The 62623-nt window shown below is 40.9% G+C and overlaps 3 protein-coding genes and 1 pseudogene across 3 annotated transcripts in view; all 4 read right to left on the bottom strand.

Annotated features, from left to right (window-relative positions):
* Nucleotides 1-19848: 19848 nt before the first annotated feature.
* Nucleotides 19849-21771, bottom strand: LOC116908278 (annotated as a pseudogene).
* A 7808-nt stretch (nucleotides 21772-29579) lies between these two features.
* On the bottom strand, nucleotides 29580-39340 carry LOC116908042 (zinc finger protein 431-like). The gene is made up of 4 exons (XM_032911316.1): nucleotides 39229-39340; nucleotides 30254-30380; nucleotides 29957-30080; nucleotides 29580-29847 (listed from the first exon to the last, which is right to left on the bottom strand). The coding sequence occupies exons 1-3, from the start codon at nucleotides 39229-39231 to the stop codon at nucleotides 30016-30018; spliced, it is 195 nt and encodes a 64-aa protein (XP_032767207.1). The 5' UTR covers nucleotides 39232-39340; the 3' UTR covers nucleotides 29580-29847; nucleotides 29957-30015.
* An 18560-nt stretch (nucleotides 39341-57900) lies between these two features.
* On the bottom strand, nucleotides 57901-60057 carry LOC116908041 (zinc finger protein 844-like). The gene has a single exon (XM_032911315.1). The coding sequence runs from the start codon at nucleotides 59564-59566 to the stop codon at nucleotides 58655-58657; it is 912 nt and encodes a 303-aa protein (XP_032767206.1). The 5' UTR covers nucleotides 59567-60057; the 3' UTR covers nucleotides 57901-58654.
* A 132-nt stretch (nucleotides 60058-60189) lies between these two features.
* The window catches only part of LOC116908043 (zinc finger protein 120-like), a 10548-nt gene continuing 8114 nt past the window's right edge, over nucleotides 60190-62623 (bottom strand). The window contains exons 2-3 of the mRNA XM_032911317.1: nucleotides 60777-60903; nucleotides 60190-60575 (exon numbers count right to left, since the gene is read on the bottom strand). Of these exons, the coding sequence (XP_032767208.1) occupies nucleotides 60511-60575; nucleotides 60777-60903 (192 nt within the window). The 3' untranslated portion in view covers nucleotides 60190-60510. The remainder of the gene's footprint in view (nucleotides 60576-60776; nucleotides 60904-62623) is intronic.

The following is a 62623-nucleotide window of genomic DNA, read 5'->3' as shown; positions in this document are numbered from 1 at the left end:
AACCCTAACCCTAACCCTAACCCCAACCCTAACCCTAACCCCAACCCCAACCCCAACCCCAACCCCAACCCCAACCCCAACCCCAACCCCAACCCCAACCCCAACCCCAACCCCAACCCCAACCCCAACCCCAACCCCAACCCCAACCCCAACCCCAACCCCAACCTAACCCCAACTCCCAACCCCTTAACCCCAACTCCTAACCCTAACTCCTATCCCTAACTCCTAACTCCATCCTCCAATCACCAACCCTAACTCCCCTCCCCTCCCTCTCCCCTCCCCCTAACCTAACCTAAGCCCCACAACCCCACCTTACAATCGGACCTGACCCTGACCCCGGAATTTGACGATGACTTTACAGTTTTGTAGTCCAGCTCTCAGTGTTGGTCAGCTGTGAGTTCTAAGTCCAAAGAATCTGTAGCACCCCCGTCCCCAGGAGGCTGGTTGCCAGTCCTGGTCTTCAGTACAAGGAGGGATGTCCGACATAAAGTGCAAGCAGGTGAAGAAGATGGAATCTTCCTGTTCCAATGTCCCCTCTCTGTCTCCAGCTGAAGGTGTGACCTTTAAAGGTGTGTTTTCTAGTTTCAAGGTCTGGATCACAGGTGAACCCTGCAGTTCTAGATTGTAGTTAATTCAGATATACTCAAGTTGACATCCAGGAATAGCCATTATTTACACTAATAATAATTGCCCACCTACCAGGTCTCCAGCCTTCCTCCCCACATCAGCCCTTCCTCTTTCATGTCTTTCGGTTGAAATGTAGATTATGCATAAAACAGAAAAATGCAATATTTGTATTTCTGAGCCTGACTTATTTTATTTAACATGATCTCAATTTGGCCCCATTTTCCTGCATAGATCTTTCACAATTTCGCTCTTTTTATGGCTGAATAAATTCCATTACATATGAAGCATAGTTTCTTTATCTGTGCATCTGTCGAGCATCTGGGCTGATTCCAATTCCTGACTATTGTGAACATTGTGGCAATAAACACAGATGTGCAAACGTCTCCGTGGTGCCCTGACTTATTAGCCTTTGGGTCTAATAGACTCAGGGGTGGTGTAGCCACGGTACAGTTACATGGTTGTTTCTTTGGGGTGCATCCCATGCTGATGTCCATGAGGCCCAATAATTTACATTCGGTGATTTGCAGTCAACCCTTTGTTACCTGAAGAGGTTGGGCTGTCAGGATTTTAGGTTTTTGACAAACTGTATGCAGTGCCCTCCTGCGCAGTGTATGAAAGTCTGTGAAATGTCCTTAGAGACAGAGTAAAGAGGGACGCGATCCAGCCAGGGGCTGCTGCCCTCCTCCATTTGCGATCTTCCTACTTAACCTCAACGAGGAAAGTTCCTGCCCTGACGGGGAAGAGGAGCCGCCCTGGAGCCTGAGGGGATTCACAGACAGTGAGCCACGGGACAGGAAGGGAGCAAGGACAGCAGGAAGCCATTTGACACAGTGACTAAAAGCCGGGCATAAACTGATTTTCACGATCATCCTGGCTGACAATGTCACAAAGACAAGCTGGAAAGATTTCCGTGCTTGCCCTTTATTGCGCATTATCCGTAAAATGATAAACTCGATGTGATAAACTGGTAAAAGGATACGTGTGAGCATCCCCAGGTAGGAAGTCCTCCCTTCCCTAAATAGGGCGCCTCCCCAAGACTGAAAGGCGGATCCCCAAAAGTTGTACCTCTACATAGGCCGCCGTGTCTGCTCCAGGGAGACAGTCACTATGCATTGTACTTCCCCACCCCTGCTCCTTCCATCCGCTGCACCCACGGGAGGTAAGGTGTGAGGGAACGCACTGCTGAGGTCTGAAGATTTCCACTGGACAGGCAGAGCAGAAAGACACAAGAGAAGAGGAAAGTTGTTAGTGTTTCCACTGTGTGTAATCTGTACTGAAAGCCATGCTGCAGAAGGAGTAACAGCCTGGGATTCATGAATGAAAGACACACGCACGCACGCACTCACACATGCACGCACTCACTCAGTCACACATGCACACACGCGCACACACATGCACGCACGCACTCACACATGCACGCACGCACTCAGGCAGGCGCGCACACATGCACGCACGCACTCAGGCACGCACGTATGCACATACACACTTAATTTTACTATGCTTTGACTCTTTAATGCTGAGCGCTGCTAGCAAGCTTCCCCCATCCCTGTACCCCAGAGTTAACTGTACGACCATGAACAGTAACTTGATCCCTGGCTGAGCTAAGGCTCCAAGCACCAGAATAGGAGCTTTCCTTGTTCCCGTGCACCAGGCCCCTGTCACTAGCTGCAGCGGCCCCCTCCATAGATTTGTGGCCATCAGTGACGTAAGGGTAACGCCCCAGGCCCCTCCACAGGTAGAGGACGTGACCTGTGGTCTTGAAGGCTCAAGACAAACCTACATTTTATGAGGCACCTAAAGGACTGGAGGCCTAGCCAATGAGCTTTCCTTCCCAGAGACTCCTCCCTGCAAAAGGGATTTAATCTCAGGCCCACCCTGAGAAGTGGGATATGGTTTTACACATGCACTTTCCACCACGACAATAAACGCCTCAGAACCTGGGCCGCCTTTTTATCAGGATCCGCCGTGGGGAGCCAGGGAGGCCTCCGCCCACAGAACCACCGTCTGATCTCCGTACACGGCCTCTCCGCGCTCCCAGCTGTGACCACTGCGGAGCCCAAGCCTGCAGCCACCGTCAAGCGGAAGCCTCCCCGAGGGCCTGACCAGAGCTCCCCGCTTTCCCCACCCCAGCCCCAGGCCTGACCCAGCCTGCGGCCCCCACTCCATTCTCAGCTCCTCCGCGGATCCCGGTGGCGCCGGGATGTCCAGGAGCCTGAGACCCTGACGGCCCCGGCCTCCTTGCAGCCCCCGGGACCCCTGAGCCAGCTCCGCCTGTCCTGCATCTCAGACTGAACTTCCCCACCCCTGGAGCGGTGTCCCGGGCTTCCCTGCGGGCCAGCACTCACTGAGTGACAGCGTGGGGTGAACTCAGTCAAGTTTCCCGCGTTCCGCCCCCGAGCGGCCACGCCCTCTGGCAGAGCGGACGCAGGACCCACAACCCCGCAACTCAATCTTTTAAAGTCTGGACTTCACCTCTGCTACCCCAGGGGCAGTTCCCGCGTCCACTTACCCTGGTTCTCACGTGACTGTGAGCCTTTAGGTCTGACCTCCCGGTCAGGGCGACCTGCGCCGCCTTCCTCTCCCAGGTCCTCACCTGCGCCAACCTCCAAGCCCCGCCCCACTCCACCTGCCGGGCCATTGGCCCCGAGCTCGTTATTGATCGATCAGAAACCAACTGGAGACAAGGACCCCCCCACTGTGCACACGGGGATTCCGGAGGCTGGGGCCGGACGCAGTCAAGCATTAGATCCCTAGCAAAAGCCACAGTGAAAGGATTTTGGTAAAGACTCGAACACTGGGAGTCTCACTGCGCCAGGACCACAGTGCAGGGAAGGAACGGGAAGGGGTTTTCATTCTTTTCCACACTTTTTATTCCATCCTCTAACACTCGTAACCTGCATTGACCAACCCAAAAACACCTTAGAGCCAAAAACACTTCCTCAGAGCTTTCGTATCCTCAGACCTCACACAAACCTTAAATTTTACCCTTTCTTCCTATCTGGCTGTTCAACGTGAGACACCGGAGGTTGATAACCGGGATCCGTTACGGAAAAGTGAGTTTCTTTGAAGTCCAGTCTTCAAACCTTTCAGACTGAGGTAAAATAGATTTTACCTGAGTAGGCGGGAGGATAACTCACAGGCCTACGTATCCAAGGTCCCACCGCGAGGTCAGCCTTGGCCGCCAGGCCTGGCAACCCTGACCTTCCTGGGGGAGACTCGGGAGACCGACCTGACTTTGTCTTAAGGAGCACAAGGCCTGTCCTGTGCCCCATTTGTCCACGGTTTGGGCAGGGTCCTGGCAGTGGGGAAGGCATTGGGGCAGTAACGCCCAGTGGTCAGTGCACCCCAGTCCAGGTGGAGTCCTTTGTCCGCGAAGCCCACATCTTGGAGACCTTGAAGGGGTCACAGGTAGGATCTGGGGGTCTTTGTCATGGTGAGGTTAAGCATCTTAAATGCCACGTTCAGCAGGTTCTCTGACAGGTTTGAGGGCTGCTACTTACCAAGCAAATCTGAGTTAAACAACCTTTGTCTGTTTTCAGTTATCTGCTCTAACTGTCTAAACTGTGTGTTAAAATAAATACCTTTTAAAGAGTAAAGACAGAGCATAACCATAATTTTTGGAAGACAAAAACTAAGTTCTAACAAGTGAAAACAATGTGATGCCTTCCAGATACCAAGTGGGTTACTATTACGTGACAAGGTTTGGCTGTCAGGGCCACCAAGCGAGGTCGGTTGCTTTTGTTTTTTCCGACCCATAACAGAGATGGCTGCCAGCCATGTGGCTGCCTTTAAGTCAGTGGTGAAGCTATGACTCCTCCTTCTTTATCCCATAGTCAAGATGGCAACAAAACATGTGTCGTTTAGACCATTCCTCCTGCCAGCCTGGGCGTAGCTGTCCGGGCAAGTCTGAGACAAACACAATTGGATAAACGTCTCAGCAGACACCTGGCGGCATCTGGCAGTCTAGGTTTAAACCCAAAAGTGTCCATTTTCTAGTCTTAGCTGGAACCCGAAGGCTCAGCTGCATGTAAGCCTGGGGCTGCATAGCTGGGAATGAGGGTAGCCTGGGGTCAAACATCTAACCATCTTGCCTCTGACTCATGAATGCTGGGATTACAGCCATGAGAACCACCATGCATAGCTCAAAAATGGAGTCCCGAATTTACATTTGGAGGTTTCCACATTTTCTTCCGTTTTTTTTTTTGTTTTGTTTTATTTTAAGCTTTTTTGTTTGTTTGCTTGTTTGTTGTTTGTTGAGACAGGGTTTCTCTGTGTAGTCCTGGCTGTCCTGGAACTCTCTCTGTAGACCAGGCTTGCCTGGAATTCACAGAGATCCTCTTGCCTCTGCCTCCCAAGTGCTGGGTTTAAAGGCCTGAGCCACCACCACCTGGACTCTTTTTGAGGTTTTATTCCATCTCCTTAGAAACTCTCACATTCCATGCATATACTTTTTGGATTGCTATATATTCTTATTAATTATCCTTTTCCTCCCAAGAAACATCATTCTTCATAATTTTATCTTCTGAGTTATACTTGGTCCAACATTAGTATAGAGACTTCAGAATTCTATTGTTTAAGGTATGCACCGTAAACATTCTTGTAGACAGTACAAAGTTTAATATTGCTTTTTAACCAGTTGAATACTCACTGTCTTTTAATTGGTGTGTTTAAACAATTCATGATTAATGTATTTTTGTGTTTAATATTAAAATCTGTGGTGTTTCTAGTTATAAATTGGACATTTTTATTATTCACTTCATCATTACAGTTGAATTATTACTCATTCCTCGTTATTCTCTTTGAAAAGCATTTTGTTAACATTTAATGAATTTCCCTACATTAGACTTCAAGCCACCAAGAACCACTGCCTTAGTTAGGGTTTCATTGCTGTGAAGAGATCCACGACCAAGACAATTCTTACAAAGGTGAACATTTCATTGGAGCTGAAAGTTCAGTCCATCATCATCTTAGCAGGAAGCATGGCAGCTGCAGGAAGACATGGTGCTGGAGAAAGAGCTGAGAGTTCTTATCTAAAGGCAGCCAGGAAGTGACGTCTTCCACCCTGGGCGGAGCTTAAGCGTAAGACGTCACAGCCCAGCTCTACACTGACACACGTCCTCCAACAAGGCCAGACCTACTCTACTCAGAGGCAGCTCTACTCTGACTTCCCAGGAGACCTCAGTGCTGTCCGTGCAGTAAAGGACCACATGGTTCTAAAATTTCAGGTCTTCCTTGACCTGGAGGGCATGTTGTGTTCATATGAAAGAGCATCACAATTATTTTTAATACATGTAGTAATCCTGGTGTTTACAGTGTACACTTTTTTAAAAAGATTTCTTTATTTATTTTATTTATATCAGTACATTGCAGCTGTCTTCAGACACACCAGAAGAGGACATCAGAGCCCATTACAGATGGTTATGAGCCACCATGTGGTTGCTGGGATTTGAACTCAGGACCTCTGGAAGAGCAGACAGTGCTCTTAACCACTGAGCCATCTCTCCAGCACAACAGTGTACACTTTTAATGAATCAGAATCTATCTTCAAATTATATGCACTACGAAGACCTTAGCATAATAAATGCTCAACTTTCCTTCCTAACTTTGTGGTGCTATTATTAGTATTAGCACATATTTGACCTTTGAATGTTCTATAAACATATAGACAATTGATACTATTTTTACCACTAACAATTTTCTTTTAGAGAATGTTAAAAAAATTATTTAAAATTTCACTTATTTGATTCTTCATATATTTTTTGCACAGTATAGATCCTGGTTTCTCTCTGGTGTCATAGTCTTTCCTGCCTAAAATAATTTTTCACGAAGTTGATCCACTGAAAGAATTGAGTACACACATGACGTGTACTCAACATTTGTTTGCCTGCACAAGTCTTTATTTTCTTTACTTTCTATGTAGAATTATGGATTAGTAGTTTCTTTCTTCATGTAGGCCATGTTAAAGATACCTTCAAGCTGCTACAAGTTCTGGTATGACAAAGACTATAATTTTTATTTTCACTTTCTGCATTAATGTTGCTATTATTTCTCTGGTTGCCTTCAAAATCTTTTCTTCTCAGAAATTCAAATATGGCACAACTATGTGTATAGGTTTTTGACAGGCTTGTTGTTTTGAGTAGAGATGTAGCTGGCTGGATTTCTGATTTATAGGGTTTTATTTTTTAATTTCCAGATCTATTTATCTTTTCAATATCTTATGAATTTTTAAGTTGTGTAGCTAGTATCAATCTTAATTTTTAAAATTTATCAGCAATTGCTTCTTCAAGTATTTCTCTTTTTTTATATTAAAGGCAGGTTTATTGGGAAGATGCCTTCTGGTGGGCAAGTTCACTGGTCCCAAAACCAAGGCCAGGGAAGTTGCCATGGGGAAAGGGGGTGGGGGCGTGGACACAGAGAGAGGAGAGGAGAAAAAGAGTTCTTCTTTTTTTTTTTCCAAATCTTTCTTCTGTTCCTTTATAGTCCTATTATGAATTGTATTTTAAAGCATCTTCATCTAACCCAAGGAGCTTACTGTGTGCTTTCAGCACCTCTGGTGTGGTAATGAGCCACCCCAGGTTAGTTCCTAAAGTCTTTTTTTTTTTTTCTTTTTTTCGGAGCTGGGGACCGAACCCAGGGCCTTGCGCTTCCTAGGCAAGCGCTCTACCACTGAGCTAAATCCCCAACCCCTCCTAAAGTCTTTTTAAATGTGACTTTTCCTGTCTATATATGTCTGTCTGTCTGTATGTATGTATGTATGTATGTATGTATGTATGTATTATTTTTAGATTTTTATATCACCTATATTCTACTAGAATATAAACTAAAAACACAGTTTTGATAAATTAATTGACCAATCTCTCTCTATTTGGGGAGGCCAAAGAAGGGACAGACTGACACTGGCCTCACCTCTGTACCTCAGATCTGTGAGGAAGCAGCTCAACTTTCAAACAGGAGACCCGAGCAGCTTGTCACTCCCTCTCATCACCATGAACTCCTCATGCCTGATTCTGTCTTTATAATACCCCAACATCATCTTTACACATCTTACTCAGAGCCTTGTGTGTACAATAACTGTTCAGTGTAGACCAAGTCTCCTGTACTTTGGTGATAGGATAAACCATGTATTATACATATTAAGCTGCCTTTAACTCTCAAAAACATTAATTTTATGTGGCTCAGTCTGGAGGGCCAAGACCATTGTGGATGGGGCCATGGCTAGGCTTGTGGTCCTTTGTGCTATAAGAAAGCAGGTTACACAGGCCACAGTGAACAAGGCAGTAAGCCACACCCTTATATTACCATTTAGAAGATTTGATCAGGTTCATTTTCTCTACCAATTAAAGAATTAAAAGGCTGGAAAATCTTGACAGCCTGCGGTGGAAGAACAGTCTATAAAACCTTTGTTTTAAGCTGCCCGGCTTTTGTCTAAGGTCACCAAATTAGAGGGATGAAGAGATGGCTCAGTGGTAAAATGATTTTTATGCAAGTACAAGGACCTGAGTTCAAATGCCCAGAACCCACCTGAAAACCAGGCACGGTGCCAATGTGTTTGTAACCTCAGAACTGTGGAATATGAGGGAGACAGAGAGATCCCAGAGCTGGCTGGACACCAGTCTGACACAGTCAAGAAGGTGTATACATGTGTGAGTGTGCATGAGTTTGTGTGAGATCGTGTGTGTGTGTGTGTGTGTGTGTGTGTGTGTGTGTGTGTGTGTGTATGATGTAGGATGAATTTGGGTATAGAAGCAAATGGGTATGACCTCTCTGGATTTGATGAGGAAAACAGTAATCATTCTGCACATTCTGAGTTTTAAGTGTCTAAGATAAGTGCAGGGAACATGGTTGCCAGGAGCAGAAAACACAGTTGCCAAGACACCTGCCTGAAAGGCCAAATGGCCTAACAGTAGGGAGTACTATATTTCTGCGGTGTCCACAAAATGAGAGCTCCTAGGAAAGCTTTAGAGCTTCTGTGTACATGCAGCCAGCAATGTAGAAAGAGTTGTATACACATCTGAACCACAACATCCAGGATAATGGCATAGTTTAACAACCCAGGCATATTTTGACAACCCAAGCATTTTTATGAGACAGACCTTGAGTTCATTCAAATGTGAGTGCATAGCACCCTCCATTAAGTCATCTCACCCCTACTTAGGCACAGAGTTCATATAGTCTTCCACATTAAAAATCCACTTACTATAAAATGCTTCTAGCACAATTACTGAAAATATGACCATGGTTCCTGTCAGTTACGATCTATTTTTATCTTTTATTTTTTGAAACAGAAATGGATTTCAAGAAGTTGGTGTGATCTATTAAAATGAATTACTAAAAGTGCAATCTACTATATGCAGAGAGAGGATGGTTAATTGCCTGACATAGTAATTCACAAGCAAGAAAAGGCTTTGTTATTTTTATTCAAAATAAACAATGCACTAGGGGGTTGCCTTCAGGGCCATTTGCCTTATGTGTTCTTTTGTAGCAAAGCTCTTGGGGCAACTGAAATGCCATGGCCCTGATATAGTTACATTCATTGTCTAGATGGCTACTCTCTTCTTGTCAAAGCCCAGGTGTGCTCTGAGACTCAGGTAAACGGTGATTGGTTCCCACCAAACTTGACGATCCCTTGTCAAAACCTGGACAAAGTTTGGCCAATTGAGCCTGGAAGGGATGGATATCTGCAGTAGATACTGTAGGGATGGTTTTATTCACTTAGGTGCATTAAAAAGTTCACAACAGAAAACAGTTTGTCTAAAGCCACCCTTGCCAAGCTTGGATGCTGTCCCCTTCGTACATAGCCCTGGACAAAACCCATCCAGAGTCAAGCACAGTGAGAAGACCAACTCCTGGTTCATAATAAAATTGGGGAGATCAGGGAGTTGCTGCTGGGCCTTGGCCTTTCTCAGGACTCCTAGGGATCTGGGCATGTGTTATCCTTTACAGTCATTTAATTGGGGTTATTCCCCTGTTGTATTATTTCACCTGATAACAGAACTCCTTACCTATGGCCCTAGGTGTCCTTGGTAATCAAATTAACAATTGTAATGATGGTAGGAGACCTATTCTACATCAACTGTTAATCCTGAAGCTGGCCAGAAAAACCAGCTCCACCATTTTGAGCCAAATTTAAAGAAATCTTTATGTATTAAATATCGACCAAGGGATAGACTTTGCTGAGGACCATTTCCTAGAATTTCCCAGCTGAGAAAGGCCTCAAGCCATGTGTTGCAGGGGTTTATAAGGACAAACCTATAGGACAGCTATTTTCCCATGGGACTTTGTTATTTTCTAAAAACTACAACTTCCAGCTTTCCAGGAAGTTACCTGGTCCCTGGGCAGGTGAGGCATACAGGTTAATTTTGGGGATTACACAACCTCGATCTGTTGTCTTCATAATCTCTTCACCTCTATCCATTGTTCCTCTAGTAAGCAGTGTGTATTATAAATGAGGTATTGCACATCAAGTAATGGGTATAGACAAAATTTCTACTGCTATGATTCATTACCAGCTTGAGTCCATTCTCAATGTATTTAAATGAAAGCTGTCTCTGTCTCTGTCTGTCTGTCTCTCTCTCTCTCTCTCTCTCTATATATATATATATATATGTATATAATATGATCTATATATGGTATTAAGGTCGTATATTAAACTGACAAGATGATTTCTATTTGAATAGATAGGCATGTTTTATTTGGATATTTTTACTGGATTTTCCCATATTTGTGAGATTCTACACTAATAAGCTAGTTCAATAATACGTATGTGAACCCTTCTGTTTAGGAAAAAAATGAGATCAGGCTGATTTATTAAGGCAGCCTATTTCGGTAAGTTCAACTTCTCATTCCCACAAGACTCTGTGGCCTGAGTTGGGGTCTAGTTCTCTCAACCATAACGCTTGGTGACTTTCCAGATCTGGCAAAGATGTTTTAAACATCTATGACTTACAAAGCAACAAGAGGGCACTGCCCTTTAGGAAAAACCAAGAATCCTTTGAGGAAGGTAGAAGAAAGAACACCTGGAATTTGAGAAGGACGGTGTTGCTGGAATTTCCAAACCCAATAAGCCCATATAAAAAACACACAATCCAATTGTTAGAATTATAAGCTATATGCCTAGATTGGTCAGATACAACGCAATACTAATTTATTCCCCAGCTATAAGACACCCTTCATACTTGTGGTTTCTCCTGGCCACACCGTTCTGATCCATCCTGCTTCCTCCTCCTGCCGTCCTCTCTCCTTCCCCTCTTGTCCTCTTCTCCTTCTCTCTTCCCCCACTATTGAACCTACAGTCCCACCTTTCCCCAATCACAGACTCTAGCCTTTATTGTCCAGTTAAAATGGGGAGAAGGTTCACCTGAGATCACGTGGGTTCTTGATGGACTCCTGGCCTTGGGCAGCCGGCTCAGGAAGCAGAATTAACATTAGAATGCAAACAGCTTCAGGCCAACATACAGCAGGACTGAACAAAAAAGGAGTGTTGGGTAGGAGAGTTGGGAAAAGAGTGCAGTGGATTGGCAATTACTGAATGCAAGAGAATGGGAGAGATCACAGGATGTCCTGGGGCTTAGAGGACAGAGAATCCAGAGAAGAGGAAAGAAGGAATGAGCCAGTGAAGAATGCCAGCTCCTGAGGGCTCCTTGTAGGCACTGGGCAGACAGAGGAGGCAGCCCCAGGTGGGTGGAAAATATCAACAGAAAACAGAAAAGCTCCTTACAGATGGCTTGAAGGGCCTTGAACGCCACAGCAAACACTTGGGATTTCTATCTGTAAGTCATTCTGAGTTTGAGCACCATGATTTGTTTTGTCTTTCCTAAGAGAGGTTCTGGGAATAGAAGGAAATCGTAAAAATAAAGTAATTAATTAAATTAAGAATTTAAAAATAATCGGAGAGGGAAAGAAAGTTAAGTGTAGCCTATTACATAAAGGAAAAGCGATCACTGATACAGAAAAGAGAATCTGTTTGAATGAAAAGGTTGCCACACACTCATGTGGTATGGCAAGCCTACATATCTAGAGCTTGGGAGGCTAAGGCAGAAGAGTGGAGAGTTTGAGACCAGCCTGAGCTACATACGGAGATCTTGTCTCAAAAATAAAAAAGAAAGAGCAGAAAAGAGAAGGAGACAAGAGAGGGAAGAAAAAAGATGGGAGGGAAGGGGACTGCTTTCAAGTGGGGGTAGCACTTAAAAATTAATGTTTGAAATTAATTGTAAACAATGCCAAAGAAAGGGTTAGAACATAAAAGCTAAATAAAGATTGGGGATTTGAACATAAAAGAAATGATTTGGCTTGTGTTTGACCTCACATACTTCTTATTAGAGGCTGGCTCTGCTGTATTTTACAAGCACCAGTAACTAGTGCTTGTTAAATACAGAATATGTTTTGGAAAGCAAAATGCTTTTCTTTAATGCTTCTGACTCATAAACGTAATTCTAGGGAACACATAATATGACTGTTCTATTAGTTCCTTATTGGGGAAGGTGTTCTTTGTAATAAAAAGGCATTTGTCTCATGCTACTATCTTAAATTTATTTTTCTTTTTGAGTTCAGAATATATGGTTTGATTAGAAAGTTGAAGATAGAATGCTCTTTTAATTTAAATAAAAAATAGGTGACAGAAGATAGTAGTAAAAAAAATATAGTTACAGAGAAATATCATCTTCCACTTTAGCAGGACAGCTATTAGAAGGAGTAGAGCTAGAAATAAGAAACTAGGGACAAAGGGTTATTGCCCCACTTCTACAGGACCATGTGGGCCTTGGTCTTTGCACTCATAAAGCTGCCATCTACACATCATTACAGACTGCTTTGCAGATGGTGCATGACACATGCATATTTCCTCTTCAGGAACCCAACAGAGATTGTCTGTCATTATAAAAAGTCACATAAATTTCCAGCACAGAAACACCAGAAATACTAAGTCAGGATGCCAGGTTAGGTGTTTGCTGAGGTCCACAGATGTCCATTCCCTGACTTCAATCTTCTCATGGTAGAAGGAATAACGGAGCTCTCGGGTCTCTTTTCTGAGGACAGAGCCACCCTCATGAGTACTCCATGAGGCTACATACTTGTAACTTGGAAATCTGCCAAAGCTGCAAAATCACATCACCCTGTGGTCCGTCGAAAACTATCCTCGACAATAATAGAACTTCTGGGGGAATCACCATCCATGAATTCAAGCAGTATTACAGAGCAATAGTGATAAAAAATGTATGGTATTGGTACAGAGACAGACAGGTAGATCAATGCAATAGAATTGAAGATCCAAAAAATAACCCACACACCTATGGCCACTTAATGTTTGACAAAATATACAAAGAACTCAAGAAGTTAGGCTCCAGAGAGCCAAATAACCCTATTAAAATTGGGGTTCAGAGCTAAACAAAACATTCTCAGCTGAGGATTATCGAATGGCCAAAAAGCACCAAAAGAAATGTTCAGCATCCTTAGTCATCAGGGAAATGTAAATCAAAACAACCCTGAGATTCCACCTCACACCAGTTAGAATGGCTAAGATTAAAAAAAAAAAACTCAGATGACAACAGATGCTGGTGGGGATGTGGAGAAAGAGGAACACTCCTCCATTGTTGGTGGGATTGGAGACTGGTACAACCACTCTGGAAATCAGTCTGAAGGTTCCTCAGAAAGTTATACATAGTAATAACCGAGGACCCAGCTATACCTCTCCTGGGCATATACCCAAAAGATACTCCAACAAATAGCAAAGACACGTGCTCCACTATGTTCATAGCAGCCTTATTTATAATAGCCAGAAGCTGGAAAGAACCCAGATGCCCTTCAACAGAGGAATGGATACAGAAAATGTGGTACATCTACACAATGGAATATTACTCAGCTATCAAAAACAATGACATTATTAAATTCATAGGCAAATGGATGGAACTAGAAAATATCATCCTGAGTGAGGTAACCACACACACACACACACACACACACACACACACACACACACACACACAACCACACATGGTGTGCTCTCACTGGTAAATGGGTATTAGCCCAAAAGCTTGAATTAACCCTATACATAATCCGCAGACCACATGAAGCTCAAGAAGAAGGATGACCAATGCTTCAGTCTTCTTAAAAGGGGGAACAAAAATACTCATAGGTGGGGATATGGAGACAAAGTTTTGAGCAGAGACTGAAGGAACAGCCATTCTGAGCCCGCCACACCTGGGGATCCAGCCCATATATATACAGCCACCAAAACTAGACAATATTGATGAAGCTGAAAGATGGATGCTGACAGGAGCCTGATATAGCTGTCTCCTAAGAGGCTCAGCCAGAGCATGACAAATACAGAGGCGAATGCTAGCAGCCAACCACTGAACTGAGAGAATGGGGTCCCCATTGGAAGAACTAGAGAAAGAACTGAAGGAGTAGAAGGGGCTTACAACCTCCTAAGAACAACAATACCAACCAACCAACCATAGCTCCCAGGGACTAAACCACTACCCAAAACACTTTGGACAGACCCATGGCTCCAGCTGCATATGTAGCAGAGGATGGCCTTTTTGGGCACCAATGGGAGGAGAAGCCCTTGGTCCTGCCAAGGCTGGACCAGTGTAGTGGAATATCAGGGTGGGGAGGCAGGAAGAGGGCTTGGTTGGGGAAGGGGAACACCCTAATAAAAGAAGGGTAGGGGGAAGGAATAGGGGGCTTATCTCTGGGAAACCAGGAAAGGGAATAACATTTGAAATGTAAATAAAAAATCCAATAAAAAATGTATCCACTACAACTTTACTAAGCATTAGACATGCAAAAGCAGCTTCACAAACCATGAATGAAATATTAGTTGTTATTGAATGTCTTCATAACTGTTTAAGTTTTGAAAGCAAATATTGTTTTACCCTGTAATTATAGGATGGATTCATTAAGAAACATTATCAAAGGCTGGAGAAATGGCTCAAGGGTTAGGAGCACTGACTTCTCCTCCAGAGGTCCTGAGTTCAGTTCCCACACACATGGTGGCTCACAATCATCTCTAATGTGATCCAGTGCTCTCTTCTCATGTGTCTGAAGACAGCAGTGTACTAATATGCATGAAATAAATAAAATCTTTAAAAGTTGTTCTTTAAAAAAAGCATTATCAAACCTATTCTCAAAGCTATTTGGTGTGTAATAATGGACTTAGTGCAGTTCTTTCTGCTCAGAAACACCATACCCCTGAATTTTAAAAGAAAAAAAAACTGCACTAAAAATTTTGCCATTGGTAAGTAACTGAGCTGATATGCAGCATAGGATTTCCCCTCTGTCCTCTAAAGATTTGCTGGGATAAAATATCTAAGAAAAATTAAATGGGAGAAAAATGAGTAAATGCGTTATTGTCCGATATGATTCAGAAGCTTTTGGGCCCCACTCTTTCTAGGGGAAGTGAAATATAGGAAACATCAGAAAACAGCATGCTGGGTTTTTCTCTTGTTGTTGTGAGCTTTTTTGTTTTGTTTTGTTTTTATTGTCAACTTTACACAAGTGAGGCTCATCTTCAAAGAGGACTTCTTAATTGAGAAAAGACCTCCATCAGACTGGCCTGTGTGCAAATATGTTGGGCATTTTCTTGATTAATTGTGGATGTGAGAAAGCCCAATGAATCGTGGGCAATGTGACCTCTGGGTAGGTAGTCCTGGGTCATCTGAAAAAACAAGCTGAGCCAAGCATAGGGAACAGCATTCCTTGGTGGTCTCTGCTATAATTCCTGCTTCCAGGTTCCTGCTTGCCAGAGTTACTGCTCTGATTTCCCTTCTTGATAAACTATAAGTTGTGAAACAGAATAAATAAAACCCTCGTGTGTTGATCTTTGTGTTTACCACAGCATAGAAAACAAATTACAACAAACAGTAAAAATCATTTAGGGAAGGTCACAGACTTGAAGAATATACAATAATTTGGGACAACATGCATTTGCTCTGCAAACTTGGTGGGCAATATTGTGTCCAGTCTTCGAGAACCTCCCACCTGAGCGATGGCTCCATTACTACATCTGATGCAAATCTGACAGAGGCTGGGGACACTTAGAGGGACACCTGTTGCACCGTGCATGTCTTCTAGCTCTTAATTGCTAAATCACAACCTGTATTTCTTTTTTTAACAGCATCTATTGTTTGTGATAGTCCTTACCATGTAATGTGATACAATTTTAAAACAGGTATTCCTTTCTTTACTAAGAGAAGCAGTTATGGTGCTGAAGAGATGGCTCAGTGGTTAAGAGCACAGACTGCCATTGAAGAGGACCGAGACCTGACTCCCAGCACCCACAGTGGAAGGTTCACAGCTGCTTCTAACTCCAGCTCCAGGGCACCAGACACCTCTAGTTTCTGAGGGGCCCCCACACTCCCACACGTACTAAAAATAAATAAATAATTAAAAAAGAAAAAGCAGTTGTCAGATTGCTTTAATATTACATTTTACATGGTTTTGTTTTTAAAAACAGATAAAAAGATGGGTTTAATATTAGCAAAGTTCAGAGTTAAAAAGACCAAATGAAAAGTGTGTCATTGAAATCAACCCCAAATGCTAATTGCTAGAGTTGTCTTAGTCTCAATCTCTCGTTATTCCTTATGATGTGGGGGAAAAGTTTACCAGTGAACACTTACTGTTGTCCTCTGTCCTGCACAGGCTCTGTAATGACACTAACACCAGGGACAGAAATAGTGACTAATATTTGCTTGTTTAGTATCCATTAAGAGACAGGGCCTGCACACTTTTGCATGTTTCACCCCTAATTTTGCAGTAATCCTGAAAGGTATGTGCTATTGAGTCAGTTTTGCAGATGAAGGTTCTAGGACGCTGTCTAGCACTCCAGTGGTCTGGGACTCAGAGCTGGAATCTGAGTCGCTCAATACCAAATGCTAAGTGTTGTGTTGTTCACTGCTTATCCTGTCTTGAGGCGGCTCGCCATCCTAGGAGTAATAAACTGATGTTTGTTACATGAAATGTGAGTGGAAATCTCTAAAGAAGTATATTTTCTTATGAATTTAAACATCTCCTCACAGCCAAAGATGGCACAGGCATTTAGTGAATAAAGAAATCATTGCCTGTTGCAGGCCACCCCAGTGCAGCCAAGGGTTTCACACACCCTAGCCTCAGTGACAAACCTGAAAAAAGAAAGAAAAGAAAAAGACATTTGAGGACAAAGGAAGCACCTAATGCTGACTTCTTGTGAAAGTACATGTGAATAATCAACCCAAACAGATAGGCATAAAATTTCATTCTGTAAAGTTTTATAAAGGAAAGTAAACCAGGGAGTTAGTGCTGTGCAGAGCACTCAGGCTTCTCTGATTCTGCCTCCTTCTCAGCACCTCACAACCAACAGCTGCCTCCATTACACTAAGTCACTCAAAGGAGTTTTCTTTGAGATTTCAACAGATGCCTCAGAAAGACCTCGCTTGGGCTGGGGAGATGGCTCAGTGGTGAGGAGCACCGACCGCTCTTCCAGAGGTCCTGAGTTCAATTCCCAGCAACCAAATGGTGGCTCACAACCATCTGTAATGGGATCTGACGCCCTTTTCTGCTGTGTCTGAAGACAGCTACAGTGTACTTACATATAATAAATAAATCTTTAAAAAAAAAAAAGACCTCGCTTTATGGTGAGGGAAGACCTTTTATTTATCATTCTTGTAAAATATACATAATACGAAAACTGTCATTTTTATCTAAGTTGACAGTTGAGTGGCATTAAGTACAATCACAGTATTGTGGGATTATGATTCCCATCCATCACCACAATTCTTTTACCATTTCAAACTGAAATTCTATATTTAATAAATATCAGCTCTTCACTTCTCCCTCTCATTGCCCTTGGCAACCACCACGCTGCTTTCCATTGCTTCCAATTTGTTGTCTCTAGGCTCCTTGTACAAATATCATATAGTATTTGTCTCTTGGCAACTGGGTTATTTCTTTTTGTGTAAATTCCTTGGGGCATCTATGTTCTGGCATGTGCCACAGCTTTTAGTCTGAAGTTTGTTCCATTTGTATACAGTGTGTTCATATATGTTTGCATGCATCTCTTGACCAAATGTTGACCTCAGGTAATATCTACCTTGTTTTTGAAGCTGGGTCTTTCACTTGAGATCAATAATTTAGGCTAAGCTGTCTTATCAATGAATCCCAGGGCTCCACCTCACCAGAGCTGGGCTTAGTGATAGAACATCATATGCCTGACTGGTGTTTTGCAGTTTTGTCACATGCGTGTGTATGATTGTGTGTGTTTCTAAAACCAGCTTGGATCTATAATAAAATTTTCAAAAATGTCTTAATACTTATTACACAGAATATTGGGATTTATTAGCGTTATCATGCATTATGTAATGTGTTGAGACAGAGATGCAGCTCCCAGGCAGGGTCAAGTAAGGACTGGTGACAGGTGGAAGTAGGGGCTGGAATGTCGCCCTTGAGAAGAAAATGTTTTTCTCACTTGGCTTTAAACTATGTTTTGTTGTGTCCTGTTTCTGTGGAAGTGGTTCTCATGTTCTCTTTGTAATGGCGAGTATATTGATAATAAGAAGAGGGGTGATTTGTTATGTGAATTTTTGTGAAGAAGCCTTTGTTTAGTCTTATTTCTTTGTTTAGTCTTGCCTTAGTTCCTGGTATCATGGGAATAATGATCTTATGGTATCTTGCCAAAATGGAAATTGAAATAATGCATATACATATCTATATAAGGATTAATAAAGCTTGCAACTGTGTGTAGTTGCTTCTGACGTTGGTTTGGATCCCCTGTGTCCTGGATGTTTGCAACTGTACCCAGGCCCCCCAATGCACTAGGTGTTGACAGTAATGTATTTTGACAATATTCCCCCATAATTTCGCTTGCTGTTGCATTGATTCTGTAGATAGATTTTGGAAGTATGGCCATCCCATGAGCATGCAAAGTCTTTCCCTCTTCTAGTGTCCTTTTTAATTTCTTTATTCAGTATTTAAAGTTTTCATTATAGAGGTCTTTCACTTCCTTGGTCAGGTTTAATTCAAGAGATTGGGGGGGGGGCTTGGATTTTTAAATTGTAGTGAATGGGATTATTTCCCAGATCTCTCAATAAAATTTTTATTGGTTGATAAGGCTACTGCTTGCCATATATATTATTATGGTGAGATGTTATATCACCATATGTTATTATATTGTTATATATGTTCTTATATTCTGAGTTTCTTGACATGATTGATGTTGGCTTTGTCAAAAGCCTTACATGTCTATCAAAATGTTATGATTTCTATTCTATCAAAAAAAAAGAGATTTGTGAAATTTATAAAATGTATTGACATATTGAGCCAGCACTAATCTCTGGAATATTTCATTGAAGGTCTGGTAATTTTTTTTATTTGGTAGATATTTGATCACTACTTCACTCTTACTGCTTTCTACAAAGCTGTTCAATTTTTTTTTATATCTTCATGATTTTCTTTTGGTAAGTCATATACATTCAGAAGTCTATTTACTTTATTTTAGACTTTTCCAATTTATTGGGATAAATGATTTTTAACTTGATAATTTTTGTTTTGAGAATTTTGTGAATACTATATATCATTTTCATCCCTCCCTTTCCCACAATCAACCTCCCCCCATTTCCTCTCTCAAATTCACACCTTTTTCTTTTTTTCTAACCCCCTAACCCTATCCCCACAACCTAACCCTAACCCCACCATGCTAACATAATCCCCCCAGCCCTAACCCCCCTAACCCTAACCTAATCTCTAACCCTAACCCCTAACTTTCTAATACTAACTGCACACCCAACCACCCTAATCATAATCCCTAACCTTCTAACTCAGCTTGTTTCCAATAAACTCCTGGCATTTACTTTTACCATGTTTTGGAAATGTTAAGTATTTATGCAGATTTCAAAACACAAAGACTTTACCACACTGAGCCCATTCATAAGGCTTTTCTCTAGTGTGTGTTATTTCCTGTATTCACAGATAACTGTGAAGGGCAAAGGCTGTACATTGCTTCCATTCACAGGGTTTCAGTGAATGGAAGTACGAATACTTTTGATATAGTGAGAACTATAGAAATGTGCAAAGGCTTCACCATATTCAATACATTCATAGTTTCTCTTTAGTGTGGTATCTTTTATGCTGTTTGTCTTAATTTGGGTTTTCATGCTGTGAAAAGACACCATGACTAAGGCAACTCTTAGAAAGGACATTTAATTGGGGGTGGTATCAGATTCAGAGGTTCAGTCTATTATCAAGGTGGGAAGATGGCAGTGTCCAAGCAGACATGGTGCTGGAGGGGAGTTCTCCATCTTGATCAGAAGGCAGCCAGAAGACTCTTCTGCCCTGGGTAGAGCTTAAGGATAGGATCTCAAAGCGCCCCCCTACCCACAGTGACATACTTCCTCAAAGGCCACATCTATCCAGGAAGGCCATACTTGCCATGGGCCAAGTATATTTAAACCACCACACCTTTGACGATCACAGTAAAGGCTTTATTACCACATTGGTTACATTCACAGGGCTACTCTTTAGTATGTGTTCTTTTGTGTAGTTGGAGGTGGCTTGATTGTGAAAAGGCTTTACCACATTGACCACATTTGTAAGGTTTCTCTCCAGTATGAATTCTTTCATGTTTTTGAAGTTGACCATGAGAGGCAAAGGATTTACAACATTGCTTACATTCGTAAGGTTTCACTCCAGTATGGGTTGCTTTGTGTATTCGGAGACTAGTGTTACATACAAAGGCTTTACCACATTCATTACATTTGTAGGGTTTTTCTCCAGTATGAATTCTTTCATGTCTTTTAAGATCGTTCTGACCTGCAAATGCTTTACTACACTGACTACATCCATAGGGTTTCTCTCCTGTATGTGTTCTTTGATGTATTTGAAGATGACCATGATATCCAAAGGCTTTACCACATTGATCACACCCATAGGGTTTCTCTCCAGTATGCATTCTTTTATGTACTTGGAGATAACTGTGATATGCAAAGGCTTTACCACACTGATTACATTCATAGGGTTTCTCTCCAGTATGCGTTCTTTTATGCACTTGGAGATTACTGTGTTGTGCAAACGCTTTACCACAATGATTACATTCATAGGGTTTCTCTCCTGTATGTGTTCTTTGATGTATTTGAAGACGACCATGATATGCAAAGGCTTTACCACACTGATTACATTCATAGGGCTTTTCTCCAGTATGTGTTCTTTCATGTACTTGGAGATAACTATGAGATGCAAAGGCTTTACCACACTGTTTACATTTGTAAGGTTTCTCTCCAGTATGTGTTATTATATGCGTTTGGAGATCACTGTTTTGTGCAAAGGCTTTATTACATTGATTACATTCATAGGGCTTCTCTCCAGTATGTATTCTTTTATGTATTTGAAGACGACCAGAATATGCAAAGGCTTTACCACACTGATTACATTCATAGGCTTTCTCTCCAGTATGTATTCTTTTATGTACTTGGAGATTACTATGAGATGCAAAAGCTTTACCACACTGATTACATTCATAGGGTTTCTCTCCAGTGTGTGTTCTTTTATGTATTTGAAGATGACCATGATATCCAAAGGCTTTACCACACTGATCACATCCATAGGGTTTCTCTCCAGTATGCGTTCTTTTATGTACTTGGAGATAACTATGAGATGCTAGGGCTTTACCACATTGATTACATTTGTAAGGTTTCTCTCCAGTATGTATTATTATATGCATTTGGAGATGACTGTGTTGTGCAAAGGCTTTACCACATTGATCACATTCATAGGGTTTCTCTCCAGTATGTGTTCTTTTATGCCTTTGAAGATAACTAGGATATGCAAAGGCTTTACCACATTGATCACATTCATAGGGTTTCTCTCCAGTATGTGTGCTTTTATGTATTTGGAGAGTACTGTGTCGTGAATAGACTTTATCACACTTATTGCATTTGTAGGGTTTCTCTCCAGTATGTATTATTTTGTGTATTCGAAGATTACACTGTTGTACAAAGGCTTTACCACATTGATTACATTTGTAGGGTTTCTCTCCAGTATGAATTCTTTCATGACGTTGAAGTTCAGAATGGTATGTAAAGGCTTTACCACACTGCTTACATGCATAGGGTTTCTCTCTAGGATGTGTGCTTTTATGTATTTGGAGATGACTGTGTTGTGAATAGGCTTTATCACATCCATTACAGTTGTAGAGTTTCTCTCCAGTATGAATTATTTCACAATTTTGAAGTTGAGAATGGTATGTAAAGGCTTTATCACATGGCTTACATTCATAAGGTTTCTCTCCAGTCTGTCTTTTATGTCCTCGGAGATGACTATGTTGTGAATAGGCTTTATCACATTGGTCATATTTGTAGGGTTTCTCTCTAGAATGTGTTCTTTTATGTATTTGGAGACGTTTGTGATGTACAAAGGCTTCACTATACTGAATATCTTCAGAGGGTTTCTCTCCAGTATGAATTCTTTCATGCCTTTGATGATAACTGTGACATGCAAAGGCTTTACCACGGTGAGAATATTCAGAGGGTTTCACTCCAGTACGACTTTTTTCATGCCTGCAAAGATAATTGGCACATGTAAAAGGTTTACCACAATCACTACACCAATGAATCTTTTTATCTATAGGAATTAATTTTATAATTTGGTCAAATTGTAAAGAGGAATCACATCTTAAAGTTTTAATCACTTTGTTTACATTCATGGTTTCCCCTTTATTATGGGTTGTTTCCCATTCCTATAATGGTAAGAGTGTCATTACATGGCTCACATTTGTAGCATCCTTTTTCCTTATGAATTTTTTTTTTACATATTTAAAGAGAAATGGAAGAACTCAGAGCTTTACCACACTGAGTACATGCATAAATTTTCCTATATTGTGAAATATACACTTGCATACTACATTGGCAAGTGAACCAGGACAAACAGAAAAGAATTTCCACATTTCTAGTACTCATAGGGATTTTCTGCAGTGTGAGTTTATGGATATATTCTCAATGAAGTTGGAAAACCAACTAATTATAAACTTGTACCACACAGAGAAAGTCTGTTCAAATGGGGACTACATATATTTTAATTGTTCTGGGAGAGAGAGAATGAGAAGTACATTGCTTCTTCCAATATCCCTATGCCCACATGGCTTGTATCCATTGTGGCATTAAAAGAAGAATAACAAATAAAAGATTTCCACACTGAATTCACACAGTTTGACTTTTTGTTGATCATAGGCATGTGGTATGTTTTTCCCCAACAACATTCTTGATTCTCATAAACTGCCTCTTTAACTTAAACTTAGAAATGTTACTTTATGAGTAATCAGCTTTACCATGAAATATTTGCTTATTAGAAATATATACTTGGCCACCGCGGAGAGCCCGTGGGCAGAACCCCGCGAGCGAACTCGAGCCTCGGGGCCACAGGTAAGACTAACTTATCTGCTGCAAGTGACTTGCCTGGTGGAATCGGGACAACAGAGGCAGAATCCCTCTAGGACCAGGCAGGAAGTGAGAACTCCGATCGGCCGAGACCACGGCTGCACTCCCGTCACCCGCACTCTGCGCACACCACCCGTGGGAGGAATACCATACCGCCTGGTCAGGTGGGAACTCCTGAGGCTGCAGAGCAGAAGAGACCACCAACACTGCCCACCCCTGCCCACATCCCTGGCCCAAGAGGAAACTGTATAAGGCCTCTGGGCTCCCGTGGGAGAGGGCCCAGGAGCAGCAGAAGCCCTGCCTGAGACACCGCCGGAACCTGAAGGAAACAGACCGGGTAAACAGTTCTCTGCACCCAAATCCCGTGGGAGGGAGAGCTAAACCTTCAGAGAGGCAGACACGCCTGCGAAACCAGAAGAGACTGCTCTCTGCACACATTACTGATTCCAGAGGAAAACACCGGAGGCCATCTGAACCCTGAGGCACGGAGGCTCCCCGGAAGAGGCGCAGATCTTCCTGGTCGCTGCCACTGCTGGAGAGCCCGTGGGCAGAACCCGCATGAGCTAACTTGAGCCTCGGGGCCACAGGTAAGACCAACTTTTCTGCTGCAAGTGACCGCCTGGTGAACTTAAGGCACAGGTCCACAGGAACAGCTGAAGACCTGTAGAAAGGAAAAACTACCCGCCCGAAAGCAGAACACTCTGTCCCCATAACTGACTGAAAGAGAGGAAAACAGGTCTACAGCACTCCTGACACACAGGCCTATAGGACAGTCTAGCCACTGTCAGAAATAGCAGAACAAAGTAACACTAGAGATAATTTGATGGCGAGAGGCAAGCGCAGGAACCCAAGCAACAGAAACCAAGACTACATGGCACCATCGGAGCCCAATTCTCCCATCAAAACAAACATGGAATATCCAAACACACCAGAAAAGCAAGATCTAGATTCAAAATCATATTTGATCATGATGCTGAGAACTTCAAGAAAGACATGATGAACTCCTTAGAGAACAAGTAGAAGCCTCACAGAGAGGAATCGCAAAAATGCATGAAAGAATTCCAGGAAAACATAAATAAACAAGTAGAAGCCCATAGAGAGGAGACACAAAAATCCCTGAAAGAATTAAAGGAAAACACAATCAAACAGTGGAAGGAATTAAAAATGGAAATAGAAGCAATCAAGAAAGAACACATGGAAACAACCCTGGATATAGAAAACCAAAAGAAGAGACAAGGAGCTGTAGATACAAGCTTTACCAACAGAATACAAGAGATGGAAGAGAGAATCTCAGGAGCAGAAGATTCCATAGAAATCATTGACTCAACTGTCAAAGATAATGTAAAGCGGAAAAAGCTACTGGTCCAAAACATACAGGAAACCAGGACTCAATGAGAAGATCAAACCTAAGGATAATAGGTATAGAAGAGAGTGAAGACTCCCAGCTCAAAGGACCAGTACATATCTTCAACAAAATCATAGAAGAAAACTTCCCTAACCTAAAAAAAGAGATACCCATAGGCATACAAGAAGCCTACAGAACTCCAAATAGATTGGACCAGAAAAGAAACACCTCCCATCACATAATAGTCAAAACACCAAAAGAACAAAATAAGGAAAGAATATTAAAAGCAGTAAGGGAAAAGGTCATAACATATAAAGGCAGACCTATCAGAATCACACCAGACTTTTCGCCAGAAACTATGAAGGCCAGAAGATCCTGGACTGATGTCATACAGACCCTAAGAGAACACAAATGCCAGCCCAGGCTACTGTATCCTGCAAAACTCTCAATTAATATAGATGGAGAAACCAAGATATTCCATGACAAAACCAAATTTACACAATATCTTTCTACAAATCCAGCACTACAAAGGATAATAAATGGTAAAGCCCAACATAAGGAGGCAAGCTATACCCAAGAAGAGGTAAGAAACTAATCGTTTTGGCAACAAAACAAAGAGAAGAAAAGCACACAAACATAACACATCCACGTATGAATATAACAGGAAGCAATAATCACTATTCCTTAATATCTCTCAACATCAATGGCCCCAACTCCCCAATAAAAAGACATAGATTAACAAACTGGATACACAACGAGGACCCTGCATTCTGCTGCCTACAGGAAACACACCTCAGAGACAAAGACAGACACTACCTCAGAGTGAAAGGCTGGAAAACAACTTTCCAGGCAAATGGTCGGAAGAAGCAAGCTGGAGTAGCCATTCTAATATCAAATAAAGTCAATTTTCAACTAAAAGTCATCAAAAAAGATAAGGAAGGACACTTTATATTTATCAAAGGAAAAATCCACCAAGATGAACTCTCAATCCTAAATATCTATGCCCCAAATACAAGGGCACCTACATACGTTAAAGAAACCTTACTAAAGCTCAAAACACACATTGCACCTCACACAATATAGTAGGAGATTTCAACACCCCACTCTCAACAATGGACAGATCATGGAAACAGAAATTAAACAGAGACGTAGACAGACTAAGAGAAGTCATGAGCCAAATGGACTTAACGGATATTTATAGAACGTTCTCCCCTAATGCAAAAGGATATACCTTCTTCTCAGCTCCTCATGGTACTTTCTCCAAAATTGACCATATAATTGGTCAAAAACGGCCTCAACAGGTACAGAAAGATAGAAATAATCCCATGTCAAGTATCGGACCACCACGGCCTAAAGCTGGTCTTCAATAACAATAAGGGAAGAATGCCCACATATACGTGGAAATTGAACAATGCTCTACTCAATGATAACCTGGTCAAGGAAGAAATAAAGAAAGAAATTAAAACTTTTTAGAATTTAATGAAAATGAAGGTACAACATACCCAAACTTATGGGACACGATGAAAGCTGTGCTAAGAGGAAAACTCATAGCGCTGAGTGCCTGCAGAAAGAAACAGGAAAGAGCATATGTCAGCAGCTTGACAGCACACCTAAAAGCTCTAGAACAAAAAGAAGCAAATACACCCAGGAGGAGTAGAAGGCAGGAAATAATCAAACTCAGAGCCGAAATCAACCAAGTAGAAACAAAAAGGACCATAGAAAGAATCAACAGAACCAAAAGTTGGTTCTTTGAGAAAATCAACAAGATAGATAAACCCTTAGCCAGACTAACGAGAGGACACAGAGAGTGTGTCCAAATTAACAAAATCAGAAATGAAAAGGGAGACATAACTACAGATTCAGAGGAAATTCAAAATATCATCAGATCTTACTATAAAAGCCTATACTCAACAAAACTTGAAAATCTGCAGGAAATGGACAATTTCCTAGACAGATACCAGGCACCAAGTTAAATCAGGAACAGATAAAACCAGTTAAACAACCCCATAACTCCTAAGGAAATAGAAGCAGTCATTAAAGGTCTCCCAACCAAAAAGAGCCCAGGTCCAGACGGGTTTAGTGCAGAATTCTATCAGACCTTCATAGAAGACCCATACCAATATTATCCAAACTATTCCACAAAATTGAAACAGATGGAGCACCACCGAACTCCTTCTATGAAGCCACAATTACTCTTATACCTAAACCACACAAAGACCCAACAAAGAAAGAGAACTTCAGACCAATTTCCCTTATGAACATCGACGCAAAAATACTCAACAAAATTCTGGCAAACCGAATCCAAGAGCACATCAAAACAATCATCCACCATGATCAAGTAGGCTTCATCCCAGGCATGCAGGGATGGTTTAATATACGGAAAAGCATCAACGTGATCCATTATATAAACAAACTGAAAGAACAAAACCACATGATCATTTCATTAGATGCTGAGAAAGCATTTGACAAAATTCAACACCCTTCATGATAAAAGTCCTGGAAAGAATAGGAATCAAGGCCCATACCTAAACATAGTAAAAGCCATATACAGCAAACCAGTTGCTAACATTAAACTAAATGGAGAGAAACTTGAAGCAATCCCACTAAAATCAGGGACTAGACAAGGCTGCCCCTCTCTCCCTACTTATTCAATATAGTTCTTGAAGTTCTAGCCAGAGCAATCAGACAAACAAAAGGAGGTCAAGGGATACAGATCGGAAAAGAAGAAGTCAAAATATCACTATTTGCAGATGATATGATAGTATATTTAAGTGATCCCAAAAGTTCCACCAGAGAACTACTAAAGCTGATAAACAACTTCAGCAAAGTGGCTGGGTATAAAATTAACTCAAATAAATCAGTAGCCTTCCTCTACACAAAAGAGAAACAAGCCGAGAAAGAAATTAGGGAAACGTTACACCTTCATAATAGACCCAAATAATATAAAGTACCGGGTGTGACTTTAACCAAGCAAGTAAAAAGATTTGTACAACAAGAACTTCAAGACTCTGAAGAAAGAAATTGAAGAAGACCTCAGAAGATGGAAAGATCTCCCATGCTCATGGATTGGCAGGATTAATATAGTAAAAATGGCCATTCTGCCAAAAGCTTATCTACAGATTCAATGCAATCCCCATCAAAATACCAATCCAATTCTTCAAAGAGTTAGACAGAACAATTTGCAAATTCATCTGAATAACAAAAAACCCAGGATAGCTAAAACTATGCTCAACAATAAAAAGGACTTTGGGGAATCTCTATCCCTGAACTCAAGCAGTATTACAGAGCAATTGTGATAAAAACTGCATGGTATTGGTACAGAGACAGACAGATAGACCAATGGAATAGAATTGAAGACCCAGAAATGAACCCACACACCTATGGTCACTTGATTTTTGACAAAGGAGCCCAAACCATCCAATGGAAAAAAAGATAGCATTTTCAGCAAATGGTGCTGGTTCAACTGGAGGTCAACATGTAGAAGAATGCAGATCGATCCATGCTTATCACCCTGTACAAAGCTTAAGTCCAAGTGGATCAAGGACCTCCACATCAAACCAGACACACTCAAACTAATAGAAGAAAAACTAGGGAAGCATCTGGAACACATGGGCACTGGAAAAAATTTCCTGAACAAAACACCAATGGCTTATGCTCTAAGATCAAGAATCGACAAATGGGATCTCATAAAACTACAAAGCTTCTGTAAGGCAAAGGACACTGTGGTCAGGACAAAACGGCAACCAACAGATTGGGAAAAGATCTTTACCAATCCTACAACAGATAGAGGCCTTATATCCAAAATATACAAAGAACTCAAAAAGTTAGACCGCAGGGAGACAAATAACCCTATTAAAAAATGGGGTTCAGAGCTAAACAAAGAATTCACAGCTGAGGAATGCCGAATGGCTGAGAAACACCTAAAGAAATGTTCAACATCTTTAGTCATCAGGGAAATGCAAATCAAAACAACCCTGAGATTTCACCTCACACCAGTGAGAATGGCTAAGATCAAAAACTCAGGTGACAGCAAATGCTGGCGAGGATGCGGAGAAAGAGGAACACTCCTCCATTGTTGGTGTGGTTGCAGACTGGTACAACCTCTCTGGAAATCAGTCTGGAGGCTCCTCAGAAAATTGGACATTGAACTGCCTGAGGATCCAGCTATACCTCTCTTGGGCATATACCCAAAAGATGCCCCAACATATAAAAAGACACGTGCTCCACTATGTTCATCGCAGCCTTATTTATAATAGCCAGAAGCTGGAAAGAACCCAGATGCCCTTCAACAGAGGAATGGATACAGAAAATGTGGTACATCTACACAATGGAATATTACTCAGCTATCAAAAACAACGACTTTTATGAAATTCAGAGGCAAATGGTTGGAACTGGAAAATATCATTCTGAGTGAGCTAACCCAATCACAGAAAGACATACATGGTATGCACTCACTGATAAGTGGCTATTAGCCCAAATGCTTGAATTACCCTAGTGGCCTAGAACAAATGAAACTCAAGACGGATGATCAAAATGTGAATGCTTCACTCCTTCTTTAAAAGGGGAACAAGAATACCCTTGGCAGGGAAGAGAGAGGCAAAGATTAAAACAGAGACTGAAGGAACACCCATTCAGAGCCTGCCCCACATGTGGCCCATACATATACAGCCACCCAATTAGACAAGATGGATGAAGCAAAGAAGTGCAGACCGACAGGAGCCGGATGTAGATCAACCTGAGAGACACAGCCAGAATACAGCAAATACAGAGGCGAATGCCAGCAGCAAACCACTGAACTGAGAACGGGACCCCCGTTGAAGGGATCAGAGAATGAACTGGAAGAGCTTGAAGGGGCTTGAGACTCCATATGTACAACAATGCCAAGCAACCAGAGCTTCCAGGGACTAAGCCACTACCTAAAGACTATACATGGACTGACCCTGGACTCTGACCTCATAGGTAGCAATGAATATCCTAGTAAGAGCACCAGTGGAAGGAGAAGCCCTGGGTCCTGCTAAGACTGAACCCCCCAGTGAACTAGGGACTGTCGGGGGAGGGCGGCAATGGGGGAGGGTGGGGAGGGGAACACCCATAAGGAAGGGGGGAGGAAGGGATGTTTGCCAAATGTACATAAGAAATACTCAAGTTAATAAAAAAAAATACAAAAAAAAAAAAAAAAAAAAGAAATATATACTTATCACCTATAATATATATCATATATATGTACACACACACACACACTGTAATATGTGAGTGGTATGAGACTAAATAGATTGGCATTTCTACAGAGTAGCTGTAATGTGGCTATGATTTGAATGGTAATATCTGTTAGGGCATTGTTTCCTTGTCTTCTTTCTTAGAGGAAAGCCTTGTAAACACAAATCAGACACCTGACACCGAGGTACATAGATTTGTGAGAATTTAATAATCAATACACTTAAAGAAGTGCTTTTCTTTTTACACTGTTGCTTATCTTTAAAACTTCTAGGCTGGGGATTTAGCTCAGCGGTAGAGCGCTTACCTAGGAAGCGCAAGGCCCTGGGTTCGGTCCCCAGCTCCGAAAAAAAGAAAAAAAAAAAAAAAAAAAAAACTTCTAGGACACAGTAACATTTCTTTAGAGGCAGATCCATACCAACTTGCACATGACAATTACCTTCCATGTCTTCTGAAACTTTGAAAATGTTCTTCAATATTATGGTCTTTCCAGTTGCAGCCTAAAATATAGTACGTGAAAATGTATGATATATTATTGAAAATTAGGCAAAATTTAAGTTACTATCTTTAGTGAACCTGATTTATTCACCTCATTCTTAACTGAAATTGCAGAAAAGCATCAGTAACAGTTTTCCCCTTATTTTAAAAAGTGAAAGAAAATCCACAATCTCACCTATAGCATTGAGGTTCTTATAGGTCTCCAGCATCACATCTTTGTAGAGACTCTTCTGTAAAGGATCCAGCAAAGCCCATTCTTCTTGAGTGAAGTTCACATTCACATCATCATAGGTCACCGCATCCTAAAATATCCCATACATGTGTACATCAGAAACCATGATACTGACATCACTGTAAATGTATGCTTCATTGACAATATAGTTGTATGATTCTGGTGCTTCCTCCACTTATTTCTTGACCCAGAAGTTCTAATGGAATTACCAAGTCATCTTAGAAGGAAATTGAATGCTCCTTGAATAGGATATAACTTTTCAAGAGAAATGTTAATTATGAGAGAGAAAGAGAGAGACAGAGAAAGACACACACACACACACACACACACACACACACACACACATACACACACAGAGAGAGAGAGAGAGAGAGAGAGAGAGAGAGAGACAGACAGACAGACAGAGACAGACAGAAAGAACCAAGTAGTACTAGCACACATCAGAGAAGTTGTATGAACAACTCACATCTTATTTCACTGAGTTGGATGCCAGCATGGTCTATCCAGGACAGAGAGAGGAACATATTAAGACTCTAAAAAAAAGAGAGAAAGAACTCGGAGGTTTTTACCGGGGTTCCTACAAAGAATTACACATTCAGTCCAGTTCTGTATTCATCTTCCAGAATCCTGAAGTGGCCAAGTTTAAACTATAACAGTAATGAGATCATACTAAAGGGGGGGGTGTATTTTTAAATAGATACAAATGGACAGATGAAATATTGGCTATGTAAATGTTGATCCTAAATAAGCAACACAGGACAGGAGAGATGGCTTAGCAGTAAAGAATTCTTGCTGGTCTTGCAAATAATTGGGCTCAATTGCCAATACTTACAAGGGGGCTTCACAACTATCCATTACTCCAAGTTCAGGAATTCTGAAGCCATCTTCTGACTACTATGGGGACCAGGCATACATAATATGGATATTCATGCACATAGGTAAAATATTCATATTCCTTCAAAAAATCAAGACAAACACAACAGGCAGGAAAAATGTTATGCATCTGCAATTCAATGACTCAGAAAGCTCAGGCAGTAAAGCTTAGGCAGTATTAATGTCATGAATCTATGCCATCCTGAGAAATAGACTATTCTCTCTGCCAAATTTAAAAATCCACGACATGGATGAAGATCAACACAACAGCATATGGTTAACATGTACAAAAACCTACATTCCAGGTCCATCAGCTAATAACATAAAACAAACAAACAAACAAACAAACAGCCAGGCATGTTGACTCACAATCCCGGCATTCTGGACCTAGAGTCAGGTGGACCTTTAAGTTTGAGGCCTATGTGGTCTACATACCTACTTTCAGAACAGCCAGGACTAGAAAGAGAAACTTTGTCTTCACAAACAAAAACAGAAACAAAACCAACAAAATTAAAAATATAAAAACACCAGGCTTAGTCCTTAGTTGTTTCAACAGTTGTTTCAACTGCATCTTATGTGATTACAGACAGATTTTACAACATACCCAAACTTATGAAATATAATGAAACCAGTGCTAAGAGGAAAACTCATAACTCTGAGGGCCTACAAAAAAAAAATTAGAGGAGCATACACTAACAGCTTGACAGCACACCTGAAAACTTTAGAACAAAAAGAAGCAATTACACCCAAGAGGAGTAGACAGCAGGAAATAATCAAACTCAGGGCTGAAATCAACCAAGTAGAAATGAAAAGAACTATACAAAGAATCAACAAAACCATGAGTTGGTTCTTAGAGAAAATCAACAACATAGATAAACCCTTAGCCACACTAACCAGAGGTCACAGAGGGTGTATCCAAATTAACAAAATCAGAAATGAAAAGGGAGACATAATAACAGAAATTGAGGAAATTAAAAAAAAATTATCAGATCCTACTACCAAAGCCTATACCCAACAAAACTGGAAAATCTGGAGGAAATGGACAATTTTCTATACAGATGCCAGATACCAAAGTTAAATCAGGATCAGATAAACCATCTAATGCAGAGCAATCAGACAACAAAAAGAGGTCAAGGGATACAAATGGGAAAGGAAGAAGTAAAAATATCACCATTTGCAGATGATCATAGTACACTTAAGTGACCCCAAAAATTCCTCCAGAGAACACCTAAACCTGATAAACAAGTTCAGCAAAGTGGCTGGATATAAAATTAACTCAAACAAATCAATAGCCTTCCTCTACACAAAAGAGAAACAAGCTGAGAAAGAAATTAGGGAAATGACACCCTTCACAATAGTCACAAATAATATAAAATTTTTGTGTGTGGCTTTAACCAAGCAAGCGAAAGATCTTTATGACAAGAACTTCAAGTCTCTGAAGAAAGAAATTGAAGATCTCAGAAGATGGAAAGATCTCCCATGCTCATGGATTGGCAGGATTAATATAGTAAAAATGGCCATTTTACCAAAAACGATCTACAGATTCAATGCAATCCCCATCAAAATTCCAACTCAATTCTTCATAGAGTCAGAAAGAGCAATTTGCAGATTCATTTGAAAAAGCAAAAAACCCAGGATAGTGAAAACTATTCTCAACAATAAAAGAACTTCTGGGGGAATCACCATCCCTGACTTCAAGCAGTATTACAGAGCAATAGTCATAAAAACTGTATGGTATTGGTACATTTACACAGTGGAGTATATATCACCCAGCTGTTTTAAAGAAATGGCATCATGAATTTGAAGGTAAGTGAATGAAACTAAAACACCCAGAATGACAGATATGGTATTCATTCACTTATAAGTGGGTATTACCTATTAGGTAAATGATAACCAAGGTATAATCTACAGACTCAGAGAGGCTAAGTAAAGAAGAGGCTACAGGGGGGCAGCATGGATCTCCTTCTAAAGGGGAAATAGAATCCTTTCTGTGAGTAGACTGGGGTTTGATGGGAACAGGAGCAGGAGGGATCAGTTGGGGGTGCGGTGAAGGGAAAAAGTAAAATGCAGGGAGAAACAGCTAGAATTTGGGGTTATTTGGGGGTTAGTGTAGAAACCCAGTAAAATAGCAACTTCCTGGAAGCTACAGGGTGACCCTAATGAGAACTCCTAGTAATGGAGGATATTGAGTCTGAACTGGCCATCCTTTGTAACCAGTCAGGGCTTCAATTTGGGAATGGGTTACACTTGGTTGAGTTATTGGCCAAGGAGGTCCCTTGGAGATCCTTAAACAATCCATGCTGATGCCAGGACAAAACTTTACTCTCAGAAAACTGACAGGAGAGCCCATTGATGAAGACAAATTCCACACAATTCACTGAATGTAGAGGTCAAGAGGGCGCAGGCTTGGAGCCTTCAACCCTATGTTCTACTCTCTTTGAGGAGAGAAGGAACTCCACAGGCTACAGAAAGAGAAACCAGGACACCAACCCCCACCTACAACCCCACGCCCCCACAACTGGTCCTTTCTGCAAGATGTGCTGGGGCATCTTGGTAACAAAGTTGTTTGAGTGGCCAACCAATGTTTGGTTTAACTTGAGGCACTTGACATGAGAGGGAACCCAAGCCTAACACTGCCTGGATTTCTAGGAATCTTACATAGACTTAAATGGCAAGCATGGGGCCAACATGGGTCTGTGCTAGGTCCTCGGCTGATATGTTATGGCTGTTAGCTTGGTGTTTCTGCGGGATTCCAGCAGTAATTCTGGTGTAAAATTGTGGGCGAGGTGTAATTCTGATTCTTTTGCTTGATCTTGAGACCCTTTTCCTCCTATCAGGTTGCCTTGTCCAGCCTCAATATGAAGGCTTTCACCATGTATTTTTTCTACCTTGTTTTGTCCTGTTTGGCTGTTCTCTTTGGAGGTCTGCTCCTTTCTGAAGAGGAAGTGGGGATGGGGTTGGATCTTGGAGAGAGGAGGACAGGAGAGGGTGGGGGGTCGCTGGGAAGAATGTAGGGAGGGGAAATAGTGGTCAGGATATATTGTATGAGAGAAACATCTATCTTCAATTAAAATATGAATCCAATATTGCTTAAATGAAAATGCAAAGGGAAGGAATAATGAACAAAGAAAAGTGAAATAGTGAAGACAGGGACAGTATGATTGTGATAGACACAGTTCTCCTGGTTTTTTTTGTAGATGGTGACCAACACACAGGAGTGTAAAAATATCTCGGAGGCTTACTTCCAGGTCTGATAACCTAGACTTAGTTCTGGAAGCTTCGACCCTCCATATGATCTTATTTAGGTCTAGGATGTTTTTGGCATCTGAAACTTAACTGCTGAACAAACTCACCCTTTCTTTTTCTTTCTGAACTCTGGCTGGTCAACTCAGCTGTTCTGACTCAAACTCCTCTTCATGACTGACTGAAACCAACTTCTTTCCCTTCGGACTGAATTGCTATGCTTAGCCTCAAAAGAACTCTAGTAATCTTCTTATCTTCTGGGTCCTCATTCTCTAGCTTGTTCTCCCTTTCACCTGTCTCCATAAAACTCTCTCAGTAAAACTGCCTTCTCCTCTCACCCACTGAGATGCTTCCTCTTATGTTGCTTCTCTTTCCTGTCTTCTCTTGAGAGTTGGACATATCCTAGTCTGTCAGATCTTTCTCTGATTCATCATTTTGTCAATTAGACATCACTTTCAAACATGGGCTTCCCTCTAAAACTAACTTTATCTTCACTGTTTGGGAATAAAGGTGTGCACTAAGGGCTGAGCCACACCACAATTAGAAACAGCTTTTTTTTTTTTTTTTTTTTTAAGTAAATTAGACAGTCTCGGGGTTCACAATGTGATCAAATGCCCTGCAACACAGGAGTTCATGACAAGCTCATCTTGGGTCCAGTCTACGTCTGTAAAATCAAAAGTTTTGTTCTCAGCAATATATCACGCAGGAAACAAAAGCAGTCATTTTCTTGTCTTCACTTTCACTAGTTTGGAATGTGGAATTACAGAGATTTCTGCTCATTTCATTCCAAAGGAATATTCTTGAGTGTTTTTAAGAAAAATTAATGTTTGAATAACTATTCAAATAATAGAAAATATGTGATGCTATACAAAATTGCTACATTAATTATATTATACATTAAGCATAAGTAAACTGATGTATAAAAATGTTAAATGTTTAAACACATTCTCCAAAGCAAAAATGAAAGTGTTACCATCTAAGATAGGTTATGCAATCCAGAGAAAACAAAAAGATAAGTCTCTTATCTAAAACTATCACGTTTGTTCAACTGTAATTTGTTGTCAATATTTAAATTCAAACAAAACGGTCAGTCTGTTTCTTAACCTCAGTTTTACTTTTTCATGCAATATGACTAATTGGCAGAAAGCTCTCATGCCATCCAAATAAAGCCACTTTCTGCAATAGTATACTATACTAGCACATTAGCTTCTCATCTCTATAATAACTCTTGCTATAGAAAGCTTGATATTTCATTTCTCTTCTCCACATAATGTTCTAAAAGAACATTAGAAAAACCCTTTGAAGGAGATCCCTTTAGCTAGATTCTGTGCTTTCTGCCCTTCATTTTCTGTTGCTACCTGCAAGGAAGACAAGATGGCTCAAGCTCTCATATCCATCTGATAATAAGAGCACACTAAAGATTAAAGAAAGAAGTGGGTTGACACTGCTTACAAGCTGTTTTATGGCCAATAGAGCACTGACTGTGAGAGTTCTTTTAAGGTGCATAATCTTTTAACCATTGCTATTGTCTTCATGCCTTTAGCACAGTGTCCCCTTGAGGTATCCAGCTTGTCTTCAAGGAAGGAGCATTGAGGTTAGTCTCTTATTTAGGGTACTACGAATATAACTGCAATGAACATGTAAATTCTGGTACTTCTTAGAACTAATTTCAAGTGCATGGAAAATACACTGAGAAAATTGCTAGGTTCCATGGCAATTCTGTCATTTTCATGAGAACTCGGTCAGTATTATGTCCAAATGTATCAGAAATATATATTAAATATATGCAATTATACATCAACTATAACAGAACATGGTTTTAACTAATTATAGCTGATATTCGCAGAAAATCCCAACCTAGTTTATTGCTAATACAAATCCTATGTCACATACAGATTCAATTCTGGACCATGTTTTATTTTCACTCTTTTTGTTTTCTAAATTAAGTCATAATTAGTGAGGTATTGGTTATGCGACCCTAACAACATATTCTGTGTCACTAAAGTCTAAACTAAAGTCCTCTTTCTATTATTTCATATCAATTTTGGTTTCACACTTACTATAGTTTACTAAATGAATAATTATGTTGAATATTTTTACCTATTTATACAACTCTAAATAACACCATTAACATGATTTTTTTAAAAAAAGAAAAGAAAAAGAAAAAAATGTTGAGTATGTCCAATTTGTAGCATAATGTGAATTCTATCTGTACTTATTACAGAGTTACAACAATCAAAAGGTTTACAACATTTGTAAAAAAATAATGGGATGCACAGGAAAAGCCAAGAACATAGGCATCAAAATTATAGTCAAGTTTTAATTGAAAGATCCAAGGAAACTCAGGCAGAAAAAATGTGAACTTGACCAACGTTATCTATGATTGCATGTGCATACAAATTAAATAGACACAAACTTTACAACTCCCACAAAAGTAACTCAGTGACCCCTAAACTGTTAATATTTCTGACCCCCAGTCACTACTGACCTCACTTCCAAACAGAGAAGGGCACTTCCATGCTCTAGAGCTCTCTCTGTGTGGAGGTGATCAGAAAGGTGGGCTATGGCTCTGCAGCCCATGCCTCCTTGTGATCTCACACAAACCCAGCCCCACTGAGCTCACACACAATTCAATGTTGAAGAATAATTCAACATCTGCCTCTTGCTACATGGATTATGGCACATGATGTGGAATCTGCCCTACCCACCTGTACACCTGATAGACCTCTGAATCTCAGAAGCCCCTTTTGCATCCTGGAAGTGAATTTCCACAGTATTGTGGCTGGTGGTAGTGGAAAGGTAAAAGGATTTTAATCAAATATTGATGAAGGATGATCATCACTTCCTCTCCACAAATTTCTAAACTATTTGTAAACTTTATCACACAAAACTCAATTTGTAATGCAATGTTCAGAACTTCTAAAAACCAGACCTTCAGTCTTGAAATCTGTTTTCCCACTGCACACCAAAAGCAATGCTTGTGTGTGCACACTGGGCAGTGATATTATAAGCAACACAGCTTCCTATGGCCAGAGCTGCAGACGCCCCCCCCCCCCCAGGGAACCCACCCTCAGGGAGGCTCAGAGGCCAGGGCCCTCTGAGAAAGTCACCACATGAACCAGTCTGGTTCACAGTCCATCACAGTCCAATCCTACTGGACTCGGATAGATTAGTCAACCTGTTCCTCCCAATGACTGCCACAGTCACCATGGCATGGCTTGTGATCTCCCTCAGGCTCTCTAATGAACTGCATCAGAGAAGAATATGGAGCTACCTCCCACTGGTGCTCTTCCCGATTGCTAGTCTGCCCAGAGTCTTTCATTAGCTTTGACCACCCAGCTTGGCCTCGGGACAGTACCGGCTTCCCTACAGGAGGATTCGAGATTAAATCACTCAGACAAGACAGGCCTTCCCAGCTCTGCCCTCCCACCCTAGGGGCAGAGAGAGCCCTAGTATGGTAAATTTGTATTTTAGTAGAACCTTCCACTCTCCCACGGCACCTGTTCATCTTCCAAGGTCCTTTGTATATTCAATCCATCACACACTCAATGTCCAGTGCAGCTATCCCTTTGCTTCAGAGCTGGGAAGTCCTGCAGCCAAAATCTAGTCAAACTCAAACAGTAACTGATGCAATTCCTCCCTAAGGCTCTGGCCCCCGACCGTTACCATCTCTCCCAGTCATATTCCAGGTTTTGGAGAATGAGCGCTGTTTTTTCTTTATACCTCGGGCCTCAGGAAAAGCTCCCATGGCCTAGGTCCCAGATTGTTACTGGCTCTGCCAAGCATGTTCCTGGGTTTCAGGAGCTATGTCATTCTCCATACATGGGGACCTCAGGGAAAGAAAGCCTTGCTTGATCCGACCAGCACTCAACACAACCATGGTTTTTTACCTTTTCAAATGGTTGTCACCAGGTGTCATCTTGCCCATGTGGCAGAACTATGCTTTTCACAAGAAGAAAACCGAACCTTTACACACACCAGGCCTTACTGTTGATTGTGATCCTGCAATGCCCCATTGAGCACTTTGTTAGAGGCCTGCTCTTTGACATGGGGATGGGCCTGGTGGCTGGTTGTAAATCAGGGTTGTTTCCTTTGTTATGGGTTGGAACCCTATTTCTGGACAATCCTGGTGGGGAAAAAACCAAAACAAAACAAAACATGTGTATCCTAGCACTCCAATCTCTAACAGGCCTGGTTAGCACACTAATCTGTGGGGTGTTTTACAGGTAGTCCTCCCTCAGCTAATTCTACTTGGTGTGACTTACTATCTCCTAGGCATTAGTAAATTGTTTTTTTTGTTTTGTTTTGTTTTGTTTTTCCTGGAGCTGAGGACCGAACCCAGGGCCTTGCGCTTGCTAGGCAAGCACTCTACCACTGAGCTAAATCCCCAACCCCAGTAAATTCTTTATAATATCACTTCTACTCTTTTACATCCCAGCTTGATATTGGATTGCTACCCAACATATGAGATGCCCTTTACAGCTTCCACAAAATTAATCCCCAAAGGATAGTATACCTTAATGTCAAATGCTAAGAATAGAACTTGTAGAAATTAGAGCTCTCTGGATTTGTCTTCGTGCCAAGGGCGTTTCTACACACAAGACACTTTTCCAAATGCTCTGTGCAGATGCGGCCCCCACAGTGAAGTTAATCAGTGGCTACCGCTGGGTCCAGCGAGTGGCTAGGACCATAAGGACCTCCAGGCGGCCGTATCTGGCTGCCGGTTCACACCCTCTCCCGGGGGAAAACAAACACATCAGCTACCCGCTCCTCCCGGTTGTTGGCAGTGACCCTGTGCTCACCATGTCGCAACTTCGGAGCTTGCCTGAGCGCACTTCATAGCATCCAGCGGCAGGACAGAAAGCACAGCACCCCAAAACACTCAAGCCTGCTCAGCTGCTAGGCGGAACCCGCCGCCTGGCACCCGGAAGAACCCGCCTTCTCTTCTGATTGGCAGGTCCGCCTGAAGGCTCTGATTGGCCACGGCGTCTTGAGTGACATGAGCACCTCCCTTGGGGTAGACTGTGCTTAAGGGACACAGTACAGAGACGTTCTCAGCCCAGGCTTCCAGTCCAGGTCCAGACCTTTTCAAGAGGTGCACGGATTTGCATTTCAGTAGCACTTGTGCCTGTCCTCCCTTCTGTGCCCTACGCACCGAGCCCCAGGGAGGACTCCACCTACCCCTGCTCAGGCGCCTGCTCCTCCCCTTTGCGGGCAGTGACCCTGTGCTCATCAGGTACTGACTTCAGCCAAACCCCTCACAGCATTCAGTAGGCTCTTTCCCTTCTTCCTCCTGGAATCAGAGTAGATAGATAGCTTGCATAGCCCGTTACTCAACTTGCAGTAACTTATCAATCTGTCCCACAAGCGGAAGGGTGCCCGGGATATTAACAATTAAAGAGGGAGTTGGGGGAACAAGATTTTTGTTTTGCGGTATATTTAACACACCAAAGCTGGCCAGGCCTCCAGGTTCTCCCAGCACTCCTCGGTCCCCACATGTTATAGGGCATGGCTGGCAGACCTCGCCTTGCATCCTGAACTTTTCAGCCCAGGGGCTGGGCTTTCCCTCTTCCAGAAGCTCTTCCTATATAATCCAGACATTTTGTGCTCTCTGTCTCTTTGTTTCTCTGTGTCTGTGTCTCTCCCTCTCCCCTTCTCCCTCCCTCCCCCTTCTTCCCTCTCCACTTTTCCTCCCCCCCTGCATTTTGTCTTCCAGCCTGCCTTGCTCAATCTTTCTCTTTCTCCCCACCACCCTCCTCATTCTACCCACCCATAGCGACTTCTCTGGCCTCTTAGGGAACTAGTGAACCCTCTGGTTCCTTGGGATCAGTGAGGCTACTAGAGAGCTGCCCCCAGTAAACCTGCAAATACTCTAAATTGGCTTGGGTTGAGTCCTTCATGCTGGATTTAGGTAAACTGCAGCTAGTATTCACCTGGTAGGTATGGGAACCCTGGGAGAAAGGAAAGAAACAGATGACAAACCCCGTGGAGCAGTATTGTTAGCCAGCACATCTTCCTCCGTGGGAAGGTGAACACACATCCACACTCAGAGCTGTATTAGTAAAGGTTCTCTAGATGAACAGACCTGATGGGATGAAGCTATGTATGTGGAATTATTAGAATATTTCACATTAGAATAGGCTGTGGTCCAACTAGTCCAACCATGGCTATTTAATAGTGGTTCAGTCCATGTTGTTCTATGTCTCAGCTGGTCTCAGCATACGCCAGAATTCTGAAATAGGTTGTAATGCCCTTAAAAAAAAAAAAAAGAACTTGTTAGCCAGAGGTAGGGCAAGCAAACAACAAGAAAGAGCTACCGTCTTCATTGTCCTTTATATATGTAGGCTACTATGGGAAACTGTGCCTTAGATCTTATCACCTCAAAAGAGCCAAATTAAAGAAGGGGTTTTCATTTCAAAAGCTATAATTAGGAAAAATATCCCACAGTATCCAACTCTTTGGATTTTAGTTAATTTCAGATGTAGTTAATTGACTACCAAGAATAGCCATCACAAAAGCCAAGACAGACGAGCTGAGAAAGATTTTTGCCTCCTGTGGCAGGCAAGGAAAGCATGGGAATCTTTTCCAAAGCAATAATTTTCTTTAACAAAGAAGCATTGGAATTTTAATTTACAGAGTCTGAAAACATTCACATATAGGTTTGCCTACTCCTAAGTATGCTAAATTAAATCCTCTTCTGAACATGGTCACAATGTAAAAGGGGAGATATTCAAGGGCATTCTTAGCTCAGAGTCATGCAGAAATATATGTAAATTATAAAAATGACGGACAGAAATGCCTCTGGAATGTTCACCTTATACTACAAGGTCTTATCTGAAAACCAAGTAAATAACACTGTGAAAGTAGATGGCTCAGGAGTCAATGCTACCCGTTAAACATGATGTATGATCTAACAGATCAGTGTCACATTTCTTACATATACAAATAACAGAGAACAAAAATTCAGAAAATTTCAGGGAAAAATCACCTATCAGCACTGCCGGCTCCTTTTGCCTCTAAGCAGACCGGCTCAGAGGGAAGCCACAGCTGCTTCCATGAAGGACCAGAGGAGCTCATTTTAACTTGTCCTGACTGCTATCTGACTTAGGGTTGTGACATCACTGTATATAGTTTTTTATTTTTTTAATTTTATTTTTAATGTGTATATGTGTGTTTGCCTCCATGTGTCTGTATGCAGTACCAAAGAGGCCAGAAGAAGGCAGGAGATGCCTGGGGCTGGAGTCAAAGGAAATGGTTAGCTTCCTTGTGGCTTCTGGGAAAGGAATCTGTGTCCTCTGCAACAGCACCCATTGTTCTTAATGGCTAAGCTGTCATTCTAGCCTCTTTTAATTTAAAATTTATTTTTTGTACATTTTAATTAAATATATTACATCACTTTCCCCCTTCCTTGCCTTCTTTCTATCTCTTGCTAAATTCTTCCCAGCCAATTTCTTCCTTGTTAAGTATTTGTGAGTAAATATGCTCAAATATATGAATAAAATTTATTGAATCCATTTCTGTTAGTTGTGTCTAAATGGTTTCAGGACTGACCACATTGCACTGGATACCCAAATAGGGACCTCACCTCTGTCTGATGCTAATTCTCCCACTTGCAGGAGAGGTCTACTCTTTAATGAGTAAGAAAGGTTGAGGGTACAAAGGTCCTTATATCCACAGATCATAGGTAAACCAGGGATGTTAAATGCACAGGGCCCTCTTCTCAATGAAGGAGATAAAATGTCTGAAAGTGAATTTTGTTAATGACCATGTGATCTCTGCTATCTGTGGAGGCAGACTTCCCCCACCTTTTCCTATAGAGGCAGACATAACCCAAATTCCCCAGAATAATAATTCTCAGACTCTTTCTTCCCTAGACTGTTACCCATCCTTTGGAGAGATGTCACATGCACTTTATGGCCAGCTGACCTCTATGCTATTGGTCAGAGACCACATTTTAGCTATAGCACCCACCCTCATGGTCACGTGTACTTTGTAAAAGAGTTTCTATGTAGTTACACCTTAAACTTTATTGTGTACCTGGAACTGGACCGATTGGACTGATTGTTGCCATGAAATCTTTTCCTAAATTGCACTGTGTTTTAAATATGTTGGCAATGAACTGCCTAATATTAGAGTCCCCCAGTCTGATCCCTCAAGTCAATCTGCACAGGGCTTTCATTCTTATCTCTTAGTGTGGTTTACTTCCCTGTCCCTGCAGGGACCCCCTCAGCACAAGTCTGACCCCCGAGTGACCTAGAATGCCTTGGACAGAAAACATCAGGAAGAGAAAACTTGGAAGTGGAAAATACTCATAAGTTAAAAGCACTGAAATTTCCTCCAGAGCTCCCAGGTTTCGTTCTCAGCACGTAAGGCAGTTAGCTCACTACTATCTGTAACTCGAGTTCCAGGGGTTCTGACACCATATCCTGGTCTCCCTGGCCAACAGGCATGAATGAGGTACAAAGACAAACAGGCAAAACACTCATACACATAAAAGAACGACTAAAATTCTTTGTGTGTATGTGTGTGTGTGTGTGTGTGTGTGTGTGTGTGTGTGTGTGTGTGTGAGAGAGAGAGAGAGAGAGAGAGAGAGAGAGAGAACTTGCATGGTAAAAACTTATTGTTCAAGCAGGGGATAGAAGTGCATTTCTTCAGTACCAACACTCAGAACACAGAGGCAGGACGATCGCTGAGTTTGAGAAAAGCATATGCTACATAGTCAACATCCCCCCTGCCAACACACACATTGGAAAATAAAAACAAAACTAAATAACATAGATTAAAAAGGAGCCTCTTAAAGTCATGTCAGATGTTTGCCACCAGTGTCCATACAATCATTTTCAAAAATAAATATCGACAAGAATGGTAGCACATGCTATTATTAATCCTAGCAGTTTGGAAGCAAATTCATATCTACGAGTTTGAAGTCATGCTGGTCTACATAGTCACTTCCATAGTATAGCCCATTTTAAATAGACCTAAAATTTTTAAAGAAAAAAAAGGTGAAGCAGCCCTGAATAAAAGCAGAGGAGCCCAGAGACTGAACCACTAACCAAAGAATAAGCCCAGGCTGGACCCAGGTCTTTTGTACATATAGCAGATGAACTGAAACAGGAGCTATCCCTGAATCTGTTGTCTGCCTGCCCTAAATGGGCTGCCTTGTCTAGCTGGCCTCAGTGGGAGAGGATGTTCCTAATTCCTGTAGAGACTTGATGTGTCAAGGTGGGGTAATGGGGGTAGTGGTGGGGTGATACTCAGAGGAGGGCTCCCTTTTTTCAAACAAAAGGAGGAATGTGGGAGGATCTGCGTGAGGGGGGACTGGGAGGAGAGGCTGGGCTGATATTGTGATGTAAAGTGAAAAAAAATTAAAAATAGAATAAAAGCAGGAGAGCCTTTTACTATTTAAGCTCAAAGCTGATGTGCATGGAAGAAATAAAGAAATTAAAGACGTTTTAGAATTTAATGAAAATGAAGGTACAACATACCCAAACTTACGGGACACAATGAAAGCTGTGCTAAGAGGAAAACCCATAGCTCTGAGTGCCTGCAACAAGAAACAGGGAGAGCATATGTCAGCAGCTTGACAGCACACCTTAAAGCTCTAGAACAAAAAGAAATAAATAAACCCAAGAGGAGTAGAAGGCAGGAAATAATCAAACTCAGAGCTTAAATCAACTAAGTAGAAACGAAAAGGACTATACAAAGATTCAACAAAAGCAGGAGCTGGTTCTTTGAGAAAATCAACAAGATAGATAAACCCTTAGCCAGACTAACCAGAGGTCACAGAGAGTGTATCCAAATTAAGAAAATCAAAAATGAAAAGGGAGACATAACAACAGAATCTGAGGAAATTAAAAAAAATCATCAGATCCTACTACAAAGCCTCTATTCAACAAAACTGGAAAATCTGGAGGAAATGGACAATTTTCTAGACAGATACCAGGTACCAAAATTAAATCCGGATCAGATAAACCATCTAAACAACCCCATAATTCCTACAGAAATCTAACCAATCATTAAAAGTTTCCCAACCAAAAAATGCCAAGGATCAGATGGGTTTAGTGCAGAATTCTACCAGACCTTCAAAGAGGACCTAATACCAGTACTCTTCAAACTATTCCAAAAATTAGAAACAAAAGGAACACTACCCAATTCATTCTTTGAAGCCACAATTACGCTTATACCTTTGTAGGGCACACAAAGACCCTACAAAGAAAGAGAATTTCAGACCAATTTCCCTCAAGAATATCGATGCAAAAATACTCTAACCCTAACCCTAACTGAATCCAAGAAACTCAAAAGGATCATTCACCATGAGCAAGTAGGCTTCATTCTAAGGATGCAAGGATGGTTCAATATATGGAAATCAATGTAATCCACTATATAAACAAACTCAAAGAAAAGAACCACATGATCATTTCATTAGATGCTGAGAAAGCATTTGACAAAATTCAACACCCCTCCAAGACAAAAGTCTTCAAAAGATCAGGAATTCAAGGCCCATATCTAAACATAGTAAAAGCCATATACAGCAAACAAGTAGCTGACATCAAACTAAATGGAGAGAAACTTGAAGCAATCCCACTAAAATCAGGGACTAGACAAGGCTGCCTACTCTCTCCCTTCTTATTCAATATAGTCCTGGAGTCCTAGCCAGAGCAATCAGACAGCAAAAGGAGGTCAAAGGGATACAAATTGGAAGGGAAGAAATCAAAATATCACTATTTGCAGATGATATGATAGTGTATCTAAGTGACTCCAAAAGTTCTACCAGAGAACTACTTAACCTGATAAACAAGTTCAGCAAAATGGCTGGATATAAAATTAACTCAAACAAATCAGTAGCCTTCCTCTACTCAAAAGATAAACAGGCTGAGAAAGAAATTAAGGAATGACACCCTTCACAATAGTCCCAAATAATATAAAATATCTTGGTGTGACTTTAACCAAGCAAGCGAAAGATCTGTATGACAAGAACTTCAAGTCTCTGAAGAAAGAAATTGATCTCAGAAGATCTCAGAAGATGGAAACATCTTCCATGTTCATGGACTGGCAGGATTAATATAGTAAAGATGGCCATTTTTCCAAAAGTGATCTACAGATTCAATGCAATCCCCATCAAAATTCCAACTCAATTTTTTATAGAGATAGAAAGAGCAAATTGCAAATTCGTTTGGAATAACAAAAAGCCCAGGATAGCAAAAACTATACTGAATAATAAAAGAACTTCTGGGGGAATCACCATCCCTGAGTTCAAGCAGTATTACAGAGCAATAGTCATAAAAACTGTATGGTATTTGTACAGAGACAGACAGATAGATCAGTGGGACAGAATTGAAGACCCAGAAATGAACCCACACACCTATGACCACTTGATTTTTGACAAAGGAGCTAAAACCATCCAATGGAAGAAAGATAGCATTTTCAACAAATGGTGCTGGTTCAACTGGAGGTCAGCATGTAGAAGAATGCAAATTGATCCATTCTCATCACCATGTACAACGCTTAAGTCAAAGTGGATCAAGGCCCTTCACATCAAAACAGGTACACTCAAACTAATAGAAGAAAAAGTGGGGGAAGAGACTCAAGTACATTGGCAAAGGGGAAATTTTCCTGAACAGATCACCAATGGCTTATGCTCTAAGATCAAGAATAGACAAATGGGACCTCATAAAACTGCAAAGCTTTTGTAAAGCAAAAGACACTGTCATTAGGACAAAACGGCAACCAACAGATTGGGAAAAGATCTTTACCAATTCTACATCTGATAGAGGGCTTATATCCCAAATATACAAAGAACTCAAGAAGTTAGACTCTGGAGAGCCAAATCACCCTATTAAAATTGGGGTTCAGAGCTAAACAAAACATTCTCAGCTGAGGATTATCGAATGGCCAAAAAAGCACCTAAAGAAATGTTCAACATCCTTAGTCATCAGGGAAATGCAAATCAAAACAACCCTGAGATTCCACTTCAGGCCAGTCAGAATGGCTAAGATCAAAAACTCAGGTGACAGCAGATGCTGGCAAGGATGCGGAGAAAGAGGAACACTCCTCCATTGTTGGTGGGATTGCAAACTGGTACAACCACTCTGGAAATCAGTCTGGAGGTTTCTCAGAAAATTGGACATCACACTACCTGAGGACCCAGTTATACCTCTCTTGGGCATATACCCAAAAGATATTCATAGTATCCTTAATCAGAAGCTGGAAAGAACCCAGATGCCCTTCAACAGAGGAATGGATACAGAAAATGTGGTACATCTACACAAGGGAATATTACTCAGCTATCAAAAACAATGACTTCATGAAGTTCATAGGCAAATGGAATGAACTAGAAAATATCATCCTGAGTGAGGTAACCCAATCACAGAAAAACACACATGGTATGCACTCATTGATAAGTGGATATTAGCCAAAAAGCACAAATTACCTAAGATGCAATCTACAGACAACAGGAAGCTCAAGAAGAAGGATGACCAAAATGCAGATGCTCCCACTCCTTCTTAAAAGGGGGAAATATTCATAGCAAGGAACATGGAAGCAAAGTTTAGAGCAGCGACTCAAGGAATGGTCATTCATAGCCTGATGCACACGTGGCCCATATACATACAGCCACCAAAACTAGATAAGATTGATGAAGCTAAAAAATGCATGCAGAAAGGAACTGGATATAGATCTCTCTGAGAGACACATCCAGAGCATATCCAATACAGAGATCAATGCTAGCAGTAAACCACCAAACTGAGAAAAGGACACCCTTGGGGGGACTAGAGGAAGTATTGAAAGAGTTGAAGGAGCTGGCAACCCCATAAGAACAACAATGCCGGGGTTGGGGATTTAGCTCAGTGGTAGAGCGCTTGCCTAGCAAGCAAGCACAAGGCCCTGTGTTCGGGTCCTCAGCTCCAAAAAAAAAAAAAAAAAAAAAAAAAAAAAAAAAAAAAGAACAACAATGCCAACCAACCAGAGCTTCCAGGGACTAAACCACTACCGAAAGACTATACATGGACTGATCCAGGGCTTCAACTGCATATGTAGCAGAGAATAGCCTTGTTGGGGCACCAGGGGAAGGGAAAGCCCTTGGTCTTGCCAAGGTTGGATCCCCAGTTGGGAATATGGGGGAGGGCAATAAGGGGGATGTATAGGGGGAATATCCATATGGGGAGGGGGAAGGGAATGGGGGCTTATGGACAGGAAACTGGGAAGGGGAATAACCTTTGAAATGTAAGTTAAGACATAAATAATAAAAATTAAAAAAAAAAGAATATTAGAAAAACCCTTTGAAAGTGATGGCTTCAACTAGATTCTGTGCTTTCTACCCATCCTTTTTTCCTATTGCTACCTGCAGTGTAGACAAGATGACTGAAGCTCTCATAGTCATCTAACAGTTAAGAGCACATTAAAGATTAAAGTCATATGGAAGAAGAGTTGGTTGACACTGCTTCAACTGTAATTACATGCTATTTCATGACCAATATAGCACTGAGTGGGAGAGTGATTTATAAATGTATAATCCTGTAACCATTGCTATTGTCTTTATTCATTTAGCACAACGTCCTTCTGAGGCACTCATCTTGTCCGCAACAAATGAGCACTGAAGTAATTTTCATATTTAGACCACAATGAATATAACTATGATGAACATGAGAATTCTTATACTTCTTAAAACTAATTTCATGGAATATATACCGAGAAGACTGCTGGGACCATGGCAATTCTCTCACTTTTATGAGAACTCTGAGTAATGGAGTTGATTGGGTACAGATATTATGTCCAAATATATCAGAATACATATACTAAGTTTGTGCAATTTTACATCAACTATAACAACACAACATAGTTTTAACTGATTTTAATTGATATCTGTGGAAAATCTCAACCTATAGATAAACCCAGAGTTTATTTTACATGCTAAAACACATTTTTTTTCAGATTCATTGTTCATTTCTGAACCATGTCTTATTTTCTCTTTTTGTCTTCTAAATTAAATCATACTTGGTAGGACAGTTTCTATGCACGTCTAACAATGTATTATGTGTCACTAAACTCTATACTGAAGTATTCTTTCTAGGGCTTTGTACATTATTTCACATAAGTTTTAGTTTCAAACACCTAATGTAGGTTAGTGAACAAATAATTATATGGAATAATATCTTTTACCCTTTTCTATGACAGTAAACAACATCATTAAATGGTATATTTTCACAAAAAATACCAAAAAGGTTGTTAACTATATTCAATTTGCAGCATACATTCAATAAAATCCAAAGAAAGTTTGTAAGAATGTATGACAAGAAAGCTGATTCCAAAGCTATTTGCTGTGTGGAAAATATCAGAATTCTCAGACTATGATGAAATAGTACATACACTAGCATAATATAACTTCTGTACTACGAAGCTAAAACAGTCAAGAATGTGTGCAGTATTTGTGAAAGAATAATTGCACGAAGAGAAAATAAAAATCAAGAACAAACGCACAAAAATATAGTCAAGCTTTGGTTAAAAGACCTAAGGGAACTCCACTAAGAATAATGCGGACTTGACCAATGTCACCTATGAGTATATGTGTACAGAAATTAAATAAACAGAGCCTTTACAACTCCCGCATCAGTAACTCGGTGACCTCTAAAGTGACCTGTTAAATTTCTGACCCTTTAGCTTCTACTGATAACTCTTCCAGAGAGGTTCTCTGGAGCTCTCTCTGAAAATGGAAGTGATCAAAGAGGAGCGCTATGGCTCTGCAGTTCCTCATGCCCCCTTGTGATTTCAGGCAAATCCAGCCCTACTGAAGCCCACACAAAACAATACTGAAGTATAATTTTATGTCTGCTTCCTGTCGTATGGATTATGGCACAGGATGCAGAATCTGTCCTATCTACGTGCACAACACCATGCATACCTGAAAAATCTCTGCACTTCAGAAACTCCTACTGTATCCAGGAATTGAGTTTTCCTAACATTGTGGCTGTTCGGGTGGTGAAAAGATAAGTTTCTAATCAAATGTTGCTGAAGTATGATCCCTATCACATCCTTTCTGTCAATTTCTAAACTGTTTGTAAACTTAATCACACAAAACTGTGTTGTGGTTTATCTTGTGCACTGTGCACTCAGATGCTGAGTTCTGTGCTCCAAGATCAGGTTGCAGTCTGGACATGGACATTAAATTGACCAATGTGTTGTAATGAATGCTCCCCTGTAATTTCTGATTGTGCTAGAGCCTGTGACCAGGCAGGAGATAGAGGCCTTGAGATCAAGTAGGGGGTCTCAGGTAGTGATCATGAGAGAGAAAAAGGAGGAAGAAGATAAAGAAGCCTGTCATGGGGTCAAGCATGAGGAGGAGTCACCAAGGGAGTTCTCCATGAGGACACAGATGAAACAGAGCAAACTGGGCAAGACTCAAACTGCAAGTAACACAGGACCTGTGGCTGGGATGTAGGGTAGAATAGTTCCGAACCTGCTCAGTTTAGGCTTGCAACTTGTAAATAAAAATAAAATATTTCTGTGTCTTTTATTCGGGAACTATATGGGATAAAGTGGACATAGAAACGCCATTGTAGATATCATGGAGCAAAAGAGGGCAGAGCAACCCCCGCCCCCAATACTTCCACTTTAAATGTGGGATGCAATATTCAGAACTTCTAGAAACCAGACCTTTATTTATTCAAACTGTCTTCCCGTTGATACTCAAAGAAATGCCTGGCTGTGCACAATGTAAATAATATTAAAAGCACCACGGCTTCCAATGGCCAGGGCTGCAGAGCCTCCTCTGCCCCAGGTAATTCACACCCAGAAAGGCTTAGAGCACAAGGGCTTCTGCCCAGATCTCCACATGTACCAACAGAACCATAGTCCGGCTTGTAGTTCATCCCATTTCCAGGAGATCAGATTCTGATATCGCAGCCAACATGCTCTCCTTGGTCTAGGGACAGTAGCGCCCATGCCCACCATGGTATGGTGTAGTCTCCCTCACAGTTTCCTACAAATGCATCAGTGGAAAATTCTGGGCAGCACTCACAGGCTGACTCTCACTGGTGCTCCAGATCGTTAGGTCTCCCTAGATTCCAGCATCCTAACCTTAACACATCTTGGCCTCAGGAGAGTAGCAGTTCCCCTAAAGGGTGGCCAGAGATGAAATGACTCAGACAACACAGGCCTTCCCAGCGCCATCTTTCCATCTTAGAGGCAGACAGGGACACTTGTAATATTGTAGAAATTCTTCCGGTCTCCCAGAGCTCTTCTTCCTCTTCCAAGGCACGGTGTCCTTTGTGTGTACATTCTATTATTCACTCAACATCCAGTGCAGCCATCTATTTGCTTCATAACTGGGAAGTCCTGTAGCCAATCATCATAACAGTTACCAATTAATGTGCCCAAATGGTCCTGGTGGTGGAGGTGCATTCCCAGCCACCTGCCCCAAAGTCTGGGTTCTCAAATAGAAGATGCTACAGGCAGAGAGACAGCCGACATGTAAGAGCTGAGGAAGAGTTGCCCCCAGAGGGACCCCTGAATGATGCTAGAGCAGCTAAGATGAAATATAGACTTTAGAAAGGAATAACTTGGGGATATCTGAGGGTATAGGTTAGCCACATGGAGGATAGGAAGTAAGGAAGGGGCCCAGCCATTACATAAAGGCTACGTGTAAGTGTCTTTCCTCAGGAACACAGAACATTGTGGTGGGCAGCTGAGAATGTGCCTCAGCTGCTGCCAGCAGGATTGACTGGAGTAGCATTTAATTGGGCCCTGTTACATACAGTTCACATTTAAACAGCAACTGTTGTTAAAGTAAAAAGAGGCCACGAATTAGAAAACATTGAGGGGTCATTGTAGGGCTTAGAGGCAAAAAAAGAGACTGTGGATATGATGTAGTTACAATCAAAAACATTATTTTAAAAAGTTGAACCAGGATTATGGCCATGTGTTCCAAAGACTAGATTTTTGTATGAGAGCACACCAAACATTGCTTACATTTTCTCTCTCTGGTTAACATCTTAAATCTGGAAAATGGCAGTCCTGTTGGGCAGTGCCATACCATTTTACTCAGCTTCTTTTTCAGTTGAACTAGTGTAACTACACTACTTGGTTTCACAATACGTTGTTTTTTTTAATCCAGATTTCTGATTTTCTAGTCTGTGGGCCCAAGAAATCATTAGTCACGACATTTATAGATAATCTAAAATTTATTACCTCCTTGCAAATGTTAACAACTCTCAAGGCAGGGAAGCTTTCACTCTTTGTTAAACGACCATTTCTGTGCTGGGTGTATTTCATCTTCAAAGTTGGGACTCAAGTCCTGCAAAGACCTCTTTATTTTTAACTCCCCCCCAAAAAGTCACAGATATTGAAGGACATTCACTCGCTGGTCTATTTTTCCTTTTAACTGAGCAGTCAAGGTCCAGCCTGGACAGAGGTTTCCCAGCACTGGGCAGTAAGACAGGATTGGGTGTTGAAACATTTATTAAGTACATAACACGAGGCAAGCCTCAGCTACAAGAGATATCACTTTCAACAGAAATAAATAATCCCATTCTCCTGCCACCTCTCCACCTACCTCCATCAGACCTGCAGACCCGGAACCATACAGGTTACCTTCCCTTCCCTCACCCATCTTCCCTGCTCTCTGAGTCCTCTCAGTGCCAAGCTGCCCTAGGCAGCCTGCGACCTCCATTCTCCCCCGACCCCTGCCTACCATCATCAGACTTGTGGATCCTGAACAATACAGACCTGCTGATCTAGAACCATACAGCTCAAGGATACCCATCAGAGTCCTGCCACACCAGGACCATCGAGATTAAGCTCCCTCCCAATACCTACTACACCAAGAACATCCAGGGATCAAAGCCATCAGATGGCCAAAGGCCCTCAAAAGAACACAATCAACAAAACTCAGGGCAACATTATACCTTCAGAGCCCAGCTACCATACTAAGCAATGAGATTTAATAAAAATTGTTCTGGGGTGTGTGTGTGTGTGTGTGTGTGTGTGTGTGTGTGTGTGTGTGTGCATGTGTGTGATTATTGATTTTGGCCATGATGGATAGATGGAGACTGGAAAATAGATTTCTACTTTGACAATCTTTCTATGGTGATAAAAGTCAGGTTGCACACAACAGAAATTCCCCACCAAGCAGTCTCACTGATGTTCTAGCTAATGCTCAAAGAAGAGCTAGCCTAGAACAGATTTTACATTCTACATGTGCTGTCATCCTTAAACTTCTTTTATGTTATGTCCCAGGTTATAATCTAAATATATTAAATAGGGATAGGAAATTACAAGTCTAGCCACTGAGGCAGAAAGAGATTTATAGAGGAAATCTATCTTTTAGATCATAATGTATGAATGAAAAGATAGATTGAAAAGATGTGACAGTGCTTCAGGTCTCACACATACTAACGACAGAGAACACAAATACAAAAAACCTCAAGAAAAAGTCATCTAACAGTACTGTGGTTGCAGTTCTGAGATAGACTGAGCTTTTTGCCTCTGAGCAGATTGGCTTAGAGGAAGGTCATAGCTGCTTTCATGCAGAACAAGAAATTCGGGTACAATCTGAGGACTGTGAATCACTGTAGAAATTCCATTTAATCTTCATTTATATTTTATGTATGTGGGTGTTCTGCCTGCATGTGTCTGTGTACAATACCTGCAGAGGCCAGAAGGGGGCATCAGATCTCTTGGGACTGGAGTTACAGGAGACAGCTACCAGATGGTTTCTGGGAATGGAACCTGTGTTCTCTTTAACATCATTCAGTGCTCTTAACTGCTATGCTATTACTCTAGCTACTTTTATTATTTATAATTATTTTATATTGTTTAAAATATATCACTTTATACCTTTCCATGACTATTCTCTATCCCTTCCCAAATTCTCCCCTTTCCATTTCTTCCTTTAAGTATGTGTAAGTATATACAAATATATTAGTAAAACCTAATGAGTCCATTTCTGTTGCTTGTGTGCATTGGTTTCAGGAGTGAATATTTTGCATTGGATATTCAATTAAGAAGCTCAGCCGTGAGTAAGATTAATTTTTCCACTTGCAGAATTCCACACTTTAATGAGCAACAGAATTTTGACTGAAGTGACTTAGGCTGCCTTGTACTGGAAAAATTCTCAATAGAAAACTTGGGGTGGCAAATACCTCAGTTGCTACTTGCTGGTGCCAGGGCCCTGGAGTTCTGGAGATGCAGGGAAGGTTTTGGACATTGGCCTTAGCCAATCAGTCTCCCTGCGTTCCATGGGCATCCCACCACACTCTAGTGATCATTCTCACTGTAGACGATTTTGAAATCCTGAAACAACTGCCTCCACTTTATAAACACCATGATTACAGGTCTGTGTCACCATTCCTGGCTTATGTGGCTTCAACTTCATTTAGTGAGTCATGAAAAGGATGGGATGGTAAGATGAGCAGTCACACTTAACTATATTCTTGAGGCCACTTATCTCTTGAGCCTGGGTTTCACCATCTGTAGAATAAGAACAGAATTCTGCCCTTGTCCTTGGATGAGCTGTAACAGACTCAGTGATAAAGAAAAGAACGTTGCTCATAGTTGGAAGACACTGGACTTTAAGGCAGGAGGGCTGTCTTTGAAGGGAGCCGTCTTCTGTTACTGGAGTTAGGACCAGAGCCTGTGTTTTATTTATTCTAAACAGTCGGACTCAGCCACTCATCCTCAAAAAGGTAATTAAAAGAACTGGATTTTCTAGTTGTGACATGCCCACCTATAACATAGATACTCTGGAGGAAAGCTGTGTAAATATCTCTGATGTTGAAGGAGAACCTAGTCTATACACGGAGTTCCAGGCCAGCTAGAGACTCATAATGAAATTTTTATTTAAAATAAAAAAACACGAGAAAAATCAAATTATTAATGAAAATTGAAGACATATTAACATACTTATTCAGTGTGACTTGTTTGGAAAAATGATGAAGGTCTAAGGCAACTAATCCATCCTTGGGGTCCTAACAGATTAGATAGAAGTTAAGAGATATACACAACTAAGTAATCTAAGCAAGACATGTAATAATTTTTCTCATCCATAAATGCCTCCCCAAATTTCAGCTCCTTTTTTCCCTGCAAGATACTCAGATAATGTTAATATGCTTTCAGGAGAGATGCTGTCATCTTGAGGAATCAGTCTTTCCTAGAATAAGATTCCAGGGGAAATCAGAATTTCATGAGGTTCACTGTTTCTCTAAATGTTAGCCAAAGGAAGAAAGATGAACGTCTCTTTAGAACATCAATATTCCTACCAAGCAGGCAGGCTCAGGGATGACAAGGTGGGGACTGCGGAGCTTTAAGGTCCAATTGGAGGCCAAGAAGTGGGGGGTCTGCAGGTTGCTATCATTGACAGCTACATTTAGTTGCCAAGAAAAGGAAACAGTGAAAGACCCGGAAAGGGCTGATCCACTACATCTGAGTGGATACAAAGAATACAGTAGGAGCCAATTTGTCCTCAGCTACACCCCTAAAGTTCCACCCCTTATAGTTCATCTATTCCCCAAGGCTTTTTGTAAATGCCTGATTACCCCACCCTTAGAATGACTTCTGTTTGAGCCTCAGTTCCCCTGACAACTTCAATATTTTCTGGAGCTACCAACAATCAGAGCTCCTAGCTGAATGTTTTGTAGGTGTCAGGGAAGCAGAATACAATCCCATTTCAGACAAGTCAGTCTTCATGCCTTTTAGTTTCTTTTCTCTCCTTAGAGGAGATGTAGGTGTATATTCCAGCAGATGTAGGCCTGTGTCCTTGTGGGCTTCCATTGCTGCCTGCTTACCATTGAGACAAACTAAGTCTGGTAGCTTCGGTCAAGTGGTCAATCACCTTTTAAAGACTTATATTGCCAGTTTTTAAGTCTCCTGGCCATTTTGTGTAATCTTCCCTAATTTTGTGAAAATCTGGGCTGGGAAAATCCTTTAAGCACTAAGTCTCAGTTTCTGATGCTATCCATCTTATATTTCTTCTGGGTCACCAGGGGTCAGGTAAAGATCAACCATTCATATCTTATTGCTATTAATGACATGCTCATGGGGCTGAATAGATGGCTCATCCCCTGACAGCATCGGCTGCTCATCTACAGGGCCTAGAGTTGATTCTCAGCACCCAAGAGACAGCTCACAACTGTCTGTAACTCCAATCACAGGAGATCAGGCATTCTTCTGGCCTTCAGCGATACCTGGCATGGACTTGGTATACACAGTGGTAAAACTACTGCACCCAAATTAAATCAACTTTAATATTTAAAAAATGGCATATACACAAAGAAAAGCTTTTCTTGTACAGCAGGGCATTAGATATGTATGTGTCTTTTCACTATTTTCATACATGGTACCCCAGGAGCTTGGAAGAATGCAACAGACGTCCTAGATCTGGAAATACAGGTAGCTCTGAGCTTGGGTACTCAAGAAGAGCAGCACTACTAATTCTCCAGCTCCTAATGCAGAAGATGAAGATGGTCCATTACTCCTTAGGAAAATCTCCAAAATATGAGATATACTTTTGTTTTGGAATTTTTTGAGACAGGATATTTCCGCATAGCTGTGGCCATCTGGAATTCATCATGTGGACCAAGCTGGCCTGAAATTCAGGGAGATTTCCCTGCCACTGTCTCCCAGGTGCTGGGATCATGGAGATGCAGCTCTAGACCCAGGTGAGATAGGTTTTTGAAATGACTTAACTTTGAATCTGAGAATGAAAGCTTAAATTAAGATTTAAAAAGGAACCATTAGTGTTTTGATGAGTAGTAATCCTTCTTGAAATTCTACCATAATAATTTAAAGTTGCAAATTTTCATATATTCTCAATTTGGCTATTTTGGTTGCTTTGTTAATTTCTCCTTTTTAAAAATGTTTGAACTATTTTTGTATGCATGCATCTGTCCCACTGTGCTCATGTGGCAGTGAGAGGACAAATTATTGGTGTCTAACTTCTACTTTCCCTATGTGAAATCTAGAAATAAAACCCAGGAAGTCATTTGGTTCAAGTAACCTCATTGGCCCTTTTTGGGGTTTAAAAATTATTTATGTATGGGCTGGTGTATGAGTGTGCATATGCCACAGCTCAAGTATAGAAATGAAAGAAAAATCTGTAGGTGTAATTATGGGTCTCCCCAAGATTGAACTAAGGTTATTAGGTTAGCAGCAACCACTTTACCCAGTGAGACAATTCTCTGGCATTCATTCGTGATTAGTGTTCACTCCTAAGAATAAATTAACACATTCCAGAAAAATGAAACAAACAAAAACAAAACAGTACATCATTTTCATTTGCAAATACGATTTATTATTAAGTCACCCTGTTCTCGATCCTTAGATGACAATATGTTTACAATCTGAAAAGAAGACAATATTTTACTAATGAAATGTTTTAACTAATCTTCTTTGAACATCAGTGAGATGGATCAGCGGGAAATTTCTGTAGTGTGCAAAGCTGGCAACCTGACCTTATCAACATAGAAAGATGGTCAAAGTAGAAAGTTGTTTTCCAGTCTACATCTATCCATCATGGCCCAAAAAACAATAATCAAATTACACACACACACACACACACACACACACACACACACACACACACACACACCCCAGAAAATATTTAATAAATCTCATTGCTGTTACATTATCTACCATCTTGAGATAATTCCGTTAGAAGGCAGTACTTCAAGGGGAAGTATCAAATGGTAACTAATATGAACATAAAGCAATGAACATGAAATAATATACACATATCCATAGCACATCAAACTAACCATGGCTTCTACTCTCTAAAACACAACAGTTCTTAACTACAGCATTTATTAACATCTTTTGTTCCCCCAAACATGTGGTTCCTAACCACAAAAGAATAAATGAATATGATGTATCCATTGGCATGGTTCAGTCACATAAGGAAAGCTACTATCACTAAATCCTGATTGGTAGAAAAATGTAGTTGTAACTTGGCATAGATGTTTTTGCTTTTCAAGCTTAAAAGCTCTGTAAGATGGGTTGTACTTCAACTCCAGAATGTGTTCTAAAGAACTAGTTAATCAAGGGGCTGGGGATTTAGCTCAGTGGTAGAGCGCTTACCTAGGAAGCGCAAGGCCCTGGGTTGGTCCCCAGCTCCAAAAAAAAGAACCAAAAAAAAAAAAAAAAAAAAAAAAAGAACTAGTTAATCAGTAACAGCTTGATTACAATTAATTCTTGCCATCTGCATTGATCTGGAGTTTGACTTGTGTTGGATCTAAGTGGACCCATAACACAGAGGCTTTACCACACTGCTTACATTAATAGAATTTCTCTCCAGTATGAATACTTTCAAGTTGATGAAGACAATTTAAAAGTGCAAAGGCTTCACCATATTAAACATATTCATGAGGTTTCTCTCCAGTATGAATTCTTTTATGCCTCTGAAGATGACTTTGACCTGCAAAGGTTTTACCTTACAGTATATTTATAGAGTTTCTCTCAAAAATGTACTTTTTTAAAAAAAAGATTTATTTATTTATTATATATGAGTACACTGTAGCTGTCTTCATGCACACCAGAAGAGGGCTTCAGATTCCATTACAGATGGTTGTGAGCCCCCATGTGGTAGCTGGGAATTGAACTCAGGACCTCTGGAAGAGCACTCAGTGCTCTTAACCACTGAACCATCTCTCCAGCCCATATGTGCCTTCTTTATGCTGTGGAAAGTACTATGTTGTGCAACTATTTTACCAAATTGTTTACATTCATAGGATTTCTCTCCAGTATGTGTTCTTTTATGTCTTTGGAGATGACTGTGATGTGTAAAAGTTTTATCACACTGATTACATTTATAATCTCCAGTATGTCTTATATGTTTTTGAAGATTACTATGACTTGCAAAGGCTTTATCACACTGATTACATTCGTAAGATTTCTCTCTAGTATGTGCTCGTTTATGATACTGGAGACTATTGTAATAAGCAAAGGCTTTACCACAGTGATTACATGCATAGGGTTTCTCTCCAGTATGTGTTCTTTTATGTCTTTGGAGATGACTGTGACGTGCATAGGCTTTACCACATTGGTTACATTCATAGGGTTTCTCTCCAGTGTGTGTTCTTTTATGGACCTGTAGAGAACTGTGTTGGGAAAAGGCTTTACCACATTGATTGCATTTGTAGGGTTTCTCCCCAGTATGAATTCTTTTATGTGTTTGGAGATGACTATAATGTGCATAGGTTTTATCACACTGATTACATTTATAAGATTTCTCTCCAGTATGTCTTTTTATATGTTTTTGAAGATTATTGTGGCTTGCAAAGGCTTTATCACACTGATTACATTCATAAGGTTTCTCTCCAATATGTCTTTTATGTCTTTGGAAATGACTATGAAATGCAAAGACTTTTCCACATTGTTTACATTCATAGCGTTTCTGTCCAGCATGTGTTCTTTTATGTATTTGAAGATGATCACGGCACGCAAAGACTTTACCACATTGCTTACATTCATAAGATTTCTCTCCAGTATGTGTTCTTGTATGGTACTGGAGACTATTGTGATAAGCAAAGGCTTTACCACACTGATTACATTCGTAAGGTTTCTCTCCAGTATGTGTTCTTTTATGTCTTTGGAGATGACTGTGACGTGCATAGGCTTTACCACATTGGTTACATTCATAGGGTTTCTCTCCAGTGTGTGTTCTTTTATGGACTTGTAGAGAACTGTGTTGGGAAAAGGCTTTACCACACTGATTACATTCATAAGGTTTTTCTCCAGTATGTGTTCTTTTATGCCTTTGAAGATGACCATGACTTGCAAAAGCTGTACCACATTGATCACATTCATAAGGTTTCTCTCCAGTATGTGTTCTTTTATGTATTTGGAGATGACAGTTCCATACAAAGGCTTTACCACATTGTTTACATTCATAGGGTTTCTCTCCAGTGGGTGTTCCTTTATGCCTTTGAAGATGACCATGACTTGCAAAGCCTGTACCATAATGAGTACATTCATAGGGTTTCTCTCCAGTATGACCTGTTTCATGCCTGTGAAGATAATTGGCACATGTGAAAGATTTACTACATTCATTATACTGTTGAATTTTTTATCTGTCTGAATTAATATTATAATTTGGTCTAATGGTAAAGAGGAATCAGATCCTAGGATTTTATTTACATTCATGTGTTCCTCCTTCATTATGGGTTCTTATGCATCTTTGACAATACCTGTGCTGGTAAGAGCATTCATCGCATGGCTCACATTTATAGCATTCTTTTTCTATATAGAGTTTTCCTCATATTTGAAGAGAGCTAGAACTCAGATTTACCACACTGGATGAATTCATAAATTTTTCTGTAGTGTGAATCATACCACATTTGCAAAGTGAACCAGGACAATCAGAAGAATTTCCATATTTCTAGTATCCATAGAGATTTTCTTCAGTGTGAGCATATATATATTCCCAATTGCAAGCCTGCATCACATTTACAAAGTCTACTCAAAGTGGGGACTACTAGACATCTTCTAATTTTTTCTGGGAGAGAGAGGTGCGTTGCTTCTTTCAATATCCTTAAGCTCAATGGTGTGTATCCATTGTGACATATGTACCCATTAAGAAAAGAATAACAAAATAAAGGTTTCCACATTGCATTCACACAATTTGATTTTTGTTCCTCACAGATATGTAGCAAGTGGTTAATGTATCTCATTCTTGACTCTCATAAACTGCCCCCTCACTATATTTAGCAATGTTAGTACAAGTATATAAGTAATATCAGCTTTACTATGGACTATTCACTTATTAGAATATTTTGAAGATATATTTATCACCTATTCAAAGTGTATACTTTTTGCAATTTTAAGTGAGACAGACTGGCAGTTCTATACCATAGCTCTAATAGGTCTACAATTCAAATGGGATATCTGTTAAGGCATTGGTTCCTTGTCTCCTTTCTTAGAAGTGTGCCTCTCAAACACAAATCAGACACTTGACATTGAGGTACATGGATTTATGAGAATAATAATCATTGATACACTTAAAGAAATACTTTTTACGTGGTGGCTTTTTTTTTTTTTTTAGAACTTCCGGAGCAGAGTAAAATTTCTTCAGAGTCATATTTGTATCAGCTTGCACATGAAAATTACCTTCCATCGCTTCTAGAACTTTGAAATTCTTCTTCAATATAATGGTCTTCCCAATTGTAGCCTAAAATGCAGTACCAGAATATGTACATATTATTGGAAATTAGGGAAATTTTAAGTTACTATATTTAGTGAACACTAGAACCATGCTTGATTTATTTACCTCATTTTTCCTCATTCTCAATTGAAATCACAGAAGATCATCAATAACAAAGAGACATTTCTCCCCTTGTTTTAAAAAGTCAAAGAAAATGCATTATCTTACCTATAGCAGTGAGGTTCTTGTAGGTCTCCAGCATCACATCTTTGTAGAGACTCTTCTGGGAAGGATTCAGCAAAGCCCACTCTTCCCAAGTGAAATTGACATGCACATCATCATAGGTCATTGTATTCTAAAATATCCCATACATGTGTACAACAGAAAACATGATACTGACAACACTGTAAATGTATACTTCATTGACAATATACTCATATAATTCTGGTGCTTCCCGGACTTATTTCCTGACACAGTAGTTCTAATATAATCACGAAGTCATTGTAGAAGGAAACTATATAATGAGGTTCACCCTGTAATTTCTGTGCGCTTTAAATAAGACATAGCCTTGCAGGAGAAATGCCAATCAACAGACATAAAGAGAGAGAGAGAGAGAGAGAGAGAGAGAGAGAGAGAGAGAGAGAGAGAGAGGGAGAGAGGAGAGCAAAGGGATCATACTAAGCACACATAAGAGATATTGTTTGAACAATTAACAATTACAGAAAATGATGGGCAATCTGGGTATATTGGCTTATGGCTTTAATCCTAGCACACTGGAGGCAGGGGCAGGTGTATCTCACTGAGTTGGATGCCTGGTTTGTGCAGGACAGACAGAAACACATATTAAGACCCTGGCTCCCCTGCAAAAATCAAACAAAAAAGATGGAAAGAACTCAGAGGTCTTTAGTGAGGTTTATACATTCACTCTGGTTCTGCATTTATCTTCCAGAAACCTGAAGTGTTCCAGTTTAAATTGTAACATTAAGATTTTACAAAAAGGGAATGCATGTTTAAACAGTTACAAATGAGCCAATGAAAATATTATCAATATAAATGCTGATCATAAATAAGCAACGTAGGGCAGGAGAGTTAACAGCACTTGCTGGTCTTGTAAATAATTGAGCTCAATTGCCAGTACTCACATAGGGGTTCACAATTATCCATTATTCCAAGTATGGGAATTCTGAGGCCATCTTTTGTCAAGGTCCATGGAAGAAGAGCAACGGCAAACAGCTTTAGCCTCACGAAGTGTGGCGCACCAGTTAGCACAACCATGATGGATATGTCTCGGAGAGGCAGAGCCCTGAGCAGGATTTGTCCTAAGGACTTCATGAATATAGGCAAAATACTAATATTCATTTTAAACAATTCAAAACAAGCACAACAGGTAGGAAAGATATAACATACCTGAAATTCAATGACCCAGAAGGCACAGGTACTATTAATGTCATGAATACATGCCATCCTGAGAAATAGACTATAGTCTCTGCCAAATTTCAAAATTCAACACATGAAAGATCAGCACAAAAGCATATGTTGACATGTACGAAAACCTGTATTCCATCTGATAATATAAACAACAACAACTACAACAATAGCAGCAGCAGCAGCAGCAGCAGCAAAAAGCCAGGGATGATGTCCCACATCTAATCTTAGCACCGGGGAGCCAAAATCAGGTGAATTTTTAACTTTAAGGTCTGCCTGGTCTACTTTCAGGACAGCCAGGGCTACATAGAGAAACTTTGGTTTCAAAACAAAAACAAAACTTAAAACAAACAACAACAACAACAATTTAGCTTGCCCGGTCTGAACCAGTGCCCTGAGCAGACCTTGGGTGCTGGCTCCATACCCAGTCCCACAACACTTAAAGGAAGCTCCACTCCCAAGTACTCTAACATGCCCAGGAACAGAGGTGAAGAGGGCACAACATCTGCCCCAACACCAAGGATTACAGTTTGAACCTGCACCTGGAGCAGACCTGAGGTTCTGGCTCTGCACCCACGCCTACAACATCAAGAGGGAGTTCCATGTGCTTTGAAATCCCCAGGACAACAGGAGAGGCCATGTCTGCCCCA

The sequence above is a fragment of the Rattus rattus genome, chromosome 8, assembly GCF_011064425.1.
Source record: "Rattus rattus isolate New Zealand chromosome 8, Rrattus_CSIRO_v1, whole genome shotgun sequence".
NCBI lineage: Eukaryota > Metazoa > Chordata > Mammalia > Rodentia > Muridae > Rattus > Rattus rattus.
The sequence above is the reverse complement of the archived record's forward strand: the minus strand, read 5'-3'. Positions and strand labels throughout refer to the sequence as shown.

Excerpts from the sequence above, each read along its gene's own strand:
- LOC116908041 (XM_032911315.1), bottom strand. The coding sequence starts at position 59,566 with ATGAAGGAGGAACACATGAATGTAAATAAAATCCTAGGATCTGATTCC.
- LOC116908042 (XM_032911316.1), bottom strand. Across the intron at positions 30,081-30,253 it reads TAAGAACCTCAATGCTATAG|GCTGCAACTGGAAAGACCAT; the intron begins GTGAGATTGTGG and ends ACTATATTTTAG.